Source organism: Hordeum vulgare, chromosome 7H (assembly GCF_904849725.1).
Source record: "Hordeum vulgare subsp. vulgare chromosome 7H, MorexV3_pseudomolecules_assembly, whole genome shotgun sequence".
In the NCBI taxonomy this organism is placed as follows: domain Eukaryota; kingdom Viridiplantae; phylum Streptophyta; class Magnoliopsida; order Poales; family Poaceae; genus Hordeum; species Hordeum vulgare.
In genome coordinates this window covers 610,142,922-610,215,010 of record NC_058524.1, presented here as the reverse complement: position 1 = coordinate 610,215,010, position 72,089 = coordinate 610,142,922, and the positions used below count along the sequence as shown (strand labels likewise).

The 72,089-nt window shown below is 45.1% G+C and overlaps 3 protein-coding genes and 1 pseudogene across 4 annotated transcripts; 2 read left to right on the top strand and 2 right to left on the bottom strand.

Annotated features, from left to right (window-relative positions):
* The first annotated feature begins 24,159 nt into the window (after positions 1-24,159).
* On the top strand, positions 24,160-24,635 carry LOC123410502. The gene has a single exon (XM_045103449.1). It carries the CDS (start codon positions 24,270-24,272, stop codon positions 24,567-24,569), a length of 300 nt encoding a protein of 99 aa, XP_044959384.1. The 5' UTR covers positions 24,160-24,269; the 3' UTR covers positions 24,570-24,635.
* Positions 24,636-30,824: 6,189 nt separating this feature from the next.
* LOC123410503 lies at positions 30,825-37,035 on the bottom strand (annotated as a pseudogene). The gene is made up of 9 exons (XR_006613047.1): positions 36,773-37,035; positions 36,053-36,257; positions 35,606-35,807; positions 35,283-35,476; positions 34,630-34,783; positions 34,012-34,176; positions 33,200-33,642; positions 32,968-33,015; positions 30,825-32,080 (listed from the first exon to the last, which is right to left on the bottom strand). The product of XR_006613047.1 is annotated as an uncharacterized LOC123410503 (transcript).
* A 2,134-nt stretch (positions 37,036-39,169) lies between these two features.
* Positions 39,170-42,042, top strand: LOC123410501 (ubiquitin-NEDD8-like protein RUB2). Its single transcript, XM_045103448.1, has 3 exons — positions 39,170-39,408; positions 41,380-41,639; positions 41,755-42,042. Exons 1-3 carry the CDS (start codon positions 39,316-39,318, stop codon positions 41,861-41,863), a joined length of 462 nt encoding a protein of 153 aa, XP_044959383.1. The 5' UTR covers positions 39,170-39,315; the 3' UTR covers positions 41,864-42,042.
* Positions 42,043-45,388: 3,346 nt separating this feature from the next.
* LOC123408942 (probable N-acetyltransferase HLS1) lies at positions 45,389-47,436 on the bottom strand. The gene is made up of 3 exons (XM_045101967.1): positions 47,138-47,436; positions 46,768-46,931; positions 45,389-46,552 (listed from the first exon to the last, which is right to left on the bottom strand). The coding sequence occupies exons 1-3, from the start codon at positions 47,384-47,386 to the stop codon at positions 45,694-45,696; spliced, it is 1,272 nt and encodes a 423-aa protein (XP_044957902.1). The 5' UTR covers positions 47,387-47,436; the 3' UTR covers positions 45,389-45,693.
* Positions 47,437-72,089: the final 24,653 nt, after the last annotated feature.

Sequence of the window (72,089 nt, the reverse complement as noted above, 5' to 3'; positions counted from 1 at the left end):
ATCTCCATCGGCGACTGCTTTGTGCTTGCCACTATGAATGCGGTCCTCTTCTTCTCCATTTGCATAGCGTGCCGCTATCTCCATCATCTTACTCATGGAGATGTCGCATGTTCGACCGAACTTCACGTACAGATCTCTGTACCGCACACCTGCCTTGAAGGCGCAGACTGCTTGGTGCTCTGTGACGTTCTCCAGCGTGTGGTAGAGGGTCGTCCAACGCTGAATGAAATCGCGCAGGGGCTCATTCTGCTTCTGGACATAGTGCTGGAGCTCCACGAGGCCAGCATGGCGTTTGCACGTCCCTTCGAAGGTCCTGATGAAGACTCGGGCCAGATCTGCCCAGCTGTAGATGCTTGAGGGAGCCAACTGGTTCAGCCACGCTCGTGCCAAGCCGTGGAGCATCAGAGGGAGGTGTTTCATGGCGACGTGGTCGTCCCCTCCTCCGATCTGGCCTGCCACTCGGTAGTCGTCCAGCCACGTTTCTGGCTTGGATTCTCCTATAAACTTGCTGATCCCCGTCGCCAATCGGAAGTTGGGAGGGATGTCAGCCGAACGGATGGCTCGACTGAAACACTCGGGACCAGAGACGATGGTACTGCTTCCACTCGGACGGTCCATATCATGACCATCGCGGTGGGCTCGGCCCCTATCGACCCTCCTCTGGGCGATATGCCATCTCGCGTCGGGCCTTGGATCATAAGTGTCACCGACTAAACGCCGATCATCATGATATCGGGGCCCGTAGGGCCCACCCCGCGGGAGGGTGCGTGAGCGGCGACGATCTTCGGGATTCATGGAACGGCTGCCTCCCCTGTGTCGATGATGAGAACCGGGGCTGTGAACTGACTGATGCGTGTTCGCGTGAACAGAACTATTGTGAATCCTGTTGTGCGACTGGGAGACCGCCGAATTTTGCTGCTGCGTCGTGTGCAGCAGGGCACGGATTTGCTCGATCCCTATGCCAGCCTATGCATCAGTCGGCTGGAGGGAATCGGCTATCTTGGCGGCGGCAGCCAGGTTGAGGACGGGTGTGCGGAACTGTTGGGGAACGTCGCATGGGAAACAAAAAATTTCCTACGCGCACGAAGACCTATCATGGTGATGTCCATCTACGAGAGGGGATGAGTGATCTACGTACCCTTGTAGATCGTACAGCAGAAGCGTTAGGGAACGCGGTTGATGTAGTGGAACGTCCTCACGTCCCTCGATCCGCCCCGCGAACAATCCCGCGATCAGTCCCACGATCTAGTACCGAACGGACGGCACCTCCGCGTTCAGCACACGTACAGCTCGACGATGATCTCGGCCTTCTTGATCCAGCAAGAGAGACGGAGAGGTAGAAGAGTTCTCCGGCAGCGTGGCGGCGCTCCTGAGGTTGGTGATGATCTTGTCTCAGCAGGGCTCCGCCCGAGCTCCGCAGAAACACGATCTAGAGGAAAAACTATGGAGGTATGTGGTCGGGCAGCCGTGAGAAAGTCGTCTCAAATCTGCCCTAAAAGCCCCATATATATAGGAGGAGGGAGGGGGACCTTGCCTTGGGGTCCAACGGATCCCCAAGGGGTTGGCCGAGCCAGGGGGGAGAACTCTCCCCCCCCAAACCGAGTCCTACTTGGTTTGGTGGGAGGGAGTCCTTCCCCCTTCCCACTTCTTCCTTTTTTTTCTTTCCTTTGATTTTTTCTCTCTTGGCGCATAGGGGATTGGTGGGCTGTCCCACCAGCCCACTAAGGGCTGGTGTGACCCCCCCCCCCAAATGCCTATGGGCTTCCCCGGAGTGGGTTGCCCCCCTCCGGTGAACTCCCGGAACCCATTCGTCATTCCCGGTACATTCCCGGTAATTCCGAAAACCTTCCGGTAATCAAATGAGGTCATCCTATATATCAATCTTCGTTTCCGGACTATTCCGGAAACCCTCGTGACGTCCGTGATCTCATACGGGACTCCGAACAACATTCGGTAACCAACCATATAACTCAAATACGCATAAAACAACGTCGAACCTTAAGTGTGCAGACCCTGCGGGTTCGAGAACTATGTAGACATGACCCGAGAGACTCCTCGGTCAATATCCAACAGCGGGACCTAGATGCCCATATTGGATCCTACATATTCCACGAAGATCTTATCGTTTGAACCTCAGTGCCAAGGATTCGTATAATCCCGTATGTCATTCCCTTTGTCCTTCGGTATGTTACTTGCCCGAGATTCGATCGTCAGTATCCGTATACCTATTTCAACCTCATTTACCGGAAAGTCTCTTTACTCGTTCCGTAATAAAAGATCCCGCAACTTACACTAAGTCACATTGCTTGCAAGGCTTGTGTGTGATGTTGTATTACCGAGTGGTTCCCGAGATACCTCTCCGTCACACGGAGTGAAAAATCCCAGTCTTGATCCATACTAACTCAACTAACACCTTCAGAGATACCTGTAGAGCATCTTTATAGTCACCCAGTTACGTTGCGACGTTTGATACACACAAAGCATTCCTCCGGTGTCAGTGAGTTATATGTTCTCATGAGAACATATGTTCCTGACCATGAGAACATATAACTCACTGACACCGGAGGAATGCTTTGTGTGTATCAAACGTCGCAACGTAACTGGGTGACTATAAAGATGCTCTACATGTATCTCTGAAGGTGTTCGTTGAGTTAGTATGGATCGAGACTGGGATTTGTCACTCCGTATGACGGAGAGGTATCTCGGGAACCACTCGGTAATACAACATCACACACAAGCCTTGCAAGCAATGTGACTTAGTGTAAGTTGCGGGATCTTTTATTACGGAACGAGTAAAGAGACTTTCCGGTAAACGAGATTGAAATAGGTATGCGGATACTGACGATCGAATCTCGGGCAAGTAACATACCGAAGGACAAAGGGAATGACATACGGGATTATATGAATCCTTGGCACTGAGGTTCAAACGATAAGATCTTCGTAGAATATGTAGGATCCAATATGGGCATCCAGGTCCCTCTATTGGATATTGACCGAGGAGTCTCTCGGGTCATGTCTACATAGTTCTCGAACCCGCTGGGTCTGCACACTTAAGGTTCGACGTTGTTTTCTGCGTATTTGAGTTATATGGTTGGTTACCGAATGTTGTTCGGAGTCCCGGATGAGATCACGGACGTCACGAGGGTTTCCAGAATGGTCTGGAAACAAAGATTGATATATAGGATGACCTCATTTGATTACCGGAAGGTTTTCGGAGTTACCGGGAATGTACCGGGAATGACGAATGGGTTCCGGGTGTTCACCGGGGGGGGGGGGGGCAACCCACCCCGGGGAAGCCCATAGGCCTTGGGGGTGGCGCACCAGCCCTTAGTGGGCTGGTGGGACAGCCCAAGAAGGCCCTATGCGCCATAGGAAGAAAATCAAAGAGAAAAGAATAAAAAAGAGGAGGTGAGAAAAAGGGGAAGGACTCCTCCTTCCAAACCTAGTTGGACTCGGTTTGGAAGGGGAGGGTTGCCCCCCTTGGCTCGGCCGAACCCCTTGGGGGTCCTTGGACCCCAAGGCAAGGCTCCCCCTCTTCCCCCTATATATACGGAGGTTTTAGGGCTGATTTGAGACAACTTTGCCACGGCAGCCCGACCACATATCTCCACGGTTTTACCTCTAGATCACGTTTCTGCGGAGCTCAGGCGGAGCCCTGCTGAGATTAGATCACCACCAACCTCCGGAGCGCCGTCATGCTGCCGGAGAACTCATCTACCTCTTCGTCTCTCTTGCTGGATCAAGAAGGCCGAGATCATCGTCGAGCTGTACGTGTGCTGAACGCGGAGGTGCCGTCCGTTCGGCACTAGATCGTGGGACTGATCGCGGGACGGTTCGCGGGGCGGATCGAGGGACGTGAGGACGTTCGACTACATCAACCGCGTTCACTAACGCTTCTGCTGTGCGATCTATAAGGGTACGTAGATCGGAAATCCCCTCTCGTAGATGGACATCACCATGATAGGTCTTCGTGCGCGTAGGAAATTTTTTGTTTCCCATGCGACGTTCCCCAACACTTTCATGGGAGTTGGCCATGTGCACTTAGGCTGCAAGCCCCGACCCACATACTCGGAAGGAAACTCAGTCGGAACTGAGTCCGAGCGCAGGGACGGCAGCGCTACTACAACCGACTCGAGGACTGCCACTTGTGAGGACGCGTTCTGGTGAGCCTGGGCGTGTTGCACCCAACGCTGGAGCCGCGGACGGCGGGACTGCTTGTTGCGGCGTGCGACGGCGGCGTAGGTCGACACCGGAGCCGACTACTGGAGAAGAAGGATACCGCGGGCGCCGGCTCGGAAGTGCGTAGCCCCGCGACTGGGGAGCGCCTCGACGTCGAGAGGGGCATCCCGAAGCCATGTCGAATCGTCGACGATGAAGGAGAGAGCGCCGAAGAGGATCTCGTGACCCATGCTCAAATCTCCACCGGATGACATGATGAGAAGATGTAGTCACAAACTCGCCGGAAGTCGCTTAGACGCCTGCCCCACGGTGGGCGCCAACTGTCGTGGGTATAAGTCTGACAGTAGATGTGTAGGGTACGAAAGGATGGGCAGAGCCTTAGCTACGGCGAGGTTGTATGAGTTCAGGCCCCTCTACGGTGGAGGTAAAAGCCCTACGTCTCAGTGCTCTTGGGAGCTTGTTGTCGAGTGGAATATGGATTACAGTGAATTGCTAACCCCTGCACCAGTGGGGAAGGGCGGCTTATATAGAGTGCGCTACCCTTCATAACGGTTCGGTGCACAGGGGTGGAGTAGTGGCGAATAATTGCATCCGTTATAGGTAACGTATGTCCTAAATGCTAATAAAGGTACATGGAAACGTATGACTGTTGCCCTCTAGGGGGGTTACGATGTACAGAGTGGAATCCAGTCGGTAAGTTTGATACGCTCCGAATGCTCATCTCCGACTCGATGGTGTAGGAATCGTCACCGACTGGATGATGGGAAGTCCTTAATTCAGTCGGAACTGACTAAGGGCCTTATCCCTTATGAAGGGTAGTCCTTGGGTAGGACCCACTAGGCAGGCCTATGACCCTACCCTAGGACTATAACCCCATCAGAGTTCATGTGTTCACCAAGTGCTAATGCGTTGGTCCAGTTCTTTATTAAAAGGAGAACCTTAATATCACGTAGTTTCCTTTTGGACCCCGCTGCCACGGGAGGGATGGACAATAGATGCCATGCAAGTTCTTTTCCCTAAGCACGTATGACGACACACGGAATGCATGCCTACATCACATTGACGAACGGGAGCTAGCCACTTATCTCTCCGTGTTATAGCTGTTGCATGATGAATATCATCCAAACAAATCATCGACCCATTGCCTACGAGTTTGTCCTACTGTTGCTACTGTTGTTACTTGTCTTGCTCTCCTGCTGCTATTACTGTTGCTACTGCTCTTACTTGTCTTGCTCTGCTGCTGCCACTACTGTTGCTACTGCTGTCACTTGTTTTGCCCTGCTACTGCTGCTACTACTGTTGCTACTACTGTTGCTACTTGCTACTGCTGTCACTACTGCTATTCCTTGCCACTGCTATTGCTCGTTACACTGCTACTACCTGCTACACCGTTGATTCACCGGCCGTTGACGGGAACTGACAACTTCCGTCGACGCGGCAACGAAGGTGCCATTGATACAATCGTTAGGAATAGTCTGCCGTCAACAGATCGTTTCTGACACCGTTGTTATCATATTACTTTGCTGTTACTATTGTGCTTGCAGATACGAATCTTTCGGGTGTGGTTGAATCTGACAAATTCAGCTGCCAATACTAGAGAGTATACTCTCACCTCCTTAGGCGATCTACAAATTTGGGTCGAATACTCTACCCTCGAAAACTGCTGCGAACCCACGCGTTGGTGGGCCATCAACAACATTCTTCCAGTTTCATTGCCGGGGAGTGCTATCAGCATTCTTCTGGTGCCGTTGCATGAGAAGGTTTGTTGTTATAAGCATTCGTCTAGTTAACGCGAGAGATTGCGCAGATCAGCATTTTTCTAGCGCCGTTGCCGGGGAGGTATTGCTATATTCTCTGAGTTACTTGGGATTTATATCTGCTGATCAGTATGAAGAATCTGAAGGATCCGAAGACCAAAGTCTTGCCCTCAACTACGAGGGGAGGTAAGGAATTGCCATCTAGTTCTGCACTTGATTCACCTTCAGTTATGAGTAAGTTTGCGACATCACCTCCTGCTAGAAATCTTGATATGTCGCATGTGCTTGATGATGCTTGTGATACTACTGCTAGAGATCCTATGCTTGATACTATGCCTGATAATACTATGCTTGATACTATGCCTGATACTGCTAGAGATACTATGCCTGATACTGCTTTGCCTGATGATGCTAGAGATGCTATTTTTCCTGATGATGCTATGCTTTATACTGCTAGAGATACTACTTTGCCTGATGTTCCACTAGGAGTGTTCCTTGATGCTCATATTGCTAGGGTTACTGCCAATGCTCGTGATGCTTCTGAAACTACTGATACTATTGAGATAGAACCTGCTTTTGCTCCTGCTAGATCTAGCTCTCCTAGATATGAATTGCCTGATATACCTGAGGGTTATGTTATGGAGGGAGAGATAGCTGAGGATTTTCTTGCGTGTAAGGATGCCTATGACGCTGAGAAATTAATTCTCAAGTGGAAGGAAAAATCTCGTGAAGCTAGGATGAAAAATGACCCGAAGTTTGCCACTTCGCCTATCTTTGTCACCGATAAGGATTATGAATTCTCTGTCGACCCTGAGATAATCTCTCTAGTCGAATCTGATCCTTTTCACGGTTATGAGTCTGAGACGGTCATAGCCCATCTTGCCAAACTATCCGAAATAGCCAACCTTTTCACTAATGAGGAGAAGATCCGCTACTACTATATCCTTAAGTTGTTTCCTTTCTCTCTAAAGGATGATGCTAAAACCCAGTTCACCTCTCTTGCTCCTGGATGTGTGTGTAGTCCCCAGGAAATGGTCTATTACTTCTGTGAGAAATATTTCCCTGCCCATAAGAAGCAAGATACCTTGCAGGAAATATACAACTTTGCTCAACTCCAAGAAGAGAGTCTTCCACAAGCTTGGGGGAGGCTCATCCAGCTACAGAATGCTTTGCCCGATCACCCTCTTAAGAAGAATGAGATACTTGATATCCTCTATAACGGACTTACCGATGCCTCTAGAGACCACCTAGATAGTTGTGCCGGTTGTGTTTTTAGGGAACGAACTGTAAAACAAGCTGAGACCCTACTGAATAACCTCTTGATAAACGATAATGCTTGGACTATTCCCGAACCACCTCCTAAGCCAACTCCTAAGAAAAGAGGTATTCTATTCCTCAGTCCCGAAGATATGCAATAAGCCCAGAAATCTATGCAAGAGAAAGGCATTAGATATGAAGATGTCAAAAATCTACCACCTATCGAAGAGATCCATGGTCTCGATAACCCGGTACAGGTAGTAGAAGTGAATTCTGTGTGTAGGTTTGATGAGAATGATATTCCTTTTGATAAACCTGCTAGCCTATGCTTTGATGAATTTGACAACTTTGTTGCCAAACAACAGAGTTTCAATGATTATGTTAGCAGACATTTGGAACAAAGTGCTCGTATGCTTAGCCATTTAAGTGCTTGTGTAGACAGAAATGTCAATGCTCTGAAGCTTCTGAGTAAACATGCCTCTATGATTACTACTCCGGTAGAACAAGTACTTAAAGCTCAGAATGGCCTGCTTAGTGAATTAAATGACAACTCTGTCAGAGTCATTACTAGAGGAGGCAAAATGACTCAGGAACCTTTGTATCCCGAAGGTCATCCTAAGAGAATTGATCAAGATTCTCAAGGAATCAATGCTGATACACCTAGTCATCCTAAGGAGAAGAAGAAGGATGATAGAAACCTGCATGCCAGTTGGCCAAATACTGTCACGCCTGAAGAACCTAATGATATTTCTGCGTCTGATGCAGAAACACAATCTGGTGATGAACATGAACCTGGTGACAATATGGACAGTGATGTTCATAATAATGCTCAACCTAGCAATGATAAGGATGTGGAGATTGAATCTACGGTTAAGCCTGATAATCCACAACCTAAGAAGTACGATAAGAATGACTTCACTGCTAGGAAGCATGGTAAAGAAAGAGAGCCATGGGTTCACAGACCTATGCCCTTTCCTCCTAAGCCATCCAAGAAAAAGGATGATGAGGATTTTTAGCTCTTCGTTGAGATGATAAGACCCGTCTTTCTGCAGATGCGGTTAAGTGATATGCTCAAGATGTCTCCATATGCCAAGTACATGAAAGATATCGTGACTAATAAACGGAAGATACCAGATCTTGAGATCTCCACCATGCTTGCCAATTACACTTTCAAAGGTGGAACTCCTAAGAAACTTGGTGATCCCGGAGTGCCCACTATACCTTGGTCCATTAAAGGAAACTACATAAGAACTACCTTATGTGACCTTGAAGCCGGTGTTAGTGTTATGCCACTCTCTCTTTATCGTAGAATTGAGTTGGATAAGTTGACACCCACTGAAATTTCTCTGCAAATGGCCGACAAATCAATTGCTTTCCCTATCGGCATTTGCGAGGATGTGCCTGTTGTGGTTGCTAACACCACTATCTTAACAGACTTTGTTATCTTGGATATTCCCGAGGACGATGCCATGGCTATCATCCTCGGAAGACCCTTTTTAAACACGGCAGGGGCTGTTATAGATTGCAACAAAGGCAATGTCACTTTCCATGTCAACGGTAATGAGCACACAGTGCACTTTCCGAAGAAACGATATCCAGTACATTGCATCAATGCTATCGAAAAGACTTCATCGATTCTCATTGGGAGCTTTGAATGCCCTATTCCTCGTGTCAAGATGAAGTATGTTTTGCTTGTTGGGGAGATTCATATCCCCATTGAGGTGACTTAGTGGCTATCAGAAAATTCTTCGTTCTCTCTTGCAATTCGAGAAGGTTTTGTCATATGGACTTTGTCAATCCCATTGACGGATTTCTTTCGATGACCATGAAACGGATGAATCACAGAGTCACATACCTCTGTTTTGAGCTTTCCTTTTCTGTTGCTTAGAAGAAAAATGATAGAATTAGTTTATCTTTTCCTGTTTTCTGTTTTAGCGTCCCGGAGAAAATACCTCGAAAATAAAAGTTCTCTGATGGTCCTGAAAATTTAGTATGTCTTTTTCTGGAATTTTTGAAAATTTCTGGGCCTGAGAGCTGGTCAGGGGGACTGACCAGTGGGCCACAAGCCCCCCCACCGCCACCTACCCCCTGGTGGCGGGGTGCAAGCTTGTGGGGCCCACAGGCACCCCCTCCACTCATTCCAGCTCTCAACCTCTTCTTCCATCTCCAGAAAAAAATTGTTTCGCAGCTCAAACCCGTGTTCTTGCTCATTTGGCTGTGATTTTCGATCTCCTTGCTCAAAGCACCATTCTCCGAACTGTTTTGGGGAAATTGCTCCTTGGTAAGTGACTCCTCCATGGGTCCAATTAGTTTTTGCTCTAGTTCTTTATCCTTCGCGAATTCTTGCTACCTTGGTGACCCTGTTCTTGAGCTAGAAAAGTTGATTTTAGCTGGTCCCAAGTAGTTTTAGCGCGTGATACAGTCTCTAGGCACTAGTAGAAGTAGTTGCTACAAGTTGGGTTAATCTTCATTCACTTTTCTTTCGAAGTCTCTAAAAATTTCAGAATTTTTCAGAGCTATAAAAGGGAAAAGATGAGGAGGTTCTTGAGAGGCTCTTCAAGCCGTAACCCCAAGGAGGATGAGAAGAACCACCCCAAGTACGCAGTCCCTCGAGTCACAGAAGTTCGAGCGTGCGAGTGTCCAAGTGATGAATTTTCGCGTGTCGCCGGACTTTATGAAGACTTTTATTACTTGGTGGAGAACGCGGGTCTTACTGCGTTCGTTGAAGATAAGTGCCCACAATATCTCCTCCTCACCAATATTTTCGTTCAAAGCTTCAACTTTTATCTGAGGAAGAATCCTCCCATGGTTGAGTTCATGATTTACGATATCCCCCAGTGCATGACGTTGCAGGACTTTTGCAATGTATGCAAATTACCTTATGTTGGGGATATCCGTGACCCTCGTCCACGGGACTTGGAGGATTTCATTGGTTCCATTGTTGTTGGAGAGGAGAGAGGAGTGTCTCGCGCTAGAATTGCTAGCATACATTTTCCTGTGCTTCGGTACTTCTCACTATTTGTGGGAAAATATTTGATTGGCCGTGGGAAGGCTGGATCACTTAGTTCTCCAGACCTTGCGGTTTTGCGCGAAGGCCTTTATAACGATAAGACTTATAGCCTGGGCGCTATAGTAGCTCAACTGTTGAACCTGAACCATTCTAAAGGTGTTGTCTATGGAGGTAGGTATGCTACCCGTCTTGCCAGACACTTTGAGATACCCATTAGATTGGGAGAGGAAGGAGAGATGCTTCTCCCTGAGAGATATCTGGATTATGATAGCATGGTTCTCCATGATTTTCTGGATAGAGATGCTAGTAGACGGATGATTTATAACCTGGTATTTAGTCAGGGTACTCGAGAGACTATTACTTTGCCCGCTCCTTCTTTGTTTGATCTTCATGCAGGTAGGTACACTATCATGCCCGCGGACATCTACGCATATTGGGGCTTGGCCCAACCACAGGCACCCGTGCCCGAGCCGCCAATCGAGTACCAGACGCCAGTTTATCAGTGGGAGCCAGAGGAGCTCACACAGCAGTGGCATCCACAGTCTGCTCCAGAGCATCCTGGAGCTGGTTATTTCCCACCATGGGAGTAGACCAAGCTAGGCCAAAAGCCTAAGCTTGGGGGAGTACGTGTTCTCACCGACTTTACATTCATGCTTATGCTTTCACTTTGTTAGCCGGTGTTTACACTTTGCCACTGTATTATTCATGCTAGTTCCTTTTCGTTTTCTTGTTTTCTTGTTTTGTGTCCTTTTGAGAAAACCCAAAAAAAAAAAATTATTTCTTCTTTTGCTTGTTGGGAGCTTTCCCGTGTAAATAGTTTTCTTTTCTTTGTGTCAAGGTAGAAGATATTGGTTACAATGCTTATTGGTTCTTGCATGCTTACCTTTTTAGCTTTCAAAGAGCCATATTACTTTGTCTTCTCCTTTGTGTTTGACTGCAGATTCAGCTTAGTCCAATGCGCTTATTATTGTTTTCATCATTCGATCGTTCAAATGAAAGGCAGCAATGATGATATATGATGAAGTGACTGAGACTGAAAAGCTGGTATGAACTCTATCTATTTTGTTTTTGTAAATATGGCTAGCTTGTTGACCCAGATTTAGCTTTGTTGTGAGAGAACCATGTTTGCAATGACAACTTAGATATCATAGTTTCTGATGCCATGCTTATTTAGCTAAGAGCTTATAATGGTTTGTCTTGATTGCCAACATAGATTTTGAGATGACTATGATGTAGTATGATAGGATGGTATTCTCCTTTGAATGTTTCAAGTGGCTTGACTTGGCGCATGTTCATGCATGTAGTTGAAACAAAACCAAAATAGCCTCTATGATGTTCGTGTTCATGGTGATTTATATCCTGTTCATGCTTGCATTCAATGTTAGTCAAACTCATTGCATCACCGTTGTCGCTCTCTAGTTGGTCGCTTCCCAGTCTTTTGCTAGCCTTCACTTGTACTAAGCGGGAATACTGCTTGTGCATCCACTTCCGTAAACCCAAAAGTTTTTCCATGAGAGTCCACCATACCTACCTATTTGCGGTATCTACATGCCGTTCCAAGTAAATTTGCATGTGCCACTCTCTAAACCTTCAAGAAATAAATCTGTTTTGCATGCCCGAACCGCTCATGTGGTGACAGAGGGCTATTGGTATCTTCCATGCTAGGAGTGTTATCCTCGACATGTGTTTATTCACGGTCATTCACGAGAAAGGGGCCGGTATTTGGGATGCCCATTTCCATGCTTAAATCGAAAACATAACTGTAAAATAAGACTCCCCCTGGATTGATGTTAGTATGGACGGTACCCGAGGATTCAGCTAGCCGTGGAGTGTGATTTATTGGTGGTGGGGGAGTTAAAACTTTACTTTTCTGTTTGGGAACCGCCTATAGCATGAGTAGCATGGAAGATATTGAGAACTCTTGGTCATTGCGTTGACAATGAAAGCATGCCACCCAAAATTGTTATCTCTGTTTTCAAAGCTTGAGCTCTGGCACCTCTGCAAATCAATGCTTCCCTCTGCAAAGGGCATGTCTATTTATTTTCCTGCCGAGTCATCCTCCTCTTATATAAGCACCAATTAGAGAGCACCTCTGTCATTTTTATGCTTTTGATTGATATTGAGTATGACTATAACTAGATCTTTGTAGCTATGAACTACAATGTTTAGTCAGCCCTTGATCTTTGAAAGTGCTCTACATTTATGTTTTGCGGTCTCAGAAAGAGCTAGCGAGATAGCACCTATTCATATTGCTTCATGCTTGTTTTGATTGAAGTGTTGGTATTTGAAACTCATTATTATTTGCTCGTTAGCTGATTATGCCATTGATATTAGTTTACCGTGAGACCTTTGTGTCATTTTCTTATGTGGTTAACTTGTAATCTTGCTGAAATTCTGGTTATGAGTTAGACATAGTTGCAACAACAAGATCAAACAAAGTTTGTCAAAGTTTTTCTTTCTCTCTCAGTTTGTCAACTGAGTTGCTTGGGGACAAGCAAGGTTTTAAGCTTGGGGGAGTTGATACGTCTCCAACGTATCTACTTTTCCAAACTCTTTTGCCCTTGTTTTGGACTATAATTTGCATGCTTTGAATGGAACTAACATGGACTCGCGCTGTTTTCAGCAGAATTGCCTTGGTGTTATTTTTGTGCAGAAATCAAAGTTCTCCAAACGTCCTGAAAATTTACGGGGAGCAGTTTTGGAAAATATCAAAAATATCTGCGCCAAGTTCCACCTCAGGGGGTGGGCCAGTGGGCCACAAGCCCCTGCTCCGCCACCACCCCCCTGGTGGCGGTGGGTAGGCTTGTGGGGCCCACAGGCACCTGCCGCCCCCAACTCCAGCTATATAAGTTGTCTTTCGTCCCAGAAAAAATAAAAAGAGAATTTTTCGTCGCGTTTTCAATATGGAGGCGCCACCACCACCTGTTCTTCAGCTGGAGGGCAGATCTGGAGTCCGTCTTGGGCTCCGGAGAGGGGAAATCGTCGCCATCGTCATCATCAACCTTCTTCCCTCTCCAATTCCATGAAGCTCTTCGTCTTTCGTGAGTAATCTATTCGTAGGCTCGCTGGGCGGTGATGAGTAGGATGAGATCTATCATGTAATCGAGTTAGTTTTGATGGGGATTGATCCCTAGTATCCACTATGTTCTGAGATTTGATGTTGCTACTACTTTGCCATGCTTAATGCTTGTCACTAGGGCCCGAGTGCCATGATTTCAGATCTGAAATTATTATGTTGTCATCAATATATGTGTGTTTTAGATCCGATCTTGCAAGTTGTAGTTACCTACTATGTATTATGATCCAGCAACCCCGGAGTGACAATAACCGGAACCACTCTCAGTGATGACCATAGTTTGAGGAGTTCATGTGTTCACCAAGTGATAATGCGTTGGTCCGGTTCTTTATTAAAAGGAGAACCTTAATATCTCGTAGTTTCCTTTTGGACCCCGCTGCCACGGGAGGGATGGACAATAGATGTCATACAAGTTCTTTTCCCTAAGCACGTATGACGACAGACGGAATGCATGCCTACATCACATTGACGAACGGGAGCTAGCCACTTATCTCTCCGTGTTATAGCTGTTGCATGATGACTATCATCCAAACAAATCACCGACCCATTGCCTACGAGTTTGTCATACTGTGGCTACTGGTGTTACTTGTCTTGCTCTGCTGCTGCTACTACTGTTGCTACTGTTGTTACTTGTCTTGCTCTGCTGTTGCCACTACTGTTGCTACTGCTGTCACTTCTTTTGCTCTACTGCTGTTGCTACTACTGTCGCTTGCTACTGTTGCTACTTGCTACTGCTGTCACTACTGCTGTTCCTTGCCACTGCTATTGCTCGTTACACTGCTACTACCTGCTACATTGTTGATTCACCGGCCGTTGACGGGAACTGACAACTTCCGTCGACGCGGCAACGAAGGCGCCATTGATACAATCGTTAGGAATAGTCTGTCGTCAACAGATCGTTTCTGACACCGTTGTTATCATATTACTTCGTTGTTACTATTGTGCTTGCAGATACTAATCTTTCAGGTGTGGTTGAATCTGACAAATTCAGCTGCCAATACTTGAGAGTATACTCTCACCTCCTGAGGCGATCTACAAATTTGGGCCGAATACTCTACCCTCGAAAACTGTTGCGAACCCACGCGCTGGTGGGCCATCAACAACATTCTTCCAGTTTCATTGCCGGGGAGTGCTATCAGCATTCTTCTGGTGCCGTTGCAGGAGAAGGTTTGTTGTTATAAGTATTCGTCTAGTTAACGCGAGAGATTGCGCAGATCAATGTCGCATGCCATCTCAATACCTTCATTGAGCTTTGTGATATGCAAAAGAAAAGAGATGTGGATAATGACGTGATTAAGTTGAAACTTTTTCCTTTCTCGTTGCGAGATCGCGCAAAAACTTGGTTTTCTTCTTTGCCTAAAAATAGTATCGATTCTTGGGATAAGTGTAAAGATGCTTACATATCCAAGTATTTTCCGCCGGCTAAGATCATCTCCTTACGTAACGATATCATGAATTTCAAGCAACTTGATCATGAACACGTTGCACAATCTTTGGAGAGGATGAAGCTTATGATTAGAAATTGTCCCGCTCATGGCTTGAGTTTGTGGATGACTATACAAATCTTTTACGCTGGCTTGAATTTAGCTTCTCGCAATATCTTGGACTCCGCCTCGGGTGTAACGTTCATGGAAATCACGTTAGGAGACGCTACAAAACTCCTAGACAATATCATGACCAACTACTCTCAGTGGCACACTGAAAGGTCGCCTGCTAGCAAAAAGGTGCACGCTATTGAAGAAATTAACTCGCTTAGTGCTAAGATGGACGAGTTGATGAATTTGGTTGCTAGTAGAAACGCTACCGTAGATCCTAATGACATGCCACTATCTTCTTTGATTGAGAGTAGCAACCCTAGTTTGGACGTGAATTTTGTTGGTAGGAACAATTTTGGCAACAACAATGCTTTTAGAGAAAACTATGTTCCTAGGCCTTTTCCTAGAAACTCCTCTAACAATTATGGCAATTCCTACAACAACACTTATGGAAATCGCAAAAAATTACCCTCTGATTTAGAGAGTAATATCAAAGAGTTCATCAACTCTCAAAAGATTTTCAATGCGCCCATAGAGGAAAAACTACTCAAAATAGACGATTTGGTTAAGAGCGTTGATAGGATGTCTTGTGATATTGATGCTTTGAAAGTTAGATGCGCTCCTCCCAAGGTCAACTTGGATGAAACTTTGAAAGCTATGCGTGTCTCCATGAATGAGAGCAAAGAAAGAACCGCCTAAATTCGCGCTAGGCATGAATGGTTTAAAAGGGTGCGTTCTAGTGATGCAAATCACGAAGATCTTAAAGTGCTTGGTGTGTCTCCTCTTTAATCCTTGTTTTCGCGTGTCAAACCTATTTATGGAGGGGCTGGATATGAATCCACTTTGGTTGAAAAATGCCCCAATGATTCGGAGTCCACCTATCTTGATGATAAAGGTGTGGAGAGTGGAGTAGAAGAAGTCAAAATTTTGGGTAGTAATGAAACTCCCACTTTGGATTTCAAGGAATTCAATTATGATAATTGCTCCTTGTTTGAATGCATTTCTTTGATGCAATCCATTGCAAACTCTCCACATGCTTATTGCCAAAGCAAACCCTTTACCGCGCATATCGTAGATGCTATGATGAAATCTCTTGAAGAGAAGCTCGAACTAGAAGTCTCTATACCTAGAAAACTTCATGATGAGTGGGAACCTACTATCAAAATCAAAAACTATGAGTGCAATGCTTTGTGTGATTTGGGTGCTAGTGTTTCCGCGATTCCAAAGTCTTTATGTGATATTCTTGGTTTTCATGAGATTGAAGAGTGTTCTCTTAATTTGCATCTTGCAGATTCTACTGTCAAGAAACCCATGGGAAGGGTCGATGATGTTCTTATTGTTGCAAATAATAACTATGAACCCATGGATTTCATTGTACTTGACATAGATTGCAATCCTTCATGTCCCATTATTCTTGGTAGACCTTTCTTAAGGACTATTGGTGCTATCATCGATATGAAGGAAGGGAATATTAGATTTCAGTTTCCTTTAAAGAAGGGCATGGAGCACTTTCCTAGAAATAAAATAAGTTTGCCTTATGAATCTTGTTGGAAATATGCCCTAGAGGCAATAATAAAATGGTTATTATCATATTTCCTTGTTCATGATAATCGTCTATTGTTCATGCTATAATTGTATTAACAGGAAACAGTAATACATGTGTGAATAAATAGATCACAATGTGTCCCTAGCAAGCCTCTAGTTGGCTAGCTCGTTAGTCAATAGACGATCATGGTTTCCTGGTCGTGGGCATTAGATGTCATTGATAACGGGATCACATCATTGGGAGAATGATGTGATGGACAAGACCCAATACTAAGCGTAGCACTAGATCGTATTGTTCGTATGCTAAAGCTTTTCCAATGTCAAGTATCTTTTCCTTCGACCGTGAGATTGTGCAACTCCCGGATACCGTAGGAGTGCTTTGGATGTATCAAACGTCGCAACGTAACTGGGTGACTATAAAGGTGCACTACGGGTATCTCCGAAAGTGTGTGTTGGGTTGGTACGAATCGAGATCGAGATTTGTCACTCCGTGTGAGGGAGAGGTATCTCTGGGCCCACTCGGTAGAACATAATCATGAGCTCAATGTGACTAAGGAGTTAGTCACACGATGAAATGCTACGGAACGAGTAAAGAGACTTACCGGTAACGAGATTGAACAAGGTATAGGTATACCGACGATCGAATCTCGGGCAAGTTCTAAACCGACAGACAAAGGGAATTGTATACGGGATTGATTGAATCCTTGACATCATGGTTCATCCGATGAGATCATCATGGAGCAAGTGGGAGCCACCATGGGTATCCAGACCCCGCTGATGGTTATTGGCCAGAGAGGTGTCTCGGTCATGTCTACCTGTCTCCCAAACCCGTAGGGTCTACACACTTAAGGTTCGATGATGCTAGGGTTATAGGGAATTGTTATACGAGGTTATCGAAAGTTGTTCGGAGTCCCGGATGAGATCCCGGACGTCACGAGGAGGTCCGGAATGGTCCGGAGGTAAAGATTGATATATAGGACGGATGGTTTCAGACACCGGAAGTGTTTCGGGCGTCACCGGTAACGTACCGGGACCACCGGGACCACCGGAGGTGGCCCCGGGGGTCCACCGGAAGGGGGCAACGACCCCGGGAGGCTAGATGGGCCAAGTGCGGGAGGGAACCAGCCCCTAGGTGGGCTGGTGCGCCCCCCACTCAGCCCAAGGCGCAAGAAGAAGGGAGAGGGGGGGAACCCTAGCGCAGGTGGGCCTAAGGCCCACCAGAAGGGTGCGCCACCCCTCCTCCCCCCTTGGCCGCCGCACCTCCCCCCATCTAGGGCTGCCGCCCCTCCCAGGAGAGGGAAACCCTCAAGGGGGTGCAGCCCCTCCCTCCCCCTATATATAGTGGGCACTTTTGGGCTTTTGGAGACACAGTTTTCCCTCTCCCTCGGTGCAGCCCTGCTCTTCTTTCTCCTCCTCTCTGCCGGTGCTTGGCGAAGCCCTGCCGGGAGACCTCGTCTCTCCATCAACACCACGCCGTCGTGCTGCCGGAGATCTTCCCCAACCTCTCCCTCCTCCTTGCTGAATCAAGGTGCGGGAGACGTCACCGGGCTGCACGTGTGCTGAACGCGGAGGTTCCGTGGTTCGGCACTAGATCGGAATCACACCGCGATCTGAATCGCCGCGAGTACGACTCCATCAACCGCGTTCTAGCAACGCTTCCGCTTAGCGATCTTCCAAGGTATGAAGATGCACTCACCCCTCTCCCGTTGCTGGTCTCTCCATAGGAAGATCTGAATATGCGTAGGAAATTTTTTGAATTTATGCTACGTTCCCCTACAAATCTATGATGAGGGCTATTTATGGTTTGAGCACCAAAGATGACTATACGTGATTTCATCACCTTTCGCCTAGCTAAGGGCGTTAAACAAAAGCGCTTGTTGGGAGGCAACCCAACGAATCTATACTTTTTATTTCTGTTTTGTGTTTTCCACACTTTCATAATTCTGTTATGATTGTGTTTTTTGTGTTTCTTTTTGCGTTTGTGCCAAGCAAAACCGTTATGATTAGTCTTGGGGATGATCGCTTGGTCATGCTGGAAAAGACAGAAACTTTCTGCTCACGAAAAGAATTTTCATTCTTTTTCTGTAAGAGCTTTTAAGTTGATTCTTTTTATGCTGATTGCTACGCAAATTCTTCAGACTGTCGTAATGTTTCAGAATTTTTGAAGTACCAGAGTTATACGAAATATACAGATTGCTACAGACTGATCTGCTGTTAACAGATTCTGTTTTTGTTGTGTTGGTTGCTTATTTTGATGAAACTATGGATAGTATCGGGGGTATTAGCCATGAAAGATTGAAAATACAGTAACCCAACATCAGCACAAGTAGAATTTAAGTTGCTACAGTACCTAAGGAAGTGGTTGTTTGCTTTCTCATGCTAATGTTATCACGAGTTTCTGTTTAAGTTTCGTGTTGTGAAGTTTTCAAGTTTTGGGTGAAGTTCTTATGGACAAAAAGATAAAGAGTGGCAAGAGCTCAAGCTTGGGGATGCCCAAGGCACCCCAAGATATTCAAGGATGTCATAAAAGCCTAAGCTTGGGGATGCCCCGGGAAGGCATCCCCTCTCTCGTCTTCAATCCATCGGTAACGTTACTTGGGGCTATATTTTTATTCACCACATGTTATGTGTTTTTGCTTGGAGCGTCTCGTATCGTAGGAGTCTTTTATTTTTTTTGTGTCACAATCATCCTTGCTGCACACCTAGAGAGAGAGACATGCACTCACCGTGATTTTGTCGAGCTTCACTTATATCTTTTGGTAGACAATTCAACTCACATGTGCTTCACTTATATCTTTTGAGCTAGATACTTTTGCTCTATGTGCTTTACTTATATCTTTTAGAGCACAGCGGTGCGTGGCTTGGTAGTTGATCTATGCTTTGAAAGTAGTCTCAAAAGGGGTAGTTATCCAAAGGGATACGAAAACTTCCACCTTCATGTGCATTGAATAGTTAGAGAAGTTTGATTCATCTCAACTAGTTTTGAGTTGTGGTTATGGTAATATTGAAGTCATGCTAGTAAGGTATTGTGGATATAGAAATACTTGTGTTGAAGTTAGTGATTCCCGTAGCATGCACGTATGGTGAACCGCTATGTGATGAAATTTGAGCATGATTAGTATATTGATTGTCATCCTTTGCGTGGCGGTCGGTATCGCGCGATGGTTTATACCTACCAACCCTTCCCCTAGGAGTATGTGTTGAATGCTTTGTTTCGATTACTAATAAAACTTTTGCAACAAGTATATGAGTTCTTCATGACTAATGTTGAGTCCATGGTTTAGATGCACTTTCACCTTCCACCATCACTATCTTCTTAGTGCCGTGCAACTTTCGTCGGTGCACAAAACCCACCATTAGCCTCCCTCAAAACAGCCACCATACCTACCTACTATGGCTTTTTAAAAGTCATTCCGAGATATATTGCCATGCAACTACCACCATGACATGTGCCACCACGTCTACATTGCCATTGCATGATCGTAAGATAGCTAGCATCATGTTTCCATTGATGTCTATGCCATGCTAGATCATTGCCACGGTACACTATCGAAGGCATTCCATATAGAGTCATAGTTGCTCTAAGTTTTGAGTTGAAAGTGTGATGATCATCATTAATGGAGCATTGTCCCATGTGAGGAAATAAAAGAGGCCAAAGAAGCCCACCAAAAAAAAGAGGCCAAAGAGCCCACCAAAAAAATAAAAAAAAATGAGAGAAAAAGAGAGAAGGGACAATGCTACCACTTTTTCCACACTTGTGCATATTAAGCACCATGATCTTTATGATTGAGAGTCTCTCATTTTGTCACCACCATATAGCTAGCGGGAAATTTTCATTATATAACTTGGCTTGTATATTCCAATGATAGGCTTCCTCAAAATTGCCTTAGGTCTTCGTGAGCAAGCAAGTTGGATGCACACCCACTAGTTTTCTTTAAGAGCTTTCACATACTCTTAGCTCTAGTGCATCATTTGTATGGCAATCCCTACTCATTCACATTGATATCTATTGATGAGCATCTCCACAGCTCATTGATATGCCTAGTTAATGTGACTATCTTCTCCTTTTTTGTCTTGCAACCTCCACCACACTCCACACCATCTATAGTGCTAAAACCATGGCTCACGCTCATGTATTGCGTGAGAGTTGAAAAGGTTTGAGAAAGTAAAGGTGTGAAACAATTACTTGGCCAATACCGGGGTTGTGCATGATTTAAATTCGTCGTGCAATGATGATAGAGCATAGCCACACTATATGCTTTTGTAGGGATAACTTTCTTTTGGCCTTGTTATTTTGAAAGTTCATGATTACCTTGCTAGTTTGCTTGAATTATTATTGTTTCCACGTCAATAGCAAACTATTGTTTTGAATCTAATGGATCTGAACATTCACGTCACATAAGAGGAGTTACAAAGGACATCTATGCTAGGTAGCATGAAAGCATCAAAAATTCATTCTTTATCACTTCCCTACTCGAGGACGAGCAGGAGTTAAGCTTGGGGATGCTTGATACGTCGCAAACGTATCTATAATTTTTGATGGTTTCACGCTGTTATCTTATCATCTTTGGATGTTTTATGTACCTTTTATATCTTTTTTGGGACTAACTTATAAATTCAGTGCCAAGTGCCAGTTCCTGTTTTTTGTGTGTTTTTGGCTCTTTTCAGATCTGATTTTGGAACGGAGTCCAAACGGAATAAAATCCCCGAAATGATTTTTTCCCGAACGGAAGAAGATCAGGGGGCCTGTGGGCCAAGCCAGGAGGGCTCCTGGGAGCCCACAAGCCCCCACTCCGCCACCAAGGGGGAGGCGGCGGTGGCAGGGCTTGTGGCCTCCCTGGCCGCCCCCCGACCTAGATCTTTGGCCTATATATTCCCTAAAATACAGCAAAAAATCAGGGGAGCCTCGAAAATACTTTTCCGCCGCCGCAAGCTTCGGTTTCCGCGAGATCTCATCTGGAGACCCTTCCCGGCGCCCTGCCAGAGGGGACTTTGGAATTGGAGGGCTTCTTCATCATCATCATCGCCCCTCTAATGACTCGTGAGTAGTTCACTTCAGACCTACGGGTCCGTAGTTAGTAGCTAGATGGCTTCTTCTCTCTCTTCGATCTTCAATACAAAGTTCTCCATGATCTTCATGGAGATCTATCCGATGTAATCTTCTTTGGCGGTGTGTTTGTCGAGATCCGATGAATTGTGGATTTGTGATCAGATTATCTATGATATATATTTGAGTCTTTGGTGATTTCTTATATGCATGATTTGATATCCTTGTAAGTCGCTCCGAGTCTTGGGTTTTGTTTCGCCAACTAGATCTATGATTCTTGCAATGGGAGAAGTGCTTGGTTTTGGGTTCTACCATGTGGTGACATTTCCCAGTGACGGTAGGGGCAGCAAGGCACACATTAAGTAGTTGCCATCAAGGGTAACAAGATGGGCTCTGTCGTTGATATGAGATTGTCCATCTACATCATGTCATCTTGCTTAAGGCGTTACTCTGTTCTTTTGGACTTAATACACTAGATGCATGCTGGATAGCGGTCGACGTGTGGAGTAATAGTAGTAGATGCAAAAAGTATCGGTCTACTTGTTTTGGACGTGATGCCTATAGATATAATCATTGCCATAGATATCGTCACGACTTTGAGCGGTTCTATAAATTGCTCGACAGTAATTTGTTCACCCACCGTCCACTTGCTTTCATGAGAGAAGCCACTAGTAAACACTACGGCCCCCGGATCTATTCACATCCATCGTTTACACCTCCGCTTTTACTTTGCTTTGTTACTTTGTTGCTTTCAGTTCTCACTTGGCGAACAATCTATAAGGGATTGACAACCCCTTCATAGCGTTGGGAGCAAGCTTTTTGTGTTTGTGCAGGATCTTGTGATACTCCTCCACTGGATTGATACCTTGGTTCTCAAACTGCGGGAAATACTTACCACCGCTGTGCTACATCACCCTTTCCACTTCGAGGGAACACCAACGCAAGGCTTCAAGGCCACGGGGGAAATCCTTTGCATATTTGCATAGGAAGTCCCTTAAGGCGTAGCCGCAGCAGAAGGATTCCTGGTGCCGTCGACACGACTATTCTTGGCGCCGTTGCCAAGGAAGCACAACTGACATCAGAAGTATTTCTGGCGCCGTTGTTGGTGAGAATCAAGACAAGAACAGTCTCCCGTCAACACGTGTTTCTGGCGCCGTTGGAAGGTCTTTTGTTGCAGTAGCATCCTCCTGGTTCGATAAACCTTACAGTCCCCGTGTAAAGGAAATCTGCTGCTGACTACATCTCCACCTTCCACTTGGGGTAACCAACGAGGGGCGAGAAGTATATCCATCAACTCGTCATCACCGAGCCACATATCCTCCCGTGTTCTGTCCCTCCACCAGCCGAGACGTTTACTCCCTCCCGGCACCAGCCAGATTCACCACCCCACGTACCATCCTGCGCAACCTCATACCGGCTCCCGTGATGCAGACGGTCCCCTGCCTGAAGAGGTATGTCCTCCTCCACTCCGGCATGCGGCGATTTGGTCCCCAGCTTCGAGCTCTTCACGTGTGGCAGTGTTGCGGTTCCTGATCGAGGCTTAAGTGCCCACCAAGGAGCGACCGCCCATGTTGCGACTGCCGAGCTCCTGGCCTGCGCCATCATGACTAGGGACGCCTTCATGTGGTTGCCCTCCTCACCTGAGGCCCTCGACATGGACACATGAGTTGGCTTTCAGAGCCCCTCTATACACGCCCATCTTCCCTCTCGTGGTGATAGTGCTCACGGGCACAACAACCTTCCTCCAAGGGGGCCATTGTAATTCAATTTTGTTTCTAGGGTGACTTTTGCAATTTTTCAAGGACCCTTTTGTTAGTTGAACTGCTGACTGGTGGGCTTCATGTCTAACTTAACGGTTAACAAACAATGTTGACTGTTTCATGCCATGTCAGTGCTTACAGGCTGGCATTTTCTGTCATAAATTGGATTAAATCGTTTTAAATTGATCATTAGTGTTTATTGAAAAAGTTGACAAAGAAACTGATAGATTTTTGGGGTGTCCGAATGTTCTGGCATTTTTTTATGTGAACCTAAAATGTGGTGGTGTTTTGCAAATTCACTCCTTCAAATCATAGTTTAAAAAACCGAACCGGAAAACGAACCGAAAAAGATGTCGGTTCAGGTTTTTACCGACGGACCGCCGGTTCACCGGTTCGATTGTTGTTTTTTAAGCAAAATAATAATAAATGTTGAGTAATATATATGCTAATATAATGTGAAATAATGGTCAAATAAAGTGAACAATTATAGGGCCGTGGGCAGGCCTCGCGTATTGCTCACATGACCTGGGATCGAATCCCACTTCTCCTAATTTCTATTAAAATATTTTGCTGTTTTTCCCGGTTTAGTGATCCGTTTTTCCCTGGTTTTCTAGAAAACCGTCCGGTTCAACCAGTTTTCTCCTGTCTGATTGCAAAACGGTCTTATTAGCTTAAAAACCCGATGAGGCTACCAGTTCCGGTTTTTTCCGGTCCGACCGTTGGTCCGGTCCGGTTTTTTAAACTAGCTTCAAACCAGTCTAAACGCGGGATGAGAAAACGGGACGCATAGTGACGCCGCGGTGTCTCCCCCTCGCCAAAGTTTCCTCCGTGCCAAAACGTGCGAGCAGTGGCAACGTGGGAAACTCCGGCAAGGCAACCGTGGCCCATACGCGCCGCTCCTTCCGTCGAGCAGTCCGCCTTCTCCTCCACTCTATATATTCCACCACGCGGCAGCCTCATCCATTCCAAGTTCCAACCATTCCAGCTCCACCACGCGGTCAACAGCGCCAACCCATCCGGAGACCCAAAGATCCCACGAACTCCAACGCGCAACTCGATCTATCATCGATCTCGCCGTGCCGTGATCTCTTGGCACGCCATGCATGGCCGCAGGAGGAGGAGTGCTCAACCTGCGCGTCCCGTCGGCATCGGCTGCGCCGGCGCGGCGGTGTAGGACGGCGTCGTCGTCGGTGAGATACAGGAGCGCGCGGTGGGCGGCGCCGGCGAGGCAGGCGGGCGGGGCGCTGGAGGAGGACCACTACCGGGTTCTGAGGCTGGAGCCGGGCGCCTCCAGGGGCGACGTCAAGAAGGCCTTCCATCGCCTCGCGCTGCAGTACCACCCGGACGTCCTGCGGCGGCAGTTTGAACATTCTTATTTTCATTGCGAATACGTAAAAGCATAGCAGAAATTGATCTAAAAATTGTGGCTTGGGACTGCATTTGTTTTGTAGTGTAAAATTTCAGCCATTTGTTCGGCTTCATCCTCCTTGGGATTCTTCCACATCAACTCTTCTCTTCTTCTCCTCAAATTCACTATGCCGTGTGCAAGCTGAGCATCTGTTGCACAAAGATTGCTTCTGAAATGCTTGCCATGTGCTGTTACGTATACACTGCATGGGTAGAGGATTTCTGGAACGCGGCTCGATTTAGATATGAGAAGATATGTTACTCAAAATGCTTTTCTTTTGTCAATACTATAACCAGACTGTAACGTTGATTAGTCATGATGCAAGATCAAGTGTAGTGGCTACTCATTGATTAATAATACCTCGCTAAGTGCTCACCAAGTATTAGATTATCATCCTCCCAAGTTCATACCAATGACATACCAAAAAGCCTTGATCCACACAATTCATTATGTCGGAGAGTGATGTAACTTTAAATATGACGAGTGCTACGCGTCAACCGGCTGATGGCTCCCAGCTATCGGGCCGCCTCGTACATCGTTGAATGAGGGGAATTAGAGCCGCCTCCACCTGTTGCAACAACACCCATGTTAATAACAACCATGTTACAAAGGATGCCGAGAGTGATGTAACTTTAAATATGACGTGTGCTACGCGTCAACCGGCTGATGGCTCCCAGCTATCGGGCCGCCTCGTACATCGTTGAATGAGGGAAAGTAGAGCCGCCTCCACCTGTTGCAACAACACCCATGTTGATAACAACCATGTTACAAAGGATGTCGAGAGTGATGTGACTTTAAATATGACGAGTGCTACACGTTAACCGGCTGATGGCTCCCAGCTATCGGGTCGCCTCGTACATCGTTGCATGAGGGAAAGTAAAGCCGTCGGCCTGCCTCCACCTGTTGCATCAACACCCATGTTGATAACAACCATGTTACATAGGCTGTTAGTGTTGCCTCACACCAGCCTGGACAATCTTTGAAACATGCCTCTTACAACTTCGACATAATCCCCTATATGGTTGCCTTTGTCCCATTAGAGTTACTAGTCGTCAACCCGTGCTGTTGCACGGGCTAGTTTGGTTAATGCCTATTTTATACTAATATGGAATTATGCATTGATATTGTGAACTTGTGAAAAAGGTCAGGAATCGCTAACATAACTTATGCGGCAACAATATTCAAGGTTATAATGTCAATTCAAGAAAAATTCCTATCAATTGAAAATGCGTAAGAAAAATAACATATGGAATGTTGAATATCTAACCTGCAAGTGACATTGTTGCCAATATCGAGTATCACTTCCGTATGGTTTGTTACACCACAATGACATTTATTTCTCAGAACATCTCATGAGCATAATGATGTCAAACTTAAATCTTCCCCTAGCGACCAAGTATAGTCCATAAGTAAAACCTTTTGAAGACTTCGAATTTGAGTTAATAACTAAATATGCACCGAGGAAAAACAGACCAATGAATCCGAAGCAAGAAACCTAAAATTTGTTAGTTAATCTCCAGTGAAAAACAATAATGTCTATACAAAGAGCACCATACATTAGATTATTCATCAGTAAGAATTACCTTATGCATGTAGCAGCGACATATTGCTTTGTTTACTGATATCAATGTTAAAAATCATGTGCAAATTGGTCCCAGCACATGCTTCCTTGTTAAAATGTTACGCCTGAATTGTCCATGTCAACTATGAGGCGAAGATCAACGTGCATATGATGCGTGTGATGGATCATTGTTCAATTCCAAATACCATGCAGTGTGTCCCAGATCTATTTTCAATTGTGCTTCTACCAGTCGTCGCTGCCTTCCACGCGTATCGCGCGTATACCAAACGATATTATTTTTTAATCTGAAACAAAGTACGTGTCCAGTAATAATAGGACCTAGGAAATCATTAATGTCTCACCCATGTCCTCTAATAGCAAAGCAACAGTGTCATTAGTAATGTCATAAAAATGTAATCTAACATGTCAAATTATGTGTGTTGTCTATATTATGTTGGATGCATTGCATAGCGGTAGATAAGTTTGCTCTTATCTTTCAGAATGTATTGTATCATAAAAATGTTTTTTTTTCAGATTTAAACAACTTATTTTATGTTGGATGTGCTCTATATTGGTAGATAAGTTTGTTGTTATCTTCCAGAATGAATTACGATGGAGAAATATTCCATACACAAAAGAAAACATTACATGTGCTACATTAGAGATACATTTCAACAGGTAAAAAGGAACATTATTATCTAATGGTCTAACTTTATTAAGCATCTAAATTACCAAACTCTCATATATTTGCTATGTTCTCAACTGTAGATAACTTGAACTAATTCTTCAATGTTATGCTCATGTAAAACAAAAGCACGATATTAATATATTCCTCTTTTCGAAAAAATGTAAAACAAAAGCAAGATGGCAATTAAATAGGTGTCGTGAAGACGCCATAGGAAATAGCAGTTGAAAGTTGCAGGGATAAGCAAGGAGTAATCACAAAACATATTTCAGAAAAGAGAAGGGGAACAACCTGGCAACATATTTGATCAGCATGCGCAAGCTGGTTTGCCATGTTGTGCAACTAATTGCTCTGGACAATTATGTTGGAATTATGCCCTAGAGGCAATAATAAATATGGTTATTATTATAATTCCTGTATCAAGATAATAGTTTATTATCCATGCTATAATTGTATTGAATAAGGACTCATTTACATGTGTGGATACATAGACAAAACACCGTCCCTAGCATGCCTCTAGTTCGCTGGCCAGTTGGTCAATGATAGTCAGTGTCTTCTGATTATAACAAGGTGTTGTTGCTTGATAACTGGATCACGTCATTGGGAGAATCACGTGATGGACTAGACCCAAACTAATAGACGTAGCATGTTGATCGTGTCATTTTGTTGCTACTGTTTTCTGCGTGTCAAGTATTTATTCCTATGACCATGAGATCATATAACTCACTGACACCGGAGGAATGCTTTGTGTGTATCAAACGTTGCAACGTAACTGGGTGACTATAAAGATGCTCTACAGGTATCTCCAAAGGTGTTAGTTGAGTTAGTATGGATCAAGACTGGGATTTGTCACTCCGTGTGACGGAGAGGTATCTCGGGGCCCACTCGGTAATACAACATCACACACAAGCCTTGCAAGCAATGTAACTTAGTGTAAGTTGCGGGATCTTGTATTACGGAACGAGTAAAGAGACTTGCCGGTAAACGAGATTGAAATAGGTATGCGGATACTGACGATCGAATCTCGGGCAAGTAACATACCGAAGGACAAAGGGAATGACATACGGGATTATATGAATCCTTGGCACTGAGGTTCAAACGATAAGATCTTCGTAGAATATGTAGGATCCAATATGGGCATCCAGGTCCCGCTATTGGATATTGACCGAGGAGTCTCTCGGGTCATGTCTACATAGTTCTCGAACCCGCAGGGTCTGCACACTTAAGGTTCGACGTTGTTTTATGTGTATTTGAGTTATATGGTTGGTTACCGAATGTTGTTCGGAGTCCCGGATGAGATCACGGACGTCACGAGGGTTTCCGGAATGGTCCGGAAACGAAGATTGATATATAGGATGACCTCATTTGATTACCGGAAGGTTTTCGGAGTTACCGGGAATGACGAATGGGTTCCGGGAGTTCACCGGGAGGGGGGGGGGCAACCCACCCCGGGGAAGCCCATAGGCCTTGGGGGAGACACACCAGCCCTTAGTGGGCTGGTGGGACAGCCCACAAGTGCCCTATGCGCCAAGGAGAAGAAAATCAAGAGAGGAAGAAAAAAAAAGGAGGAGTTGGGAAGGAAGGGGGACTCCCTCCCACCAAACCTAGTCCAACTCGTTTGGGGGGGGGGGAGAGTCCTCCCCCTTGGACTCGGCCGACCCCCTTGGGGTTCCTTGAGCCCCAAGGCAAGGCCCCCTCCCTCCCACCTATATATATGGAGGTTTTAGGGCTGATTTGAGACGACTTTTCACGGCAGCCCGACCACATACCTCCACGGTTTTTCCTCTAGATCGCGTTTCTGCGGAGCTCGGGCGGAGCCCTGCTGAGACAAGGTCATCACCAACCTCCGGAGCGCCGTCACGCTGCCGGAGAACTCTTCTACCTCTCCGTCTCTCTTGCTGGATCAAGAAGGCCGAGATCATCGTCGAGTTGTACGTGTGCTGAACGCGGAGGTGCCGTCCGTTCGGTACTAGATCGTGGGACTGATCGCGGGATTGTTCGCGGGGCGGATCGAGGGACGTGAGGACGTTCCACTACATCAACCGCGTTCTCTAACGCTTCTGCTGTACGGTCTACAAGGGTACGTAGATCACTCATCCCCTCTCGTATATGGACATCACCATGATAGGTCTTCGTGCGCGTAGGAAAATTTTTGTTTCCCATGCGACGTTTCCCAACAAATTATATGACCAGGTGGCTTGGATCAAATCCAGTCAAGCAGAGTCCTGGATAAACCTAAGAAGACATGTATTCACCTGAAACAAACAAAAAGAAATCTCAAATAAGTTTTGAGAATCTTAGCGGATCTTGTCTCTAATCACCTCTTAGGATATCAACAATAAAGTTGTACAAATATTTTTCAGTTTCGGACAAATAACAGAATCTGACCCTAGATTAAAGGTAGAGTTCCAATCTATGGACATGCACACACTTCAGTTATATATGCATGTAAGTATGAGCAAGAATATATATCCCATGCTTGAAAAAATCTTATTCTCTAACCATACAACAACCCATGGAGGCATAAAGCACAACGTAGTAAACTGAGTAGAAACATTTATACCAGATTCCATGATAACTATCAAGACTTACGTTCTGCCTGGTGTAGCATGAATGTAGAACAAACAGAGAGTTCTAGCTACTTTACCTTCTTTATATACTTGTGTAGCATTCAAGAACAAATAGAGAGTTTGATCAGATCAACGTAAGAAACAACAAGGAGGACATGCGCTAAGGTGGCCATCCAATCTCGTTTCCCGTGTGTGTGTGTCTGCTCAGGTTTATGCGCCTACTGTCGAGCAGGGTCGATCTTGTTCCACATGTGTTGTGTGCGCCTGCACCCAAGGAGGATCCACCAAGCTATCTTTGAGATCAATCAAGTGTTCTTTTTAATCTCGCCTGGAAGTAACCAGCGAATACATATGGAGCATGGCCGACGGCACGAGCATGGCTGACGGTGCACGTGTGATTTAGCATGGACAACAAAAAGATCATGCGGGCAGGGCCAGATTAAAAAGCTTTATCTTTTTGTAGGATTGGGGATATAGTCGACTTTTTTTACTTTTGAAAGAGGGATGGGGCAAGTTTAAAATGGTGTGAGATACGTTTGCTTTAGTACGTTTTTCTTTTGAGAAGATTATACGTGCTAGCTAATTTAGACACTATGTTTCTTTTTTCAAGGATATAACCTGTACCTAGCTATTTTTTTTAAGAAACTCTGTTTTTCAGCAACAGAAACTCTGTTGATTTGATATGGCGGGTCGGTCATGTGCTGCATCACGCAAGGCCCACCTGAGAGGCTGACATGAACGTGGCTTCTATCTCTTCCACTGTGGAAGAATTTTGGGTCATATGAGTTTTTTTTCTCAGGATTGCAAGGGTTAATCTACACCGTTATAATTTGGTCCCACCAGATTAACGGCTCGTAAAATCTAATTAACGCTGGAATTTCTAGGGAGTCTAGAATTAGTATAGGTATAAATGTCGAGTGTGGTGGCTGCCTTCGTTGTAAAATCCATTGTCAGCATATGCTCTTCCATCTACTCCATTCCTCATCACCCACATTGTGGCCACAACATCAGCGATGTTGCGGCCCTCTAGAGAGTAACAACCGTAGTTGTTACATTGAGTCAGGTATGCAACATGCAATTATTGTTGTCCTTTTGGTTCGCAGCAGTTGTGCCTCGGCCTGACAAATGTCGGTATCCATGGGAGGCCTCACCTTGAGGGAGGCATGCCCACAAGGACACAAGTCGTGCGCGAGAGGCTGCTGGCGAAGCCAAGGAAATCAGTCGAATGAGCAGGACCTTTTCCCTAGTTTTTTTCTCTATTTCTCGCATGTTTTTAAAGCAGTTCTTTATATATACAGGCTTGCTAAAAATCAGTCGACCGAGACTTATCCAATTCTCGGTCGACTTCACTGGCGTTGCATCTTTTGCATGGAGATTCACGCTAGACTGAACACCATCCAACGATCCTCGCGACATTGTGTTCCACGGTTTGCAAGATGTCTTCCTACCGGTTGTAGCATTCGTCATTGCTGGCTGTATCATGTTGCCTCACCCCCGTCACAACATCTGCCATAATCATTCAACACATCGTCTCATCGGTAGCCACAACAGTCGTTGCTTGCAGCACTCTCACAACATTTGTCGTTGCCGTTTGCAGCATCCAGTCAATCGTGCCGCTCGAAGCAACACAACTACGCGGATGTCACTTAACCGAGACTTTGTTAAGTCTACATCGACCAAGGTCTAGCCACATCCTTCTTTATATGCATGTAAAATACTAGGCTACGACAGCCAAGGGAACACGGCCCGGCGATGTCTTGAATCCAAACTGAAATCCTATTCGGACGCACCTCGTCGTGATCGTTCCTAGGAATAGCAGGACTAGTGCTACCTTCTTGTGGCTGTAGCTGCTGCTGGTCGGAAGAGGAGGTTCAGCAGGCGTAGGCGCTTCCCGCTTTGACTCCGGCAGGGTGGAGCTGAACGACCACGACAGCATCCGGTGCAGCGCGGCAAAGGCGGCGCCATTCGCCGTGGAGAAGCCGACGGCGACCTCCTCCGGCAGAATTCTGCGCAGATCAACGGTTGCATTGAGCTGGTACATGGCACCGCCGATGACGAGATCGACGGCCAGTATCCTGGAGCCGTTGTGGTACTTCACGGTGGCTTCCATGACATGGGGCGACGCGAGGTTCTTGCCAGCTGGCCATGCCATCGTCGTGTACGCGGATGCTGCCGTGGAGTTGACGGAGCTGACGTCGATGCCGGCATGGTTGAGGGAAGCCTCGAACTCGACCGCCACGATCCGGCTCTCGCCTGTCCCGTCACCGCCAGCGAAGGCCGGGAGGAGGCCGAGGCCGGCGCCGGCGCCGCTGCTGTCCGGTGCCACCGAGGGGAGATGCCCGAGGAAGAAGGCCATCCTATCGCCGGTCTGCCGTGCCAGGATGTCCTTCTCCGAGGTGATCCGGAAGGAGAAGGCGGTGGCGAAGCTAGCCATCTCGCCGGTGGCGCCGTTCCAGAGCGGCACTTTGTGTCCGTACGACGCCCAGCTGTTTTTCGTCAGCTGCAGCGCCGGTGGGCTGACGAGTGCGTCACCGGCGACGACAATCGACGAACCGGCGCCGGGGTCGGAGAAGTCGAGGCTGAAGGAGAGCGAGAAGGCCCCGCGCGGCGCATGGTAGAGGCATAGCAACGACGCCAGGACTAGGGCGGTGGTCGGACGACGGCGAGAGGCCATGGCTTGGGCGTGGTGCCTGGGAGGGAGGAGCATCATGAAATAGGGAATGGGGGAGTAGTTAGTCGTCAAGGTCAAAATTTAGAGGATAAAGTTAGTGCTTGATGCAGCACACGAAAGCAACTAGACAGCCAGCGGATTAATGGTGTTGTCGTTGAAAATTTCTATTTAAGGCCATTAGATTACACATATCAAGTCACCATCCTGCTAAACAAGAGACGTGGGGAATTGCTTCGGATCGCATGGAGATGATGCTGGAAGGGAGCAGGGGGGCTTACTAGTTTTATTTCTGTCTGTAATAAAAGATCTATGCTTGCCTCTTGCTGTACTTGCTAAAACTGCACTCCCTGGTTCGCCTAGATCTGTTTTAGGAAGTCTTTTGGTTAAGTTCGTCCTAGCTGGTTGATGAACATGTAAGACTCTGTTGCTTCATTTTGAATAAAGATGGGGCAGGGGGGAAAACCCTTTTGGTTCAAAAAAAAATCAAGTCACCATCACCAACCTTTCCCCCTTTGGTTCAAAAAAAAAAATCAAGTCACCATCACCAACCTTCCCCCCTTTGGTTCAAAAAAAATCAAGTCACCATCACCAACCTGTGGTTGGATGGTTAGAGGGACCGTGGTATTCCCAGCCCACCAGAGTTCAAGTGTACGCGTACTATCATATAAGTAGAGTCTAGTGGTCGCGGTTGACTTGACTTTTTCCTTCTTCTTATCCTTTTTTTTATTTACTCAAGTTCTTTTTTCTTTTCATACCAAAACCCACAGTGGAGCAAAGCAGTATTTCTTTTTTTGCAATATAAGAGGTGAAACAGATTCAAGTTCACATCCATTCATTCAGAAGACAGAAGCAACAAATGTGAAGTTCACATCCAACATATGTGAAGCTCACAGCTAACAATACAACTAATACACCACTAGCAGGTCACAGCCACAATTTCCTATTGGATGACAGTTACAAGGCATTACAATGTACTAACCAAACAAGACAACTATGAGTTACATGACTAATAAGCAAATAAAATGAACAAGTCGATTTTTTTGTTAAACCGTTGCATTCATCAGGCCCGCAGCAAGACAAGGCCAGATGTTCTTTCCTGACAACAGGTTGAGAAAAATTAGTGAACTGATCTGATCACCTGGATGCCTCCAGAGGCTTAACCGGCATGGTGTAGGGAGAATCCCAGTCCGCATCGAAGACTTCTTGCAGCTGCGAGACGATGGAGGGATTGTACGTTCCAAAGCTCACTCCAGCCGTCGTGTAGAAGTAATCCCAGATGAGGTTGCTGGTGCCGATGTTCGCCCTCACATCGCTGACGGCATACTTGCCATGGTTCACCCGGGTGAAGCCGGGGTAACAGTTCCCCGTCGGGGCGCCCTGAGACAGGGCGGGACCGGTCTCGTTGTACCCGGGAACCAAGTAGTACTTGACCTCGACCTTGCCGCCACAGTGGTTGTATTTGGAGGATGCGCAGAGGATGTTTGAGTAAAGGAGGCTCTTCAAGTACTTTTCGGTGCTCGGGATGAAGTGTGTCCAGTAGGCTACCAGCAGCCTCACTGTTGCATTCTTGGAGAATATTACCTATCAAGGATCAGTTTATATTCAGTTAGTACATGAATTCAGAATTGGTAAGTAGAGATGAAGTAAACCGATTTTTTTTAAAGGCCACTCTGGCAGCTTTACAAGAGCGATGTAGGATACTATTCTACAAAGTTTTGGCGTTCAGAGCCTTGTTATTGAAGCTATGGCGCATTGCCAATTGGATAATACTGATTACGGTGCTCAGGTAGTCATGATAGTGCCAAAAGAATCAGTTGATCTACAAATTTGGTACGGTATGTTAAATGTCACCTTGCAGAATAGGTATATTATATCCAAGTATCCCAATTTTACTGAAACTACAGGAGGCCCTTTGTTGCCAGAATAATTGGCATAACAAATGCAACTTACCTCTGATATTGCTGACGATAAAGATGGCCAGAACACAGTTTGAGAAGCATATTGCGATTGTCCAAGCCAATCCATAGTACTTATCCTCACCATTCCCCCAGAATTCACAGATTTGATGGTGTCGACCCAACCTTGCTCGTCTGCCTGGAACTTGTCAAATGACAGCTGCAAAACATGAACAAATTGAATCAGCATCAGAACATGTGTTGCAACTTCTAGATTATTCCTTGGAAAAGTGATCCGCGTGTTTTAATTATACATGGCATGATAAAATGCCATGTGAACTGGAAATGGATCGTTAACGCTGAATGAATCATAGCACTTGAAATAAATATTTTACAGACTTGCCAACTGTTGTAGCAGACACTCTCCTATTCTTCCTTAAGGCAGACTATGTGAGGCAGCCAGGCAACCAAGAAAAAAAATTGAATATGGTATGCACACTAGATATTCAAGTGTGTGACTGTGTGCTAGAGGATAGGTTACTACAACACCAAGTGACTGAAAGTTGTACTACGAGTTAGTGCTTATGATACTACTTCCGATATTCCATTGCTTGATACAAAAAAAGAAAGATATTTCATTTGTCTTCAGAAAGAAAACAATATGTGACATTACCTCAGGTGGAGCAAACGAGAGATAGCTCAAGTGGTGCTCTTTAGTGGATCTCTTGAGCCCAGGGGTTTCAATTAAAACATCAAGCAGTTCAGGATTGGCAAGTGATGGATAGCCGTCGACATATGGGACATCGACAGAAAGTGGCAGAGGTGACCTGATGCACATTATGAGCATATTTCTATTATTCAACTCAGGGAGAGTATCAGAAGAGCTTGAGTACTTATGCCTGCTAATACAGTTTAGACAAATTTATGAAACCATAACATGCCTTCAAGTAAATAATACTCCCTCCGTCCCAAAATTCATGTCCTAGTTTTGTCTAAATACAAATATATCTTGTCACGTTTTAGTGTTAGATACATCCGTATCTTGAGAAATCTAAGACAAGAATTTTAGGATGGAGGGAGTAGTAAATATTGTATCCATTTAACATCAAATAACAGTATGCACGTTACATTGAAATTGAACATCAAAGGAACACGACTAAACGCTTTCAGCAATTTGACCAGAATTGTTAGCACAGGTACACGATATACAAAATACAACTGCCGGGAAATTATGGATAATATGCTGTCATGTAGGTGATAGTTTATTTTTGTATAGGTTTTATACTGAGCAGTAACTTATTATCAATTACCGAGAAGGCTACAAACCTGCATCTTTGTTCGGGGTGTAGGAAATGTGACCAGCATGGCACCTTTCTAAAAGTCTGCCACTTCTTATCCCAGGCAATTTTTGTGTAAGTAGTTGAATTGAGTGTTGAAAGTGTCCAAAGATTTTGAAAATACACTTCAACAGTTTTTGCTATCTGTGGACAACCAACGAAATAAATCCCCAGCTCCTTTACCTGCAATAAGAAGTCAAAATACTATCAAACAGATTCAACATAAAGAACTTGTTTTTTCGACACTTTTCTTTAGGACTACGATGTAAATGCAGTAACACTTTATTTAAGATAGTTTACTTTCCAGTATACCTGGGTAAGGGACTTCCAATCATTGTTTGCAGATCCAATATACACATCCTTTTTGTCGGATATCCAGACTTTTGCATGCAGAACGCCGGATCCCCACCAATCCTCAAAAAGTACGGTTACATTCTGAACATTTGGCCTTCCTGCAGCGAGGTTAGCACTCTCTTGGTCGAAATCAGGGGCGAACCCAGCGTGCTGCGCGATCCTGCAAAGGTGATTCAGTCGTTAAGAAAATATACACACATATCAAGTTTGCTTCTCATTGTTCATCAACTCCTTTTGCTTGATTGCTTCGATAGCAGTTAACTGCACAGCGCCAAAACCTGCATTATCACTGGCATGCACCTATGTTGTTATTCACTGATATAATCAGGACAACCAACTTCCTATGGCACAGAAATCACTGTAATGGTAACAACCAACACTTGAAATGTTGACATCAACCCTTGCCTGATTTTGACTTTACGATCTGCCGCTTTCTCAAGTGCCTTGTAAACCCGTAGCCCCTCGCCAGACCCGAACCTCGCCATGTCACTCTCAGAGAACCCGTACTCACCTGACTTTGGGTTCTTCGGGTGAGCTATGAACTGCCAGTATTGCGCAAGGATATCAAGGCTCGCTGTCGTGTTCCCAGAGATCCACTGGAGCACGTCCGCTGCGGATCAGCAGCAAGAACAAAAGTCAGCCAATCCTCTATTAAACTATCAATAAGGCAAGTAACGCACACGAACAGATAAATTCCATTCTGTTCCTCCACAACTTTTTTCGAATTAGATCGGACCAGGATCGGTTATAACGAAAACACACGCACACATGCTGTCAACAACACTCATGCATACTACTGCGCGCGCCGGGCTATCCTGAAACTAAGCAAACAACACCACTCCAGTTAGGAATAACAGCCCAAATCCCCGTTGAGAATACTGACACCTGCAAACAGAAGTTGCAATCGGCACGGCCAGTTGATCGGACAGGCAAACCCATCAATTGGAACGGGTGGCTTATTAATTCGGAAAGCATTTGCATTCGGAAATGCCTTATCCTACATCCATGAGGAAATGGCGTGGTAATCGAGGAACCGAAACCCCGGGATTCGAACCGCATGGATCCACGGCGAGAGCATCCGCGCTGACTCAGGGGAGGGCGGGAAGGGGAGAGCCCGGTGGGTACCTGTGGCGAGGACCCCCGGGACGCGGCGGAGGTGGGGCATGTCGGTGGGGATGGACTGCACCAGCCACGCCTTGCAGGTGTCCGCGGCGCCCGCGGCCGGCGCCGCTGCCCACAGCGCGGCGACGGCGAGGAGGAGCGGGAGGGGGTGCCTGCGGCGACGAGGCGGAGGAGCCATGGCGGCAGCGCACGGTGTGAACGGAGCTTCCGAGTGAGGACTGGGGACTGGGGAGTGGGGCCCGGAGAGAATCCAAAGGGAGCCTGCTACGGTGCATCTCGTTTCTTTGTCCCACTCTCTAAATTTCAGAAACTGACAGGTTCTCCTTTTTCTTTTCTTTTCTTTTCTTTTCTCCACGGCATATTCTCAGAGCACATGCCGCATCTTTAGTATTGTTCACTCTTTTATCCCCGCGAGAGCTATATCTCATTTTTTAATATAAGTCTTTTTCAGGTTTCACTGAAGTACTATATACAAATGTATATAGACATATTTTTAAGTGTATATTCATTCATTTTGCTCTATGTGGTCTTTTAATGAATCTTTAAAAAATCTTTATATTTAAGAACAGAAGAAGCATAACGAAATGCATGCTCCCCTTGCCTCAGGCATGACACCACTGGGCCGGACCACCACTGTAGTAGATAATGCTTTTTTTCATGTTTTTGCCAAGTTTTTGTTGTTTAGGGTTGTTTTTATTCATGTATGTTTTTGATAAACGCTTGCAGCCGGAGTGTCGGCCGAATCGTTCTGTCGGTCGAGCGCGGCCCGCGCGCTGGCAGACAGCCTTGCAACATTTTTCCGTTCAGATTTGCTGCAACCTTGTATAAATTTGATGCAGATGTTTGTCATTTTGCTACATTTTGTTCATTCAAAAAGCTACATCCATGCTTGGTTGCAACTCGAGTTTGTTGGATTTTTGTTACAATCAGCGTTTTGACTTTTGCTACAACCGTGTTATTTTTTGCTACAATCGAAATCATTTTTTGCTGCAACCGTTCACTAAAAAAGTTGCATACACGTTCACGTAGATATTTGCTACAACCGGCGTTTGACTTTTGCTACCAAGCACCATCAGCTTCGTTTTTTTGCTACGATCACGTACATATATTTTTTGCTACAATTTTTTTTATTCCAACCGTTGACGAAAATTGCTGCATCGTGGACAAAATTTGTTGTATCGAGAAAAAAATTGCTGCATGAAGATCTAACGGCACGGCCGGCCTACAGCTGGCGGATCGGACGGCCCGCGCGCGGCCGGTCGAATCGTTCGGCCGGCGCGCCGGCGCAAAGCATCACCCATGTTTTTTGTCCGTTTTAATTGTATGGTTAGGTTTTCATTTTTTTTAATTTTTTTTCTAATCCTTCACCAGTTTTATTTGATTTTTCTTTCTTTCTTCGTTATAATTTGATCTTCCTGTTTTTCACAATTTTTTTCCCTTTGTTAAACATTGGTTTTACTAGCAAAAGGGCCCATGCGTTGCAACAGGAGAAAACATACCATACGGCATACGCTCTTAATTTATAAAAAATGTTTATAATTTGAGAATTTATAGTTACGATACAAATAAAGATGGTCTTATCCTACAAAAATGCATGTAGATTTAATACGTACAAAGAATCATTCAAGTGACCTTCAGTTTCATCTCGAATCCTGATTTTGTTGACGTGTTCATCCCCAACCCGGATGAGTACCGGTATGAAAGAAAGACGAATAATGACTTATTTATTAAGATTGCACCCTAGATAGTATTTTTATTAAACGTTTAACAGATAAAATAATATTATATTTAATTTCTATATATTTTTCTAATCAAATTCCATGTATAATATGTTAAATTTGGAGTTACGGTTTAAAAGATATGAGTATTTAAAAAAATATTTAATATATACTACGAGTTTAATGTCATAAACAGTAAAGGATTTTTTGTAATATCACCTCGGTGGGTTTTCCGACGGAAGCGATAACCTTTTTATTATTAGGTAATGATTTGTTTTATCCAGTTGTTCAATTTTTATTTTTGTTTTCTTCTTATCTTTTTATTAGTTTTTCCATTTTTAACACATGGCAAAAAAAATTGTACACAATATACTCCCTCCGTACCGGAATATAAGTCGCTGGAGTAGTCAATATATTCCGGTACAGAGGGTGTACATGTTTAGTGTACACATACAAACAGATGTTGGTAAACGCTGGGCATTTTCCAAATACGCAATATATATTTCCCTTTTAACACACGTTTTGAACAGTCCGTGGCCGAAGTATTTATCTTGTAGGCCTGTCCTGCTCTCCCGTGACCGGCCTCTCTACTATACTGTTACTATTAACCGAGTCGGACCCGGCCCACGCCCGCCCGACCTGGGCTTAGCAGGACCTGTTATATACGCACTCCCTCAATCATCATCGTCGTCGTCCCCAATCAATCAATCAATCAGCGAGCAGCGACCTAAACCTCCGCTCCGTCTCCGTCTCCGTCTCCGCGCAAAACCCTAGCGGATCCGTCCACCCCGCGGAGAGAGGAGAGGAGAGGAGAGGGAGGGAGCGGAGATGCAGATCTTCGTCAAGACGCTGACCGGCAAGACCATCACGCTCGAGGTCGAGAGCAGCGACACCATCGACAACGTCAAGGCCAAGATCCAGGTCCGATTCCCTTTTCCCCCCCGCCGCAATCGATCTCGGGCCAACCGCGCCTCCTTAGATAGATGCCAGTCAGCGCCGGCCGCTAAGCTAGTCTTCGGTTTCCTCCCTCGACGGTTAGGATCGGTGCGGTTCCGCAGGAGGCATGTGCTTTTGGGGATCTTGTTTAGGACGGGGGCACGCAAAATTAGCCTTTGGTTTTGTCTGTTTGCAGGCAGCTCACTTCCATTCCTCTGCTCTGCTGTACAATTATGTACCGGCCTAACCATTCCTCTGCTGTTTGAGATTGGGCTCTAGTAGTATTGTTCACTGCGGTGAAGGCTTACCCTTGTTTATATGATTACCAGTAGGCTGTGGTTTTTGGATGCTAATGTATGGTTTTGATAATCCATACAACATTATTGATGATAAGTCAAACTGACCCAACCCAACATGTCAGTCAGAGAAACTGATTGAACACAAATGTCTATTTACTTATCGCTCGGCGCACGCCTGATTAAATATGAATCTTCTCCACAGATTTAACTTGCATACACGAAAGCAAGGCAATGCAATGGCTGAGATTTTTTAAGTAATGTTCTTAACATGTAGTGTTAAATACTTCCTCTGTTCCAAAATATAAGTCTTTTTAGAGATCCCACTATTGAACTACATACGGATGTATATAGACATATTTTAGAGTGTAGATTCACTCATTTTGCTTCGTATGTAGTCTCCTATTGGAATGTCTAAAAAGACTTGTATTTTGGAACAGAGGGTGTACATGTAAGACTGTCAAAAAATGTTCAGCTCGGCTGGAGCTACCGAGGAGTCGAGCTTGCATAGCTCGCTAGAGCTCGATAGCTTTCAAGTATAGCACATAAAACACCAATGCTCAAGCTTGACCGACCCATAGACGAGCTAAGTGCAGGCTCAGTTTTAGTATCGGCGAGCCGGGCTCGAGCTTTTCTTTAGGCTCGTAGTGCGAATCGAGCTCTAGCCAATCTCTAGGCGTATTTGCTCATGCTTGGCTTGTTGACACATGGCATATTTTGGGACAAGGATATCAACTTTGAATGTGCGTCCTTTCATATGCTAAATGGATGGCCTAGGTACTTTCGATCCATTTTCTGTATAAAGTATAACTTAATATATTGCTGCACGTGCGTTGCAGCAGGGGCACCCATATTCTGTATATAGCTTAATCGAAACCAAGAAATAACCCCTTATGTGCGAAATTATAGAAGATCCCCTTTAAGATCAAACAATTCCATCGAATTGAGTATGACTGTATATCGTGCTTGTGCCTTCTATAGGTAATTGCATGTGCGTTGCAACAGGGGCGTCTTGCACGTGCATTGCAATGGGGCGGTCTATTTTTTGTCTGCAATCACATTGATTTACCTGCCATTTTATCGATTTGATTACCTGCCACTTTATTGATATGATTACGTACCAAAAATGGATATATTTCTGCTAATTTAATCAACACTTAATGGCTTGCCAAAGAAAACAGGATTTTCTTTGGTAAGCCAGTAAGTATGGGAGCTGTTGAGACAGTTTTCAAGGAAAACCGAAAACCGGTGAGAGGGAAACAAAAATTTCAAAACAGGGAGGGGGAGGAGGCACGAGAGAAACGTTTGGGGAAGCGAAAGATGGAACACTATCCTTATTTAAGTAGGAGAAAATATTGTGTAACTGATTGATGGCTGACCTATTGTTGTAACTTTTCACTGTTTTTATCTTCTGTCATGAAGTACTGTATTTGCTGTTGAGTTTCTTTATATTAGGCTCTCAAATGCCAAATGTTGAATCAAACTTGAACAGAGAGTTGTTCTCGTTCTCCTGCTTATCCATTAGAGGATCAATGCCTCGAACGTGGTCCTGCTTATCCTTGGAGAACCAACGTCTGGAACTGCATCACTAAAATATAACAGAGTTCCTTGGAACAAAAATACAACCGAGTAACTGACATACTTGGTTTAATTACTTCAGGACAAGGAGGGCATTCCCCCAGACCAGCAAAGGCTAATTTTTGCTGGAAAGCAGTTGGAAGATGGGCGAACATTAGCTGATTACAACATTCAGAAAGAGTCGACGCTCCATTTGGTCCTGAGGCTCAGGGGTGGAACTATGATCAAGGTGAAGACACTTACTGGGAAGGAAATTGAGATTGATATTGAGCCCACTGACACAATCGATAGAATCAAGGAACGTGTTGAGGAGAAAGAGGGTATTCCACCTGTTCAACAGAGGTACTCCTGGTGCCCCTGAATATGGATGATGCTGAAAAACCTACATTTAAGCACACGTTTCAAGCTTTGCATTCATTAGCATTCGCTAATCTTAATAAAACCGTCTCATGTTTAGGCTCATCTATGCTGGGAAGCAACTCGCTGATGACAAAACTGCAAAGGACTACAACATCGAAGGTGGTTCAGTGCTCCATCTTGTGCTTGCTCTGAGGGGTGGTCAGTAGATGCAACTTTGACGTGGACCGTATAGGCCATTTCTACCAGAACTTGTTGCGGACCTAGATCTGTGAATTTGCCGGTTGATTGAAGTACCATGTAATTGACGATTGTGAAGTCAGCTGTCATCTGTACTGGATGGATTGTTTGAACTCTATATGCTCATCTGATTTCTGGTTGCGTTAAATCATATCTCCTCCTTTAAATCTTTTCTCAACAAGATAGGGCATTACAAGTACGGCCTCTGCTTGTTGACCATTGTTCCTTCCATCTGGCTTATGATTGCTTGTAGCAACTCCATGTGATCACCAATAGTATGGCAGTGAAATTGATTGATCATACGTGTTTTATGGTTTGTAATTGTAGATCTACTGACACCTTTTCTCTCGAATAATGCCCCTTTTGTGTTACAGAGACATAAAATCTTATGTGAACTAAGACTGCCCATGCCTATCCTGTGCAAAGCATCTATTGGCATCGTCACATGGTATTTCATTATTCTATTTATCACATCTGTGAATCCAATTCTAAAGTTAGAACTAACAGCAACTTTGGACAGTTCTCTACAAGTTTGATATGTGCATCTAATACTTCATTTGTGAACAGAGATGTACCTGCTCTTCTCTGTTATAACAGAGCATTTTGTCATGCCTATCCACTGCAAAGTGTCTATTGGCATCATCATCATCACATAGGAATCAAGTCTGTTATAATCTCTCTGCTATAACCACAACTTGTGTAGTATACAAATATACAATGAGACGAGACATTTAGAACTAGACCTTTGAACAGTGCCTTACAAGTGTGGTCTGTGCATCTGATTCCTCATTGGGACTATACATATACTGCACAAGTGGTGTGGTGCAGCCGCCTTTTCGCAGTTCTTGCAACCCTCCACGGATTCTTGTTCAACGCACCTGAAGAAATCATTTGAGTGCAGACACAGATCTCTTGTCAGGTTAACACCCTAGTGCATTTCTGATGCAGCAACTGAAGTGCCTAACTTTAAAAAAATCTGCACACCAGAAAGGAATGTTCCTCCTGTTGGTCTAAGAAGAATTAGTTTAGGGTGTTCCTGTCTGGTAATGACATTAGATTTTCTTTTTGAACGAGCAAAAGGAAAACTATGTCATATTCAGCAGCATAAAAGGCTCAAATATTCCGTTTGTTTTGTCTTTTTTAATATTCCTTGCAACATATCTTTGATATTCTGTTAGGAATTCGCCCTTTGTTTGGTCGGTGGCATTCTTCACGCACCCGCAACCTGATTTTTGTAGGAGTAAGTGATTTATGTGTCTGGTTCCTTTTGAAAAGATCATCAGTTCTGTTTTTCTTTTATTTAATTGCAATATTATTTATGTTTATTAGTCCTAGGTGCATCCCATGTCTTATCACATAGGCTTAAGCTATTTTGTTCTGTTAGGCAAAGCTAGAAGGATTCTATGAGAATGCTGTAAAAAAGATGATTCTATGAGAATGAGTGAATGACATACTGATCTGCCTATAAGATTGCAGCCCCTTTACCATAGTTGATGTCCCACTATTATATTTCTACATGCTAATTCAGTTCATTTAACCTCCTTTTTAGGGAAGATGTCAACAACTCAAGAATCACAAGGGATGGTTTCAATTCCCACGTTTCATACAACACCGGCTTCTAATTTCCGCACCGCCGCATAATTGCCTGGCGGCGCCGCTGAAAGCGAGCGGCGGTTTGTAAGGTGGCCATGTACACCCCCCCTCCTAGGTTTTGTAATTTGTAGTGGACCAAAGATGAATGAAAGGAAGAACCCTAGCACATGAAGAGGCCATTTCTTACTCTCCTCCTTCCTCCTGAATGGCTGCAACTTTGCGCAAAAACGCTTCCGCTTTACAAAAAGCCTCCATGGTTACATATGTTACCTCGATCATCTTTTGCATAGGTTCATGGATTGGCTGGGAGCCCAGGACCATTGATCGCTGCAATTTCTTAAGCATTTCATCTAAACCTAAGTCATTTTCACCTACTTTTGCCATAGGAGGTACCCCTGGACCATCCTGCAGGTGAGTGAGCTCCTCAATAATACTATTCCATATTAGGATCGATACGAGGAGCACTTGGATCATTGGTTCTTCTCCAAGTGGACCATGCATTGATCTGATCATCACCATCAGGCCACCATCACCATGGCATCATCATCATCATCATCATCATCGTCTCCTCCTCCTTCATGAACTGAAAGTTAATGGAGCTCGTCATTGGCGCGGCGCGGAGATTTCCGCGTGATCTCGGAATATTTGTTTGATCTTGCGCAGGATTAAAGAAGATGTGCCTCTTGCAACTGGGATATATGAATGTTTGCAAAGACCAGGTAGGTAGGAGGGGTGGTTAAGTTTGTTAATTACTACTAGTAGCTGGGACTTGGACCGGCCTAGTGGCCAGTCAAGTCCGGCATCACCTCTTTCCAGCGGTCTGGTTGATTAGTCAAAGGTAGATTTGTCTGATGTCATATGTTAAATTAGCCCGGTGAATCCCTGATTGTTTTTCCCATAAAACAGTTGATTAATTGATGCTTAGTTGAATGTGTCTTTTTGATCTTCTTAGATTAGATTTCCTGTGAGGTGAACATATGATGGGCATCTTGGCATGTCACTGTCTTGTATAGATCATCACAGAACCCAAATGGTTAATCAGTTAGTTTAGTTGGCTCCTCTTATCTCTAGTGATGTGTCCACTATGTAAGATGCAGTCCTGTGTTGGTCTTATGCAGAGGCACAATCTGAATAGTCCAATGACCTGGCTTGCTTTTCTGCTCGAATTCGTTGGACTCGGCCAATCTGAACTATCATATTCATATCTTGGAAAGCATTTTGGCTCCGGGCTAGTTCTATGCGGTAAAGTTGAATAGTTTCTAAATGTTATGCAGAATGAATTACAAGCATTTTACATTTTGGTTTCGAGGTATCACTATGCGATCTATGCCGTAATTGGTACCGTAAATAGGTCATCTTTACGCACTGATGGTCTTCCCAATTCATATTTTTAAACCATGCATACGTGATAATGAAATTGTTTTCAGACATTGTTTCAAAGTGTCAATTTCCAGAAGCTGTTTACGCGATAATGAAATCGCCGAGGAAATAAGTGTTTCTGAAAATGATGGTTTAGGGGGTTATAAACAGTGATGAATCTACCAGGGGGCTTCGACAGGCTGAAGCCCCCCTAAAAAATTGAAAACGAAAAATTACTAGTATTCCTGTCAAAATCTTAACCTCATTTGAACTAAAAAATTAATAATTTTTGACTTTTTCTACACATCATTAACTTTAAGCCCTCCCTTCATTTTCTTTTAAGATTCGCCACTGGTTATAAGTGACTAAAAAAATTTGAGAAGAAAAATGAGCAATCCAATACTTTGGAGGTGATTGCAAGAAAATATCTCTTCTTATTGCCTCACTACACATTGTATTCGATCACCGTTGCTTCGAGAAATTGACACGAGCGCTGCCTTTTCATTTTTCATTAGAGAATAAAATGCAAGTGCGCGCTGCGATTTGAACGAAGATGAAAAATATTGATTCATTCTGCCATGTATGCACCATGAACAATTTTGAACATAAACAAGGTGGCTAGAGATGCATTGTTCATCCTGGCTGCTTGAAAAACAAACTAAATAAATCAAGTTTAAGCTAGTTTCTTCTACTTGAGTAGCACAACTGAATAATTAAGCCTGGGGGGTTGATGCCACGGGTGGCAAGGCAGGGTAATTGCCACCCGGTGCAATGTACATGTCTGTCAAAATTGGGCAGAGGACGACTCTGCCTGCTCCTGCCTGCGCCGTGCATGCCAATGGCTACGTCAGAACTCGCGGGGGTCGACGAAGAGCACGCTGCCCGGCGGCGCCGACGCCGGCCAGTCGGAGGAGGAGGTTGGGGTGGCATTGTTGTCGGAGAGGTTCTTGATGCACCAGACGTCCTCGTCGCAGGAGAAGCGGCGCCAGCTCGGGATGGCGGCGGCGGCCGGGTCGTCGGGGGAGAGGTCTGCGGCGACGACGCCGCATGCCGGGTTGTTGCGGGCCATGTTGTGCGCGTGGCTGCAGAGCGTGCGGAGCAGGGCCGGGCCCTCCGGCCCGGACATGCGGACGCCGTAGATGAGGTAGGCGCCGAAGGGGCGGAAGATGTCCGGCACGGAGGGCACGCGCAGCCACGGTGCGACGCGGTCCAGCGCCCGGACGGCGGCGAGCGAGTGCCGGAGCAGCGCCGGCGCTCCGTCCACGCGCAGCCGGAGCGAGCGGGTCTGGTCCCAGACGCTCAGCACGGCGAACGACGGGGACGCCGTGTCGCTGCCGGTGCCGGCCGCGTTGCTGCTCTCGATGGCCACGAAGGTGCCGAGGGTGAGCTTGTGGGCGAGGAGGGCCGGCAGGTCGGCGGGGAGGAACTCGGTGTCCTGCGGCGGGAGTAGGCGCGCGTAGGCCGCGGCCGCCAGAGTCGGCGGCAGCTGGAGCACGCGGTGGCGGCTCGTGACCGGAAGCCACCGCGCGTGCACGGGCCGGCCCAGGAGCACCGGCCGCCGGAACGGCGCGTACCCGAACCGGCCGGCGAAGAGCCCCAGCGACGCCTTGTTGGACGCCGTGGTCGCCATGGTCGCGTGCGCCGCGCCCCGCCCACGGCTCCACTCCTCCGCCGCCTGCACCAGCGCGGTCGCGACCCCCTGCCGCCTGTCACACAACCGAAAAAAAACGCGGCCGCCGTCAGCACGCCATTGCTCAAAGAAGAAACTCTCACCAGACGCGATTAGGCAAGAAGAGAAAGCGCACTTGTACGCAAGCAATAAAAGAAAACCGGCGATATATTAGGCTGCGCATGCATTGCGCACGCGTGCCGGTGGCCACCGCGTCGCCATGGCCGTGTGAAAAGAGGGAAGGAAAAGTACCTGTGGGAGGGGGAGACCCTGAGGCCGAGGATGAAGGCCACCTTCACGTACGCCGGCTGCTTGGCCACAGAGCCGGAGGAAGAAGAAGACCCGCTGCTGCCGCGGCTGACCATCTTGATGCAGGCCTTTATGACGCCGACCATCTCCTCCCCACACTCAGCAACCTAAGATATCCATCCATGGATGGATCACAAGTTAGTTAGTTACTTAGCGAGTAGCTACTGATCTTAATTACACCGCATGCACATCGATCACGAGCCAATTATATACGGAGCTAGCTATAGCAAGGGTCAAGCATGCCTGCATTAATCTATGGATCATGATCAAGGAAGGCGATTAGTTATTAATAATTACTACTACGGCAGCATACCAGCATGACGTGCTCCGGCGCGTGGCGGACCCTGGCCAGCGGGTCGCCGATCTGCTCCACGCACAGCGACATGCTCTTCTTCTTCGTCGTCGTCTTCTTCTTGCCGCCGTCGTCGGCCTGGTCGCCGGAGAGGCCGACCTCGCACCGCCGCTCCAGCTCCTCCACCGCCGGCAGGTCCCGCTCCACGTCCACCTCCCTCACGGTTACCTCCACCGCCGCCACCCTCTCCATGCCCACCTTCCCCGCCATGCTTGCTGCCTCTTTTGCCTTCTCAATGGCTATCTGCTGCTGCTGCTTCTGCTTCTGCTCCGATGAGGGGCGTGCCGCCATATTTATACTGCCGGGAGACGAAGGGGAGGGGCTTAGGGATGACCCTTGGGGTTCAGTCTCCACCACTTTTGACGTGGGGCCGGGGGAGAACAAGTGTGATCGACCGGTGCAAAGAGAGAACAATATATGCTGCCTTTTGAATAATAGCTGCTGGCTGCCTCCTGCTATTTGCATTTTTTTTCCTTTCAAAGGAAGTAATTTACTTCCAACAATTTTATGGAACTGGCCCCTGTAACGGTTTTTATGAGTAGCGAAAAACCCACGGCCTCTCCATCGATTGATATGTATGTTGAATGTTGGCATTGGCGGTTATGCATGTATAGAACCACGCAAAGAAATACACACCGGGAAGGAGCGTGCTCGGGAAATCCGTGTGCGCATGGTTTATAAGTAGCTAAATTTAGATATTTTCCAAAGATATCCATATCTAAAGAAAGGAAAACATAGTGAGTCTACAACTCTACATGCACAATCATGTAAGGTAGGGACATTGATGATAATGTCTTTATACACCGTGCATGCATAAGATTTCATATGTATATATGTACAAATATAAGGGGATATATCGAAACATTTTACCCCTATTGTATAGTGGAAAGGCTCTGCTCGATAAAGATATCACAAGGAATCCGGAGTTCAAATGAAACAGTGTATCATTTTGTAGGGGAGCTGGTTACAAACTATGAAACCAATGGACCTCTAGTTGGAAGAAAAAGAGCATATAAAATAAACCGAAGGCCATGGAAGAACAACTTCTATTGAGAAAATCACCACACCACCATACTCATCGATATTAGTTTAGCCATTTCCTAGACTTTTGGGAGTCAAAAGGATAGAACACAAGAATTAAGGTTGTTACCAAACTTTGGGATCTGAACATAGGTAAGTGCATGACCCCCTGGTTGGTTTTACAACTCATAATAACTAGATTAAAGGAACACATTTTTTTTCTCTACATCATCACCTTCGATCCCAAAAGATACTATGTTTCGAAGATGGTTTTTGACCCCCTCCGTATTCAAGATCAAGTGTTGCCAAGGTCAATGACAATCCCATAAGTTGAAGTGATCAAAGATCACTTTGAGTGCTTACGTATACCAATACTATCAAAAGGGGATATCAGTATTGTGAGGTGAAGCTTTCCTTGCAAAGTGCTTAGAGATCAAACTCCAAAACTGAAACATCTAGACCCTCATTGTATTTGGGTGTTGATGATGTTATGGTTATTGGGACTAATGTCAGTTGTCAAGTTTATATCATAACATCCGTTTCTTGGTGATATATTATAGAGATGGTCCCCCCTCTCTTTCAAAAATGAAAAAGGCATTGTTATTCGAAGATTAGATTTTTTAGGTTTTATTCAAGTCATTGGAAAACAACACTACTGAGAGAGGTTGAATGTTCAAAGTTTGCTCCATCAACGAGACAAATTTAAGGGATATGCACAAATCTAATCTGCGAGAACTCCTCATAAGAAGGGTGCATGCAAGATTCAAGTTTCCTGATGAGTATGACAATCTATCTTACCGAAATCATCAGGTAAACAACCTTGTAGTCCATAAGTACTCGAAGAATTTGAGTTCTTGGAAATCTGTAGCAAGAAAAGAGATTGCAACGAATACCGACATAGATATCTCCGAGATCCAGTAGAAGTGGCCTACCATTAGTGTAGATGATTGGAACATTTTCAAGATGCAAAATCAGGAGAACTCAGTGATGACCCAATCGTCATGGGGAAGGAAATGCGATCAAGGACATTAAGTAACCACACCCTCGGCAACTATGGTTTTGTTAGGAAGAAGGCCGTATGGGACAAGTAGAACGCTGCACTTGCATCAAAGGGCATCCCAAACCACTTCGCGCAATTCAAGGACCCCCTCGAATATAACTATGTCAGGGACGGTACCATTATGATCATGAGACAGGAGAATTTATCACATATCACCGAATAAGGAAACTAGAAGAAGAATTGGCAAGGCAGCATGCCGAACCTTAAAGCTCGTAAGGGTCGTCAGCCAAGTGGAATACTTAAAGGATGTGGATGTCGCCTAGAGGGGTGGGGATGAATAGACGCTTTAAAATAATTACGATTTAGGCTTGAACAAATGTTGAGTAAAACTAAGTTTAATTAGTCAAGCGAAAAACCTAAAACAACTAGGCTCATCTATGTGCACCAACAGCTTATGCTAAGCAAGATAAACAACTAAGTGATATCATGATATATAACAAGAAATAATATGGCTATCACAAAGTAAATGTTGGAAATATGCCCTAGATGCAATGATAAAATAGTTATTATTATATTTCCTATTTTAAGATAATCGTTTATTATCCATGCTATAATTGTATTGAATGAAAACATAGATACATGTGTGGATACATAGACAAAACAATGTCCCTAGCAAGCCTCTAGATGGCTAGCTAGTTGATGAAGGATAGTCAAGGTTTTCTGACTATATACAAGTGTTGTCGCTTGATAACTCGATCACATTATTAGGAGAATCATGTGATGGACTAGACCCAAACTATGAACGTAGCATGTGATCGTGTCATTTTGTTGCTATTGTTTTCTCTGTGTCAAGTATTTATTCCTATGACCATGAGATCATATAACTCACTGACATCGGAGGAATACCTTGTGTGTATCAAACGTTGCAACGTAACTGGGTGACTATAAAGGTGCTCTACATGTATCTATGAAGGTGTCTGTTGAGTTAGTATGGATCAAGACTGGGATTTGTCACTCCGTGTGACGGAGAGGTATCTCGGGGCCCACTCGGTAATACAACATCACAAACAAGCCTTGCAAGCAATGTGACTAAGTGTAAGTCACAGGATCTTGTATTACAGAATGAGTAAAGAGACTTGCCGGTAACGAGATTGAAATAGGTATGCGGATACCGACGATCGAATCTCGGGCAAGTAACATACCGAAGGACAAAGGGAATGACATACGGGATTATATGAATCCTTGGCACTGAGGTTCAACCGATAAGATCTTCGGAGAATATGTAGGATCCAATATGGGCATCCAGGTCCCGCTATTGGATATTGACCGAGGAGTGTCTCGGGTCATGTCTACATAGTTCTCGAACCCGCAGGGTCTGCACACTTAAGGTTTGATGATGTTTTAGTATAGTTGAGTTATATGTGTGGTTACCGAGTGTTGTTCGGAGTCCCAAATGAGAATACGGACGTCACGAGGGTTTCTAGAATGGTCCGGAAACGAAGGTTGATATATAGGATGGTTTCATTTGGTCACCGGAAGGTTTCGGGCAATTCCGACAGTGTACCAGGAGTGACGAATGGGTTCCGGGTGTTCACCGGGAGGGCCCCACCCAACCGGGAGTGAGCCCAGTAACCCTAGGGTGGCGCACCAGCCATTAGTGGCCTGGTGGAGCCAGCCCAAGAGAGCTATGGCGGCACAAGTGAAAAAACCAAAGGAAAAAAAAGGAAAGAGGGAGGTGGGAAGGAAGAGGAGGACTCCTCCTTCCCCAAACCGAATTGGAGAAGGAGTCCTCCTCTCCCTTCGGCCGGTGCACCCTTGGGGTCCTTGAGCCCCAAGGCTAGCCCCTCCCCTCCTCCTATATATACTGGTGGTTTTAGGGCTTTTGAGACACAACTTTGCCACGTGCAACTCAAACCTATACCACGTAGTTTTACCTCTAGATCGGATTTCTGCGGAGCTCGAGCGGAGCCCTGCAGGAGTAGAACATCACCACCACCGAAGCACCGTCACACTGCCGGAGAACTCATCTACTTCTCCGTCTCTCTTGCTGGATCAAGAAGGCCGAGATCGTCATCGAGCTGTACGTGTGCTGAACGCGGAGGTGTTGTCCGTTCGGCGCTAGGTCAGAACGGATCGTGGGACGAATCGTGGGACGACGGTGATTTGAATCACGAAGCTGTACCATTACATCAACCGCGTTTCTTAATGCTTCCCGCTTAGCGATCTACAAGGGTATGTAGATCTAATCTCCTCTCGTAGATGGACATCACCATGATAGGTCTTCATGTGCATAGGAAATTTTTTGTTTCCCATGCAACGTTCCCCAACAATGGCATCATGTGCTAGGTTCATGCGTAGATGTGATCTCGACTAGAACACAAAAGATTTTGTGGGCGTTGATGTTCGATTTGCTGCCCTCCTTAGTCTTTTCTCGATTTAGCGGTATTGTTGGATTGAAGCGGTCTGGACCGATATTACTCGTACGCTTACGAGAGACTGGTTTCATCGACTAACATGCAACTTGTTGCATAAAGATGACTGGCGGGTGCCTGTTTCTTCAACTTTAGTTGAATTGGTTTTGACCGAGGCGGTCCTTGGAGAGAGGTTAAATAGCAATTTGCACATCTCCGTTGTGGTTTTTGCGTAAGTAAGATGCAATCATACTAGATACCCATAGCAGCCACGTAAAACATGCAACAACAAATTAGAGGACGTCAAACTTGTTTTTGCAGGGTATGCTTGTGATATGATATGGCCAGTGACGTGATGTGATATATTGGATGTATGAGATGATCATGTTGTAATAGTTAATATCGACTTGCACGTCGATGCTACGGCAACCGGCAGGAGCCATAGGGTTGTCTTTAAACTAACGTTTGTGTTTGCAGATGCGTTTACTATACTGCTAGGTCGTAGCTTTAGTAGTAATAGCATAGATAGCACGACAACCTCGATGGTGGCACGATGATGGAGATCATGGTGTGGCACCGATGACAAGAAGATCATGCCGGTGCTTTGGTGATGGAGATCAAGAAGCACAAGATGATGGACATATCATGTCGAGCCTAGCATGTGCAGACATGGCCTCGGAACACATGAGATCGAAAGGTCAAGCATGAATCGTATAGTTGATATGATTAGCATAGAGATGCTTACCACTGAAACTATTCTCAACTCACGTGATGATCGGACTTGAGTTAGTGAATTTGGATCATGTACCACTCAAATGACTAGAGAGAAGTACTTTTTGAGTGGGAGTTTATCAGTAATTTGATTAGTTAAACTCTAATTATCTTAAACATAGTCTAAGTCCACTTTGCAATATTTGTGTTGTAGATCAATGCTGCGCTAGGAGATGAGTCACCCGCTACGTTTAGCCAAGATGTTTTGAACGCGTGGTTAACACGTAAGGAGGACTACTCAGTAGTTCAATGTGCAGTCTTGTATGGCTTGGAACCGGGACTTCAACGTCGCTTTGAGCGTCATGGAGCATATGAGATGTTCCAGGAGTTGAAGTTTATCTTTCAGAAGAACGCCCGGATCGAGAGGTATGAGACCTCCGATAAATTTTATGCTTGCAAGATAGAGGAGAATTCGTCTGTCAGTGAACATGTGCTCAAAATGTCTGGGAACTCAAACCGTCTAGCTCAGATGGGGATTGAACTCCCGCAAGAGGCTATCACTGATAGAATTCTTCAATCACTGTCGCCTAGCTATAAGAGCTTTGTGTTGAACTATAACATGCAAGGGATGAAAAAGTCACCCGGCGAGTTATTCGCGATGCTGAAAGACGCAGAGTCAGAACTCCGGAAAGAGCATCAAGTGTTGATGGTCAATAAGACCACTGGTTTCAAGAGAAACGGCAAAGGCAAGAAGGGTAACTCCAAGAAGAGCGGCAAACCTGTTGCCAATCCGACGAAGAAACCCAAGGGTGGACCTAAGCCTGAAACAGAGTGTTATTATTGCAAGGGAATGGGTCATTGGAAGCGCAACTACCCCAAGTATTTGGCTGATAAGAAGGCGGCCAAGGAAAAATCAGGTATATTTGATATACATGTTATTGATGTGTACTTAACCGACTCTCGTAGTAGTGCCTGGGTATTTGATACCGGTTCTGTTGCTCATATTTGCAACTCGAAGCAGGAACTGTGGAATAAACGAAGGCTTGCGAAGGATGAAGTGACGATGTGCGTGGGAAATGGTTCCAAGGTTGATGCAATCGCCATCGGCACAGTCTCACTTTAGTTACCATCAAGATTAGTTATGAACTTAAATAATTGTTATTTAGTGTCTGCCTTAAGCATGAACATTATATCTGGATCTTGTTTATTGCGAGACGGTTACTCGTTTAAATCAGAGAATAATGATTGTTCTATTTCTATGAGTAATATCTTTTATGGTCATGCACCCAATGTGAGAGAATTGTTCATATTGAATCTTGATAGCGATGATACACATATACATAACATTGAGACCAAAAGATGTAGAGTTAACAATGATAGCGCCATATTTTTGTGGCACTGCCGCTTAGGTCATATTGGTGTAAAGCGCATGCAGAAACTCCATTCCGATGGGCTTTTGGAGTCACTTGATTTTGAATCACTTGACACGTGCGAACCATGCCTCATGGGCAAGATGACTAAGACTCCGTTCTCCGGAACAATGGAGCGTGCAAGTGACTTGTTGGAAATCATACATACTGATGTGTGTGGTCCGATGAGTGTGGAGGCGCGCGGAGGATATCGTTATTTTCTCACCTTCACTCACGATTTTAGTAGGTATGGATATATCTACTTGATGAAGCACAAGTCTAAAACGTTTGAGAAGTTCAAGCAATTTTAGAGTGAAGTGGAAAATCATCGTAACAAGAAGATCAAGTTCCTACGTTCTGATCGTGGGGGTGAATATCTAAGTTTCGAGTTTGGTGCTCACTTAAGACAATGTGGAATTGTTTCACAGTTGACACCGCCTGGAACACCACAGCATAATGGTGGGTCCGAACATCGTAATCGTACTTTGTTAGAATTGGTGCGGTCTATGATGTCTCTTACCGATTTGCCGTTACCGTTTTGGGGTTATGCATTAGAGACAGCTGCATTCACTTTAAATAGGGCACCATCAAAATCCATTGAAACGACACCATACGAACTGTGGTATGGCAAAAGACCAAAATTGTCATTTCTTAAAGTTTGGGGATGTGATGCTTATGTCAAAAAGCTTCAGCCTGAAAAGCTGGAACCCAAAGCGGAAAAGTGCGTCTTCATAGGTTACCCAAAGGAGACAGTCGGGTACACCTTCTATCTCAAATCCGAGGGCAAAGTGTTTTTTGCTAAGAACGGAGCTTTTCTTGAGAATGAGTTTCTCTCGAAAGAAATGAGTGGGAGGAAGACAGAACTTGATGAGGTTGTCGAACCTCTAATCCCTCTAGATGGTGGTGCAGGGCAGAGGAAACCTCTGTCGAAGCGACGCCAGTTGAGGAGGAAGTTAATGATGCTGATCATGAAACTTTGGATCAAGTTCCTATCAGACCTCGCAGGTCGACAAGATCACGTACTACTCCTGAGTGGTACGGTAATCCTGTCTTATCAATCATGGTTTTAGACAACAATGAACCTGCGAATTATGAAGAAGCAATGGTGGGCCCGGATTCCAACAAATGGCTGGAGGCCATGAAGTCCGAGATAGGATCTATGTATGAAAACAAAGTGTGGACTTTGGAAGTATTACCTGAAGGTCGCAAGGCTATTCAGAACAAATTGATCTTTAAGAAGAAGACGGACGCGAACGGTAATATGACCGTTTATAAAGCTCGACTTGTGGCAAAGGGTTTTTCACAAGTTCAAGGAGTTGACTGCGATGAGATGTTCTCACCGGTAGCGATGCTTAAGTCCGTCCGAATCATGTTAGCAATAGCTGCATTTTTCGATTATGAAATCTGGCAGATGGATGTCAAAAAGGCGTTCCTTAACGGTTTTCTTAAGGATGAGTTGTATATGATGCAACCCGAAGGTTTTGTCGATCCAAAGAATGCTAACAAAGTATGCAAGCTCCAGCGATCCATTTATGGACTGGTGCAAGCATCTCGGAGTTGGAATAAGCGCTTTGATGAGGTGATCAAAGCATTTGGGTTTATACAAGTGGTTGGAGAATCTTGTATTTACAAGAAAGTGAGTGGGAGCTCTGTGGCGTTTCTATTATTATATGTGGATGACATATTGCTGATTGGAAACAACGTGGAGTTTTTGGAGAGCGTAAAGGATTAGTTGAATAAAAGTTTCTCTATGAAGGACCTAGGAGAAGCTGCTTACATTCTAGGCATTAAGATCTATAGGGATAGATCGAGACGCCTGATAGGACTTTCACAAAGCACATACCTTGATAAAGTTTTGAAGAAGTTCAAAATGGAACAGTCCAAGAAGGGGTTCTTGCCAGTGTTACAAGGTATAAAATTGAGTAAGACTCAGTGCCAAGCAACTGCGGAAGATAGAGAACAAATGAGTTCCGTCCCCTATGCTTCGGCCATAGGTTCTATCATGTATGCAATGTTGTGCACTAGACCAGACGTCAGCTTGGCCATAAGTATGGCAGGTAGGTTTCAAAGTAATCTAGGAGTCGATCACTGGACGGCGGTCAAGAATATTCTTACGTACCTGAAAAGGACTAAGGAAATGTTTCTCGTTTATGGAGGTGACGAAGAGCTCGTCGTAAATGGTTACGTCGACGCAAGCTTTAACACTGATCCGGATGACTCTAAGTCTCAAACCGGATACATATTTATTCTTAATGGGGGTGCGGTAAGCTAGTGCAGTTCCAAGCAAAGCGTCGTAGCAGATTCTGCATGTGAAGTGGAGTACATGGCTGCCTCGGAGGCAGCTAAGGAGGGTATCTGAATGAAGCAATTTATGACGGAACTTGGAGTTGTGCCGAGCGCACTAAATCCAATAACTCTGTTCTGTGACAACACTGGTGCCATTGCTTTAGCAAAGGAACCAAGGTTTCACAACAAGACCAGGCACATCAAACGACGCTTCAACCTCATCTGCGACTACGTCGAAGGAGAGGACGCAAATATTTGGAAAGTGCACACGAATTTGAATGTAGCAGATCCTCTGACTAAATCCCTTCCACGGGCAAAACATGATCAACACCAGAACTGTATGGGTGTTAGATTTATTACAATGTAAATCGAATGGCGATGTGAGGACTATATTATTGACTCTAGTGCAAGTGGGAGACTATTGGAAATATGCCCTAGACGCAATAATAAAATAGTTATTATTATATTTCCTATTTTAAGATAATCGTTTATTATCCATGCTATATTTGTATTGAATGAAAACATAGATACATGTGTGGATACATAGACAAAACAATGTCCCTAGCAAGCCTCTAGTTGGCTAGCCAGTTAATCAAGGATAGTCAAGGTTTTCTGACTATATGCAAGTGTTGTCGCTTGATAACTGGATCACATCATTAGGATAATCATGTGATTGACTAAACACAAAGTAGGAACGTAGCATGTGATCGTGTCATTTTGTTGCTATTGTTTTCTCTGTGTCAAGTATTTATTCCTATGACCATGAGATCATATAACTCGCTGACACCGGAGGAATACCTTGTGTGTATCAAACGTCGCAACGTAACTGGGTGACTATAAAGGTGCTCTACATGTATCTCTGAAGGTGTCTGTTGAGTTAGTATGGATCAAGACTCGGATTTGTCACTCCGTGTGATGAAGAGGTATCTCGGGGCCCACTCGGTAATACAACATCACAAACAAGCCTTGCAAGCAATGCGACTAAGTGTCAGTCACAGGATCTTGTATTACAGAATGAGTAAAGAAACTTGCCGGTAACAAAATTGAAATAGGTATGCGGATACCGACGATCGAATCTCGGGCAAGTAACATACCGAAGGACAAAGGGAATGACATACGGGATTATATGAATCCTTGGCACTGAGGTTCAACCGATAAGATCTTCGGAGAATATGTAGGATCCAATATGGGCATCCAGGTCCCGCTATTGGATATTGACCGAGGAGTGTCTCGGGTCATGTCTACATAGTTCTCGAACCCGCATGGTCTGCACACTTAAGGTTCGATCATGTTTTAGTATAGTTGAGTTATATGTGTGGTTACCAAATGTTTTTCGGAGTCCCAGATGAGATCACGAACGTCACGAGTGTTTCCGGAATGGTCTGGAAACGAAGATTGATATATAGGATGGTTTCGTTTGGTCACAGGAAAGGTTTCGGGCAATTCCGGCAGTGTACCGGGAGTGAAGAATGGGTTCCGGGTGTTCACCGGGAGGGGCCCACCCACCCGGAAGTGAGCCCAGTAACCCTAGGGTGGCGCACCAGCCCTTAGTGGGCTGGTGGAGCCAGCCCAAGAGAGCTATGGCGCCAGAAGTGAAAAAACCAAACGAAAAAAAGGAAAGAGGGAGGTGGGAAGGAAGAGGAGGACTCCTCCATCCCCAAATCGAATAGGAGAAGGAGTCCTCATCTCCCTTCGGCCGGCGCACCCTTGGGGTCCTTGAGCCCCAAGGCTAGCCCTCCCTTGCTCCTATATATACTGGTGGTTTTAGGGCTTTTGAGACATAACTTTGCCACGTGCAAATCAAACCTATACCACATAGTTTTACCTGTAGATCGGATTTCTGCGGAGCTCGGACGGAACCCTGCAGGAGTAGATCATTGATACGTCTCCAACGTATCTATAATTTTTGATGGTTTCATGCTATTATCTTGTCAAACTTTGGATGTTTTCCATGCCTTTTATATATTTTTTGGGACTAACTTATTAACTCAGTGCCAAGTGCCAGTTCCTGTTTTTTCCATGTTTTTGACCCCTTTCAGAGGAGATTTTGAAACGGAGTCCAAACGGAAGAAAATCCCCGAAAAGATTTTTGCCGTAACGGAAGAAGATCGAGAAGCTTGAGAGCCAAGGCAGGGGAGCCTCAGGGCCCCCACAAGCCCCACCCCGTGGCCAGGGGGGAGGCCGCGGCCCACAGGCTTGTGGGCCCCCTTGGCGCCCAATGCCCTAGGGGTTGCGCCTATATATTCCCTAAAAATCCCAAAAAAATGAGGAGATCATTGAAATCACTTTTCCGCCGCCGCAAGCTTCTGTCTCCGCAAGATCCCATCTGGGGCACGTTCTGGTGCCCTGCCGGAGGGGGGATTCGGACACGGAGGGCTTCTTCATCACCACCATGACCTCTCCGATGATGCGTGAGTAGTTCACCATAGACCTACGGGTGCATAGCTAGTAACTAGATGGCTTCTTCTCTCTCTTGGATCTTGAATACAAAGTTCTCCATGATCTTCATGGAGATCTATCCGATGTAATCTTGTTTTGCAGTGTGTTTGTCGAGATCCGATGAATTGTGGATTTATGATCAGATTATCTATGAATCTTATTTGAGTTTCTTCTGATCTCTCTTATGCATGATTTCATATCCTTGTAATTCTCTTCGATTTGTGGGTTTTGTTTGGCCAACTAGATCTATGATTCTTGCAATGGGAGAAGTGCTTGGTTTTGGGTTCATACCGTGCGGTGACCTCACCCAGTGACAGAAGGGGTAGCGAGGCACGCATCGTGTTGTTGCCATCAAGGGTAAAAAGATGGGGTTTTCATCATTGGTTTGAGATTATCCCTCTACATCATGTCATCTTGCTTAAGGCGTTACTCTGTTTGTCATGAACTCAATACACTAGATGCATGCTGGATAGCGGTCGATGTGTGGAGTAATAGTAGTAGATGCAGAAAGTATCGGTCTACTTGTCTCAGACGTGATGCATATATGTATGATCATTTCCTTAGATATCGTCATGACTTTGCGCGGTTCTATCAATTGCTCGACAGTAATTTGTTTACCCACCGTGATATTTGCTATTTTGAGAGAAACCTCTAGTGAACACTATGGCCCCCAGGTCTACTCCACACCATATTTTCAGCCTTACACTTTTTACTTCGTTGCACTTTCCATCTTCAGATCTCACTTTTGCAAACAATCTTGAAGGGATTGACAACCCCTTTGAAGCGTTGGGTGCAAGCTTGTTTGTGTTTGTGCAGGTACTCTGGACTTGATGAGACCCTCCTTCTGGATCGATACCTTGGTTCTCAAACTGAGGGAAATACTTACTGCTCCTGTGCTGCATCACCCTTTCCTCTTCAAGGGAAAAAACCAACGCAAGCCCAGTATCCGTCAACGTGCCAATTTCTGGCACTGTTGTTTGAGAAGTAGCAATCATTACCATCACCGGAGCGCCGTCACGCTGCCGGATAACTCATCTACTTCTCCGTCTCTCTTGCTGGATCAAGAAGGCCAAGATCGTCATCGAGATGTACGTGTGCTGAACGCGGAGGTGCTGACCGTTCGGCGCTAGATCGGAACGGATCGTGGGACGACGGTGATTTGAATCACGAAGCTGTACCACTACATCAACCGCGTTTCTTAAAGCTTCCCGCTTAGCGATCTATAAGGGTACGTAGATCAAATCTTCTTTCGAAGATGGACATCACCATGATAGGTCTTCGTGTGCATAGGAATTTTTTTGTTTCCCATGCAACGTTCCCCAACAGTAAAGTGCATAAGTAAAGGGCTCAGATAAGAGATAACCGAGGTACGCGAAGACGATGATGTATCCCGAAGTTCACAACCTTGCGGATGCTAACCTCCATTTGGAGCGGTGTGGAGGCACAATGCTCCCCAAGAAGACATTAGGGCCACTGTAATCTCCCTACTCCTTCACACAATGCAAGATGTCGTGATTCCACTAAGGGACCCTTGAGGACGGTCACCGAATCCGTACACTTTGGCATCCCTTGGAGGCGGTCACCGGTAACCATACAAATTGCTCGGGCCGATCTCCATAACTTAATTAGAGACCCCGACGCTTGCCCGGAGCTTTATACAACAAGGATTGAGCTCCGAGGCACCACCAAAAATCTAGGACGCCAAAGCACCCAAGATAAACAAGCTCTAGGGTACCAAGCACCCAAGAGTAATAAGCTCCTCAATCTTCACTTCCACGTACCACCGTGGAGAACTCAAACCTATGCACCAAATGCAATGTCATGGGCACACAGAGTTCCCAAGTCCTTCTCTCCCAAATCCCACCACAACAGCTAATTCTATGGAAGAAATTGAGAGTAAGAACAAAGAAGAACACGAGGAACTTCAAGATTTGGATCCAAGGAGTTCCCCTCACTAAGAGGAGAAAGTGATTGGTGGAAATGTAGATCTATATCTCCGCTCTCTTTTCCCTCAAGAACTAGCAAGAATCATTGGAGGGATTGAGAGTTAGCAAGCTCGAAGAAGGTGAATCATGATGGAAGAACAAAAGCTCAAGAGTTGGGAACCATTGGGGAAGAAGTCCCACCTTAAATAGGTTCCTCCAAATCCTACCGTTATGCATCCTGCCCGTGCATAACCGGTAGTACCTCTCAGGCGAGCGGTACTTCCGCTGGCATGAAAGTTTCAACCCACAACGTGCAACAGAGAGACTCCAGGAAGTGGTAGTGCCGCCGAAGCAGTACTCCCTTTCCCACCAGCGGTATTACCGCTAGGAGTTGCAAGTGTGGGTGAAACCGCGGTAGTAGAGAAAAACAGGGCGGTACTACCGCCCATTACCATGGTTCTACTACCACTCGAAGGATAGTGCTAACGAGAAAGCAAAATATAAGCAGTATTAAGGAAGAAGTGGAGAGCAGAAGTATTGCCTCAGCGGTACTACCGCTTCCACCGCAGTGATACTTCCGCTTAACCGAGAAAAACTGCCCTCACACTAAAACTGCCATAACTTTTGCATACGAGCTCCGAATTGAGCAAACTCAAGTTTGTCAGTTATCTTAAGAAGAGGCAGTTATGAAAATGCCAATGATATAGAGATGTGAAACCTCTATGAAAGAAGAACGGGGGAAAACTCCAACATCGAAAACATCATATAAGATGCATATGGACTCCGTTTTCGATGAAATCGAGTTTGTCATGAAGATGACCATAAGCTCAAGAACCCACATAAAGAAAAGCCAACCAAGAACCAAGAAAGATGATGATGCAAAGAATGAAATGGTTTGAGCTCTCAACGAAAGATACGTCTTGATAGTACGTCAATCTATCCTATAACCCGGTCTCCCAACTAACACCATGAGATTGGTAAAATAGAAAACCTATCAAGGGCTAACCTTTGCCTTGCGCATAGTCCACTTGAGCTAGATTATGACGATCTTGACTTCCTCAAGATTGTCCACCTTTCTTGATTGCGTTGGCTTGATGAAGACTAGTTGATTGCTCCGCCATACTCCACTATGGGTGAGCCACTCTTCGGCGCATCTTCACAAGTCCTTTGTCAACACAATGGAAGGCAAGATTAAGCACGATCTCTTCGTGATGCTCCACTTGACCTTGCACACCGCAATCTTGATGACGATCACCACTTGATGTCATCCTCCATGGGTTGTATGAGATCTTCCTCTTGACGCAATGCCATGGAAATACACCTAACCCCACATAGGACTCTCATGCAGACCATGGGTTAGTACAAAAGGCATAATGTACAATACTTACCATACCATGGGATCACTTGACCCCTCTCGGTGTATCTTGTACACTTTTTTGTGTTGATGAACTTGATTCACTATTTGACTTAGTCTTGATCAACCTTGTACCTTATGTTCCGTCTTCATAAAGATGATGTCTTGAAGGTGAACATGAATGCTCACGCAATCTTCTTCTTCAAGACATGCTTGCAATAAGCTCAACTCTCACATGACCAATCTTTGGATAAAACCCTGAATACCACATTGGTCACCATATAAACTCCTTGAAACCAATAGATGGACTTCAAGAAATGCCTATGGACAAATCCTTCGAATGTAATTCAAGGCAACCATTAGTCCATAGAGATTGTCATCAATCACCAAAACCACACATGAAGAAATATGCTCCAACAAACACTCCTCTTAACCGGTTGATCCACATTACCCTTGGCAAGGAGCCAATAACACCTTCACTGAGTGGCCGTGTGAACGGCGTTGGATGCGGTGCCAAATGGGACTATCATCCCGAAGACCATGATTTGTAATGGCAGAGAAAGAGAGCCAACAAACGAAGCATTGAATGGCAAATACTGGAAGCCAGAGTCGCGGCCACCGCCGCAGCCACAACCAACGTCAAAGAACGCATCAACACCCAAAGCCAAGCCCATGCCCAAGCCATGTTGCCTTCAATAATCGAGAGCATGAACAATTGGATCAAGAATGGCGAAGTAGGAAACATTGTCATCCAAACATCGCCTAAGGATAGCAGTCCGTCTATCCCTTTCATTGGTAACCCCTGTCGCCAATGGCTGTTCTCAACGCTCTTACGGAAGACACTCCATGCAGTCTCTTAGCTTATGTTCGTGGTGAACTAGTCAAAGTTGCAATTGGGTCGATCATTCGCCCCAAAGATACCATGATGCACAGAGTGATGATGCCTGAGGGGGTCTTCAAAGTTGAGTTATCTGTTGTCGTAAGTGGTTTTAAAGATATTTCTCCTACGATAAACCGCTGGCTGAGGATAACAAGTTTACCCTTGCAGGATGTTTAGGTTGGCCAATGCAGTTGTCGAAGAATCAAATTCAGCTAGGAAACATCCAAATCAATGACAACACATGTGGACGAGGACCATCTCCTTTGGGTCAAAGTCAATCAGAAGTTCATAACAACGACTATGTGCATGTCGGTGAGGACAACGACAATGTGCATGTCTGTGAGGATAACAACAATGTGGTTGTCGGTGGTGAGGACCATGTCAATGATGGGGATGTCGACGTTGAGGGCCATGTCAATGGTGGGGATTTGGGCGGTCCTCGGGAGCATGTCAATGATGGTGATTTGGGCGGCTGTCGGCATGTACAATCTTGATGGACCGATGTGTGCTGGTCATGTCAAAGAAATATCCATGCCTTTGCTTGGTCAACACGAACGTGTTGTTCCTTACCAGAAAAGTCTGTTCAGTGAAGACTTCACACCACTAGACACACGGGTACCACCACACATGGGAGCATTGCTGAGTCCAAACACACTCAATGCAATGGACAACAACCTAACCCGACTCGCAAGAAGAGAAATCGACTAGGTAATAAGGCGAAGGCCAATGCTAGCCATCCCGTTCAGAAGAGTAAACAAGTTCGACATGTCGTTGCATGGCGGAATGACCATTCCCTAGGTGAACCCATCCTTCCGAAGGAGCTCAGCGTTCTTGTGCGGACAGAATTGAGGATTCTGCATGACATAGTTCTATGTAGGGAGAAGGATGCATTCTCTGGTTCAGGTGGAGTTCACCCCTTTTTTCAGTGATAGTGCCACCAAATCTTGGTTTATGCGACGATTTCTCCACAGAAATATCCTATGTGTCGTTCGAAGACATTTTCAACATATTCCGTCTAATGAAGCTTAATTCTTTCCTTAGTATGCCTATGGGCAATCAATACTGGTGAGACTGCCAAATGTGAGCTCGACAAGGATGTCGCGGTAGAGGACCCGTACCTCATTCGCGATACCAACGCCAATCACCCTGACCGCCGACAAGATATGCGGAAGTATATGACAGACTTAATGATTGCCAACATGGACAAAGACTTCCTTCTCGTGCCCTACTATCCGAAATAAGTCATTCTGTGTAGCAAGATTGTTTACTTATTTCGTACAATCTCATTATGCATGCTTCCACGTAAAATCATTAACTCGACTTTTTACACAGAGAACATTGTGTCCTCATCGTTGTTACCCCGAATTTTGCCAAAACTTATTTCTTGGATTCGACGAGAAAAGTGAAAAAAAGACTACAGAGGCATCAAGAAGGTCCCAGATGAAGCAATGTTTTTGTTTCCCGTAGTCGTGACATCAATTTTCCGATGTTTAAAGAAGGTACAACACCTGCAATGATTTTTTAGTACTTGCGACGTTAAAATAATGTGGACGTCATAGATACAAATCATAATGCCGGCGTACAACATAATCCGACGCCATAGGTATTCCAAATACTACTAGCCTCACCTTCAACACCACCACTATTTTTTAAATGTGATGCCATCATCCACGCGAATAAGACCCTTTTCGTCACACCATTTCTAGATTTTTTTTGTACTATTGTATACAAGATCGACACAGATTAAACATCGACAAGGGTCTCTTTAGTTAGTTTCATCTCTGTCTCACAAATGTGAATGTGACTAAATGGCCCCCTAATTAGTCAGGTAGACTATGGTTGTAGTTTCACTTATGCTACTAATCAATGGGACATGGTCGCTGCTGACAGTTAATTAAAGGCGCCAAATCAACCTCTGGATCTATCTTAATTATATACCAACATAAAGCATACCAGACTCCTTTAAACAAGTACTAAGATTCCGATCAATGTTTCTAAGTGAAGCTTACTTATATCGTTACACTGTTCTAATTCTATATTATTGTATGTACCGATGCAAACAAGGATAGATAGGGCAGAACCAACTGATTCTAGGGCATCCAAAGATATATTCCATGCGAAGAGGAGTTACGGATATGTGATCTGTTAGAGCACCCTTCCTCTCACCAGCATGTCAAATTAATTAATAAGATAGATAGATTAATCAACTTAAAACCATACCATCAAAGAAGCAGCATAATATCAGTTGATCTGGTCTAGAAACAAAATTGCTATAAAAATACTGAGGATCAAAGCCGGGATTTGATGATTCATTAACAACATAATATTACCAATCATTACCACCTCCACTCCAAAATAAAAGACATCGTAGATTGCACTGAGGAACTTCCTTAACTAAGACTATATGTATATAAACAAAATGTTGAGATTGATCAAACAAAAATAATACGTGAAGGTGCTTCAAATTTTCTCTAGAAAAAATGTTTCTAAATTATGTACTTGTATGATTCTTATTGACACGTTCATAGAAATAACAATGAAGCCAAATATGAGTTAATTATTTTTTGCACCTGCCTACGATAAGTCCCAATGTTTAGTGTGTGGGTAGGGATGGAAAAGGAAATAAATAACACGAAACTTCTAGTTCACTGTTGTATGCGGATATCCCAAAGATGCATGCCTGCATTATTAGCATGTGCTTCTGCTCAAAAAGAGCTTTTTTGTTGTTTACTGTTGGCTGGATATATCCACGTACACCATATATCCCGCCTTCTGTTAATGCCATGTACACGTCTCTAGGTCGATATGTATAGTTTTGGTAGCACGGGAAAAATTGATTAGGTACCTTTCTGAGCCAGTCAGATAAACCACAAGCATATTTAGCAACCGCCAATCCTTCTACTTCTTTCCTCTACACTCTTTCCTTACTTGACTATTTTAACTATACTACATCTGGAGGTACCATTACATCAAAAACATATGATCTTGTAGATGCTAGAGGAAAATCTTAATGATATAAACGGTGTTTTTTACTACTATTAACTAGAGTCCACAACAACAACAACAACCACGGACTGGCCAATGATAGCGAGGACTTGTGTTAAGTTTTGTTTAATTAGTGCGCTTGAGAAATTTCTTGGCTTCTCTCCATCTCAATGGCTAGCAGGGATTGTAGTTAATATGCTTCAATCAGTCGTTGTCAATTAAGTCACTGTCATAATCAGCGTACAGCTAAAAAACAAACTTAACTTGTATATGTTTCGTCCAAAAAGAACTCCACTGGTCCATTTGTTTGTTATGTTTATACATATTTAGAGGAAGGAATGATAAGGATGTTTCCTTGGACATTAATTTATGTAATCTCACTCTTCACACATCATTGCGAAGAATTTGCCTGTGACGTGCTAGCTGAGCTCTCAGTGTTTTTGCCTGGCCGGTTTAGTTAGAAAGCCGCGCTAATTGAACTCTGTTTATACGTAAATTAATCCCTATTCAACGGTCAAGAACTTTGCACAAACAACACGGCCACAAGCAACGCAATTGTTTAGCAAAGTGATGGCATCTAGTAGTAGTAGCTAGAGGTAGGTACCTAAGCCAAGTTTTATAGTCACAAGTGATCCTATAAAGGGTAAAATTATGCTAACAACTGTGGAGTCAAATGTGGAGTGTGGACCAAGTTAGTCAAGTAACCAGGGGATTAACTAGTCACTAAAACAAATTAACTTGACTAATGGGCATCTCAAGTGCAATGCAGTTGCTTCTTGGTTTGCATCGACGACACACGTTCTTTTGACTCCCGCGCGCGAGCTTTCCCGGCTGCTTTCCAACCGATGGCGGGTGGCGTTGCAACTTTCCTAGCTAATGCATGCTTGCTTTTTGTAAGAAAGATTGTGTTCGCTTGGCATAGATTAATGCAAGCATGCAAAGACATATGGAAAGGAGAGAGGCAGAGAGATAGAGTTGGGGAGGGGTGGGGTCCAAAAATAACATGTCTGATTGACGCAAGCATGCACATTATATTGAAAAATAGTGACGTTTAGTTCGATTATATCTTTGAGAACAGTGGGTTCATCCCTCTCCGATTTCTTTTAATAGAAACCAGAAATTACATATAGAGTTTCTCCTTTGCGTAAATATAGAGTTTTAATCATCTATCACAGGTTTACAAAGCGTGCTTAACGACACCAAGATGATGGGCTTAGCACTGCTTCCCTAATTAAAGAGACACCATTCTTCTTTATTAATCCACATGCAAAGCCCTCTGCCTCGTTCCGGAAAGAAAGATTGGCAGCTGAAATCGGAAAAGCACCTAAAAGCTCGCGGAACTTCTGCCTACAAAAGCAAACATCAGCCGATCGATGTAGTTTGGAGCACTTCGATCAGTGCATGCCATTTGCCTCTGAATGAATAGTCCAACCCTTGCCAGCTTGCCATACTCTAGAGGGCACTGCACTGCATGCATGCATGCTTCTCTCGGGAGCCGTCAACGACCAAACTGTGGTTTAAAATTAGTTCAGAACCAAAAGCAACTCCTTGCTTGACACGAAAATATATGTATATGTGCATTGGGTAGCGATGTCGCCAGCCGAGGGCCGATTAGTCCAAGGTACCGGCCTATAGGAGTATAGAAGAGTACCTACTACCTGCCTAGCTTGCATGCTTCCCTCACTTGCGTGCCTGCCGACCTTGCCATGCATAGTTTACAGAGGCTTCCGTAGTGTGGCGTCGTTCCTTTGGTTATTTGTATATCAATAATTGTGTGTCTTATGGGTCGAAAGCTTGTGGTTTATACACTAACCATGCATGCATGCTTCTCGGGGGTCAGCTGCCAAGCATTTCCGGCGTAATTGCTGACCTTGGCGTGTGAATATTCATAGCTGCAGACGCGTACGTGGACGAGCAAGTCAAATCTAGTTGCATTTTGCCAAACATAGTACCTTTTGTGACCCAAGTAGGAGTACATTATATTATACTCGTATATACTTTGCAGGAGAGACGAGAGACCCGAGTCATGAGTCACTCGAGTCGACAGGGTATGAACAGGCTAGGGTTCCTGCCTAATGGTTCCTTGACAGCCTACTTAACTATTGCCGGCAGGCCCTGATTACCGGCACTAATTAAACAAAGCTTTCGTTAGGGCATTCGCTGCATGTTGCACCGTCCGTCCGTCCGTCAGTCGGTCGGTACGCCACGGCGGACGTACGTACCTCTCACTCACTACCTGTCAGCTGACTGCATGCATGGGACTGATGGACGGACGTACACACGCGCCGCATATATCTATACCTGTAGGTAGCTAGCTTGTATTGACCTGAGTTTACTAGCAGCTTTAACCCGCTGTGTATGTGGCGACCGTGCCGGTCATGTCGATCGCCCTTAATCGGGCGCCGTGTTTGCTCATCGACGACGAACGCTAGCTTGTGGACAAGGGAGGTTAATTTCGTCCACGTACGACACGACCCTAGTTCATACGAGCACCACACCCAGCCACCAGCTTGACCAGCTAAGCCAAAGGGCACATACGTAGCACCAGTGCTAGCTTAGCTACTCTAGTAGTAGTACAGTGCGTGCATGCATTCATGCCAATTGCCAAGCCAGGCCAAGGGCGTGGCGCCAATCCAGACCGTCCAATCACCACGCATGCATGCACACATGTTGGCCAGCCGCCCACTCGCCCCCTGCCACATGTCAGCCACCTCTGAGGTGGCGCCAAGTCACGTCAGTTTCGTACGTACGTACGCCACACATGCATGGCAAGGCCCGGACAGAGGGAAGGATCAAGGAACTGTGTGCCGCATGCGGTGTGCAGTGCTGTGAAGGTGCGTGCGTGCGTGCGTACGTACCACACGCCGCGAACAGTGTGGTCGCCGCTGGATCGCGTATCTCCCTTTTCTGGTGAGACCCCGTACGCCGGCTCGTTCGTACGTACGACCACTGTTTTGGTTCTGTGCGCCACCTGGTTCTACGCACTGGGATGTGCACGGATGTCGAGGAGATCACGGGAACCCACCAGCTGTTCGGAGCAGTTTTACATTGACTATTTACTGTCATTTGTAAAAAAGAGTCAGGGCCTACAATCCCGTTAGTCCCGGTTCACCGACGAACCAGATCTATGGTTTCATTGGTTCCGGTTCGTGAGGTCAGGACGTCAGCCGGACATCGTGAGCCATTGGTTCCGGTTCCAGAGACGAATCGGGACCAATAGGCAGGGACCGTTCGTATTCACCTTTAGTCTTGGTTGGTGGATCAAACCGGGACCAGGTGGACCGTTCGTATCCCCCTTTAGTCTCGGTTAGTAGAACAAAGCGGTGGCAACAGTTCGTATCACCCAGAAATCCATTTTGTAACAGATGAGTTTTCGTAAGTAACCCTGATACTTCGAAAGAGATTATTCGATTTGTACACGAAGTGCATCCAGTTTTTGCCGCAACCCTCTCAACCTTTTAGCACATGCTATGTGGGTGAAATGATGATACCATGCGAACTTTCAACATATTCAGAGTTCATTTGTACTACTTTTCAATTTCTGGATCATTTAGCTCCAAAAAATCAGTAAATGTATGAAAAATACCAAATGAACTCAGAAAGTGTTGAAAATTGATGATGTGGTCTTGAATGGTGCATTTTGAACACACAAAAAGTCTTTAGTTCAAATAAGTTCATAAAAATGAAAGCCCTTTTGTAACAGATGTGTTTTTGATTAAAACAGTCATTTAGAATAACCTAAAACCTACCAAATTGAATATAATGATAAAAACACAGTAATATTAAATATCAGGAAAAGGAATCATTCAAAAAACTACTTTTTAGTAAAGTTATTTACAAAATAAATAAATAAAGTAAAAACGAAACAAAAAAAAACTAGTTTTTTTAAAAAAAAGCCACCTACTAGGCCACCACGGGTGAATACGACTAGAAACTCAATTAGAGAGTTGGTCAGGATTCAGGCCGCAGAAGGCCTAGTTGGCCCAGAGGCAGTGACAAATTAGGCCCGGAAGCCTGCAGTTGAGACTAAACATCCAAGAGCACCGCGGCTATGGCAGGCACAGGCCTTTAGTCCCGGTATGTGCCACCAACCGACACGAAATACACCATTTCGTGTCGGTTTTTGGAACCAACCGGGACTAAAGGTCTCTTCTTCCCGCCCTTTGGGCTGCTGAAAACTATCCTTTAGTCCCGCTTTGCGGCACCAACCGGGACCACAAGTTTTCGCATATAGACGAGAGTTGTCGAAATTTCCCCCAAACTCTCCCATTTGCCCCCCGAGCCCGTCCTCCTCGTCGTCGCCGCCGTCCCGAGCCCGTCGTCCTCCTCCTCGTCGCCGTCGCCCCGAGCCCGTCCTCCTCCTCCTCGTCGCTGCCGCCCCCGATCCAGTCCTCCTCGTCGTCGTCGCCGTCCCCGAGCCCGTTGTCGTCGCCGCCCCCAAGCACGGTTGTAATCCTCCCCCTCCTCCCTCCTCCCCACCTCATCCGTCCTCCCTCAACTCCTCCATTCGTCGCCGGTCGGCCCCTCCTCGCTCCACCTTCCTCCTCCGTCCTCCTTCCTCCCTCCTCCTTCAGTCGCCCCTCCTTCTCCCTTCTCCCTCCTCCCCGCCCCACCTCCTCCGTCCTCCCTCCAGTCCTCCATTCACCGCCGGTCGGCCCCTCCTCGCTCCGCCTTCCTCCTCCCTCCTTCAGTCGCCCTCCTTCTCCCTCCTCCCTCCTCCATCCACCTCCTCTGTCCTCCCACCACTCCTCCATTCGCCGCCGGCCGGCCCCTCCTCACTCCGCTTTCCTCCTCAGTCCTCCTTCCTCCTCGCTCCTTCAGTCGCCCCTCCTTCTCCCTCCTCCCTCGTCCATCCACAACACCTCCTCCCGGCTGCATTTTGATTTATTAGGCTAGTTGATATTTTCTTGTTGATATGCAACATTTTGATTTACTTAATAGTTTGTAGTTGATATATAAAAATTTGGATTTAGTATGATTAACTGATTAGTAAAAATTTAGACATAGTTGATAGTTTTTAGTTGATATAAGCCTCTGTTCATATATAACACTTGGATTTAGGATACTTTCTAGGGTTTAGTTGACAGTTTCTAGTTAACTGAATTATTACTAGGGTTTTAGTATATTATTTTTAGACATAGTTGATAGTTTCTAGTGATCATGAAACTATTTACTCATTTGTTAGAATGAACATGTCATATTTTGTTTATGCAGAAATCAAGTATTGGCCCCTGCCTCATCCCCGCAGTCGTCCCCATCGCCGACCCCTTAAGACCTCTAGAAGAGAATAGCCAAATCCCCATGTTGTTGATATAGATGATAATGTGTTGTAAATGTCGATGATGAAAATGCTAGTGCTAGTCGCCATGCCATTGATGTCGATGATGATGCATTCTGAATATAGAGGATGTCTTGGTGTTCTTGTTTGCAATGTACCTCCGAGTGGCCTATGTTTTGCCGGAATGTTGATTCATTTCTGTTTCGGCAAATTTCAGGCACTCCATATGTCCACTTTTTAGCAAAGGTCATGCCCAAATTTTCCATGAATTTCGGCATGACTAGTGCTAGAAACTAGGACATATGGAGTGCCCTATAATTGCCGGAAATGGGAATGAAGAGCAGAAGTAGAGAAAAAATAGAAGAAGAGGAGAAGTAGAAGAAAAAGAGGAGAAGTAGAAGAGGAAGGAGACGAAGAAGATGAGGAGAGGAAGAAGAGGAGGAAGGAGAGGGAATTATATTTTTTTAGGTTAATTCTCTTTTAGGTAATTCTGTTTTAGAATTATTTAGGTTAACTTTGTTTTAGAATTATTGGAGGAATAGGAGGAGAGGAAGAAGAGGAGCAAAAGAAGAAAGGAAGAATTATTTAGGTTAATTTTGTTTTAGAATTAATAGTGATCTTTCATACAAGTTTCCTCTTAGTTGCCTTCGATTGATTTTAAATGTTTCAACTATGAACATAGGAAATGTCTGACGACGAAAGGGAATTTGTTATGTGCGAATACTGCGAAGGCGAACGCGGCTTGTGCGACACGCCTCACCTAGTTGGTGGTAGGCGCTTTAACATCATGCTGGATGAGAACTTCGAAGTGGATTCAGTAAGTCACAATGACAAGTCTTTTTTCGTAATTAAGCATGACTTCTTTTGCTTCAACTTACAATTTTTATTTTTTTACTATTCTACTAGCGTATCCCCTGCCATGCAAAAATTTATGTCTTGGATAAGATTGGGTTCAGTACTAAAAAAACTATGGGGATAAAAAGAGTTCACTTGAGGACCGAGCATGGTTATACTTTTACCGTAAAGTTGTACAATGCAGACACCTACTCCTATTTTGAATGCACAAATTGGCAAGCACTATGCCAGGCTTATGCATTTGAGCCTAATATGCTTATCACCTTTGATATTCGTCCAGAAGATGAAATTGAAGGTAATATCGACATCTGGGTCGATGTGGAGACGCCACCAATTTTACCATTATGTGAGTTTCTCAAC

What these genes read in the sequence shown, in the direction of transcription:
- LOC123410502 (XM_045103449.1), top strand. Translation starts at nt 24,270, where the DNA reads ATGGCCGCAGGAGGAGGAGTGCTCAACCTGCGCGTCCCGTCGGCATCG.
- LOC123410501 (XM_045103448.1), top strand. Translation starts at nt 39,316, where the DNA reads ATGCAGATCTTCGTCAAGACGCTGACCGGCAAGACCATCACGCTCGAG. An exon ending in ACGTCAAGGCCAAGATCCAG is followed by an intron (nt 39,409 to 41,379) that starts GTCCGATTCCCT and finishes TAATTACTTCAG; the next exon opens with GACAAGGAGGGCATTCCCCC. An exon ending in ATTCCACCTGTTCAACAGAG is followed by an intron (nt 41,640 to 41,754) that starts GTACTCCTGGTG and finishes TCTCATGTTTAG; the next exon opens with GCTCATCTATGCTGGGAAGC.
- LOC123408942 (XM_045101967.1), bottom strand. Translation starts at nt 47,386, where the DNA reads ATGGCGGGGAAGGTGGGCATGGAGAGGGTGGCGGCGGTGGAGGTAACC. An exon ending in CGCCGGAGCACGTCATGCTG is followed by an intron (nt 46,932 to 47,137) that starts GTATGCTGCCGT and finishes TGGATATCTTAG; the next exon opens with GTTGCTGAGTGTGGGGAGGA. An exon ending in AGGGTCTCCCCCTCCCACAG is followed by an intron (nt 46,553 to 46,767) that starts GTACTTTTCCTT and finishes GTTGTGTGACAG; the next exon opens with GCGGCAGGGGGTCGCGACCG.